The following is a 72089-nucleotide window of genomic DNA, read 5'->3' on the forward strand; positions in this document are numbered from 1 at the left end:
ACAATGGGGATATATGGAGATAGAGGGTTGCGAAAGGGACACGCAATAAAGAGCTGGTAGGTGCAATAGGAGAGGTGGGATGAAAAGAGGCTCAAGGCATGAGGTCTCCAGAATCCACTCAAGTTTTCTGGGCCTCAGGACGATATGGGTACAAGTCTACAGCACGAGACCAAGAAGTAATGGGTTAGAGTGAGGCACCAAGAAGAGATGGGAACTCAAAGCACAATGAGATGGACACAATACATAGAGGGAATATATGGAAGTGGAAGGAGACACAATAAATGAGAGATTACATATTTTACACTCAGTATTTATTACATCAAATGGTAGAAGGAAACTTTCAAATTTAAGTAAAAGAAATTTAGAAGAGCACGGAAGAATAACAAGTAGAGAGCAAAGAGCCAAAAGAGTTCGGAAGGGAAAGAACTGCTGTGCATAGTATTTGATTGATTGGTTAAGAGGGGAGAAAGAGAGAGAGAGAGTGTGGGTGGGAGAGAAGAAAGGAAAGGGAGGAAAAGGCAGACAAAAGGTAGGCCCCATAACGTAGACACCCACCTCGCTTGTGTGATGGCAGTCTGACGATTTGGCCTTATAACTCCACAAAACGTCGCTTCAGAGCCTTATCTGCTCTCCTTCCCCCCCTTGAAATCGCCTCATTTCCTCGGCCTTCCCCCTCCAATTCCTCGGCTTCCCCTAATGCTTCCATAATCCATTTGCTTAATCTAAAGTTTGCTGCTAACCACGCTCCTAAGTTACATCAGTTGACTGTTCTTTCCATTATTAGATACAGTTAGGACATCTCCACTAGATATAACTATAAACAATGTTTAGATTACATAATGGGCATATGTATTCATGTCATACACCAAAGTATATGTATATATTCATATGTTACGAAAACAATGACCGAGTTACATAAAAATACTAACAAATTCTTAATTCTTTTTATTGTCTATATAATTATAGTACACTAGCATTGAGCATGTGCATCAAGGAGAGCATGTTTTTGGAATAATCAAGTTTTTGTTTCTAATCGAATCGCTTTTTCTTTAGGATAGCTAATGATTTACGTTGCAATGGTTATGTTAGGTTATTCTAATAAAATACAATCATAGGCTAGATAAATTCAATCTTGGTTTTCTGCACCCAAAAAGAAACTTGGTTTTATTGAAAAAAATTATATTTCTTCTCAAGGCATACGCAACGAAACATAAAAGGTTATTATATGCACTTAAGTTAATTATATAGCCATTGTTTAGACATCTTGGGATGCATGAGTACTCTGTAACCCATGGGAATGGTTCAGTATTATATAAGGCTAAAAATGGATCTAATTTTAATGGGATATCGGTATCTTCTGGATTCGTATTCATTTGTATTTAGTTAGTATGTATCAGAATATGGACATTAATCAAATGTTTTTATTCTTATCGTTGTTTCAAACGAATAAGGGTACAAATAAGATATAAATATAAACACAGAAATAAATCAGATAGTCAAACTTTATGACCCATCATATCAAGTATATAACTATATGGTAGAAAAATTAAGTTAATAACATGGTGATGTTGTCAATTATTTTTCTTAAAAGTTTATAAAAGCTATATAAGATTAACTAGGATTAGAAACAGAACTTGATATTCAAATAGTTGTCTATTCATATCAAAATTCATTTTTCTTTACGAGGTATAGATAAAGATACGGATATTCATAGGCTATACAAGTTTATGTCCATATCTAAATAAATTTAGATAAAAATAGATTGAGATGGAGATTATCCAGTCCAATTTCACCCCTACATATATATGTAAATAAACATTACACCGACATACCATGATTTAGGGTATTCTTGGATAAATGAGCTCATAAGTTTGATGTTTCCTACTATGTCGAAATGGTTCAGCAAAGACAACAAAGAATAATAGATTTCAAAGATATTAAGTATTCAGGCCATCAATTCCCTAAATTCATGGACTTCTAATACAATAAAGTCCTTCTAGAAGTTTGATGTCTAATGTTCTCAAATACTTAGGTTGTGTTCGATCCAATTGTTGGCACCTTCTTATTTCTCAGTATGCATATTTCCTCTCCTCAATCCTTCTTGCTCTGCGAGAGATATCAATTAATTAGTGCGACATCCAATCACCAAACAAAAACTTAAAATATTTTTTCAACTTTTTTAAAAAAGCATATTAAAAAAGAAGAAAAAATTTGTGACTATATATTAACTAATCGAACCCAAAAGCTTTACTGATATAAGACAAATGATAGGCTAGCGCCATAATAACCTATAATTAGGGATCATTGAATTAATAGCTGAACTAGAGTGAACTGATGAACTCGTGACCTCCATCACACTTGAGCTCTAATAAAATGTTAACTAATCAATTAATCAAACCTAATAGTTTGAATTGGTATGAAAATGGTAAACAATGTATGCAGGCTTAAGATAAACTTACAGGTGGCATTTGGTCCTAGCACAAGAAAAATGGCAACAAGCAAAGCTATGCCAAGTGGCATAAATATGCTAAGTATACAGGTGCCATAATCTTTTTGGTTCACAAATTTTTTCAGTAAATTTTTATTTTAATAATCATCCATTTTTCAAGCAATCTGTTTAGATCTATCTGCTTTTCTGGGTAGTAATCAAATATATATAGCTCTTATATTTTGTTTACGAATTGTAAATATGTGTAATTTTTCTTAACTTCCAGGTTTCTTACCCGATTAACACATAATCCTGGATCTAATCTACTTCCAAAAAACTCTCACACCCCATCCCCTCTCTCTCATGCTATCTCTCTCTCTCTCCCTCCGCCTCATGCTCCTTCCCACGGTTTCTTTTTCTCAGCACTCTCTCTTACTAGCTCTCACCCTCTCAGACATTCTCTCGGCTTTTCCTCTCTCACATCCAAATGCAATCTCTTAACAATTAGATTAGGGAGAAGCGAAAGCATTGAAGCCTCCTAAGCAGAAAGAAAGGCGTGTTCGAGGGCGCTGGAGGCAAAGTATATATTGGTGCATTGTGCAGTCAAATAATCCTACCAAATGAAATGCCTAAGTTATTCTCAATAATATCAATGGTTGAGATTAAATATATAAAATACTTATTATTATAAAAATATGTACAAAAGTAAAACTCTAGTTTTGGAAGTTGAATGTTAAAATAAACCATCCATTTTCAAAAACAAAACTCCCCGTGGCTATAGTATATTTTATAGGGTTTTTTGTATGGATACCCTCCTAAATATTGGATTTTGCATGAATACCCTTCCAAAATTAATATTTGCATGCATATCCTCGTAAAACACTTGTTTTGCTATTCTACCTTTTTTTTTTATTTTTATTTTTGCATATGCACCCATACTATCTAATGTCGTTAAAAAATTAATGGTTTCAAATTAAAATGACTAAAATATTCTTAATGGGTAGATATGCAAATAGATCATGATCCGGAAAGAAGACAGGGATAATAGTGTAATTTTAAAATTTTATTTTATTTTTAATTAATATACATTTGATTTTTCTTAATACCGTTAGAATAACCGTTATATTAGGGGTATGTGTATAATAACAGAGTTTTACAAGGGTATGTGTATAATAACAGTGTTTTACAAGGGTATATATGTAAATATCAATTTTGGAAAGGTATTCATGTAAAATCCGATATTTAGAAGGGTATCCATGTAAAAAACCCTATTTTATATGATAACATTAACTTCTTAAGTATAAAATCAGTAGTTAAGAGCCATATGATATATTGTGTTATAGTTTTCAAGGAATAGAACACAATAGAACAAATCATGTAGTGATTCTTTTATTATAATATAATATTTTAAACATAATCGTAATGGTAATTTATAGTAACTTAGAAATTTTTTATATTAACATGGTAATATATGATTGATATTAGAGTTTACTATATATATTTTGTATAATCAATAATATTAATATCAAAAACATGTTTTAATTAATTTGAGACATTAAATATAATATCATCGCACATAAAACACTATGTAATAGAAAAATTTATTATAGCAAGAATAATCTAATTATATATTATTATTAATATATAATCGTAGTAAATTATTTAGATAATCTCACTCGAAGGAAAAGGAGGTTTGGCAATAGCTAAAACTGCTGGTGAAAGTATATAATATCATAATATTTTATTATTTGTAGTACTAAAAGTATAATAATATTTGTTAGTAGTGCTATAGACAATGAATTATATTGTAATTGTAATATTGATCAACACATTATAATATTTACATGATATAACTTATTATATAAAATTAAGTCAGGGTTAGCATCTTAAAAAGTGAAATCGGTATAAATAGTGGGCATAAAGCTATTCCAAGATGAACATGGAATAGCCTATGCCCCAAAAGCGAATATAAGATGTTTGAACTATGCATAATCTATTCAAGATTCATCTCCATTTTGCAAATTATGTTTTGTCTAGCATAACACCCTATTCCAGGTCTTATGCTTCTATAGCTTCATGGATGAATAGTACCAGTATATCTTCTACTCTGAGATTTTTTTTAATCCTGAATTATACTGATACATGCTGATCCTATAGTATTGCATTATTTTGTGAGCAACAAAAGCAATGTAGCAATTTTTTATTCCTGCACAATTGGCAGTAAATGTCATGTATAATTTTGGACTTATCTTGAGCTTGATTTTTCTCTGCAGCAATCTTTTTCATTAAGAAGCATTAGAGTTTCAAGATTTAAACATTTTCAAATTGGGTCTAGTGTTTGGGAATTGAAGCGCCAATTTTTTTTTCTTGCTATGTGCAAATCCATCCTTTAATACTTCAATTACCTTAAAAAAATGAAGTATCAACATTTAATTTAGCAAGAATATGCAAGACTATTTTTCTCATATTCGAACAATCGCAGTGATCATGCTGCTATATATTGGATAAAATAGTTAGAAATCTGCTCGGTTAGCAGGTTTTGGATTTGAAGGTCATAATGACAAAATCTAGGGGTATGATAACCCAAGTCTTGAAAATTTTTGACTGAGCTTTATTTGATCAATATATAGTATGGATTTGAATGGAACACTCGTGAAACCTAAAGTGGCAGGCATATAGGAAGAGGTCAGAGAGTGGACAACAATGACAAGACCAATGCTCCTCTGCGTGTATAAAGTTGAAAATAGAGGTGCCGACTATAGTGTTCTTGACAGGCTTTAGGCACTAAGGACATTCTTTGCATGTTGCTAAAGTTCTTGTATCATTTTTTAAAATTTAGCACTCTACCTTATTGTTTAAACTTGGTATATCTAGCCAGAAACCAGTCAAAACGAGTTAAAAATCATTAAGTTATTTCCTAGTCCATAACCCATGCCTCCACAAACCATCTTATTACTATCCACATCCTATTTATTGCTAATTATTATTTAATGTTTTGTTTACTTGTGTTTACTCATGGTTTTATTTTCCTTTGTTTGTAGTATATTGGAGGTAATTATTGTCAGAATCCGTGCGGACGTGTGTTTAGTCTCATATCGGTTATTCGTTTGATAAATTTTGGGTACTTATATAGGATCAAGGTACCCAAATAAAACCTTCCGGCTAGCTATTTTGGATGAGATCCTCGGTTGTTATAAATGGTATCAGAGCAGATCTGGCTCATAACTTGTATGGACTAGGGAACACTGCAGCATGGATCCATTGGAGTTGACCACGGGCCGATCGTGGTGTTTATGATTATACTTGAATGGATTTGAACTCTTAGTCCGACGAGAACGTTAGGGCTTGTATGGCGGAAGTATGTCGGATCCGTGCGGGCGTGTGTTTAGTCTCACATCGGTTATTTGTTGGGTAGATTTTGAGTACTTATATAGAATTAAGGAACCCAAATAATACCTTTCGACTAGCTATTTTGAGTGAGTTTCTGAGTTGTTGTAATTATGGAGAAAAATGGGTCAACATGAGGAGGAAGCTTATTATCATGTAGATGATGGAGTGATGCTTCGAGGAAGCTTAATTATAATTAGAATGAAGTTATTCTTATTATGAGACTTTTGAGATGCTTCGAGTAACCGTGTCAGACCCAACGAGCACGTACCGTCAATAAACTCGATCTTGGAAGAGGGACCGCAGTGACTACGTACTTAAAGTTGATCTTAGCCTGAGACGTGGGGTCTCGGCAGCCATTGTCTCTTTGTGGGTCGTTGGACTTCCCTTTAGATTTGCATGTCTTGTTCCCTTCAACCCATGTATTTGTTTCCATCCCAATGTATCCTTGCACGTCGGAGTCTTTATAGTGTTTGTTCTCCGATTGGAGGTTGGTAGGGGGTTTGATATCTTTCTTCCCAGTAGCCATCCTTCCAATCTTCATCGAGCCACCATGGCCCATGCATGTCAGTCCTCAGCCCTTCTGACGGAATGATGGAGTCATGCCAGTCCTCTTGACAGAGAAAACAAACGGAAGAATAACGGAGAGGGGAAGAACAGATGCCCATCTAACAGAGGAAGCATGCATGGATTCCAAAGACCTAACGTAGGAGAAACTAGCTGGAGATCAGAAACTGGTCCTCCGGCTTTGCTTCATAAGGTTATATTAACACTGCATGGAATTGTAACAACTAAAAAAAAAAAAAGCCAGCCGAAAAATATTGTTTGCGTTGCCCGGTTGACGTAGAACTAAACACACGCCTGTATGAATTCTGATAGAAATTAACTATACTGACTAATTGCCAAGATTGATTTATGTTTTTAGTTTGATCCGTAGTCACAGGCCATGCAAAAATTAGAGAACTATCTAGATACTCAAAATCTTGTTGTTGTCATCGTAGCCATCACTCAGCACTCTTTCAATTCAATCTGAAGCTCTAGTTTTACTTTGATACCGCACTACAAAAAAAAAAAAGGGTTAAATCAGAGAACCGTCCAGATACTAAAATCCTTCTTGTTGTCGTACCAAAAAGTTGAATGTACGTGTTTCAAAAGAGAGAGAGAAAAAAAAAGATGGGATTCCCATCAGGGGCCCATCAAAGCTTTACTGAGAAAATGAGAACCCAAATGATGAAGAGGTGGACACAGAGCAAGTAGGAGCTGGAAAAGAGGTCCTCTGCAACGGTTGGAAAGCCTGGAAAGCCAGTGCCCAAATCCAACACCAAATTTGAGTTAGCTCCGGCTCATCCTCTGATCTGAACACTCCATTGTTCCCGGAAATCCTGGAGGAAATTGCATCTCTTTTTTTTTTTTTTTTTTTTTTGCTAAAGCGGGCGATTCATACACAGCGGATACGAATACACCCTATAGAGTCAGAATACAAAAAATTCCGAAGTGCTCCGGGCATCTCTCTCTTCTCAGCCCATAAGGTACCTTCCGAGTGGCACGCTACATACGCTGCCACCCAGTCGGCCGCGCCATTAGCCTCACGATACACATGCATAGCCTGTAATGTAACACCCTCCTTCGCCATCATCCAAATGTCACAAAGTAAGGGATGGGCACCACCATGACTGCTCGGGCCCCTACGGATCCAGCTGATCACCGTGGCCGAGGAAATTGCATCTCTCACTAGGGTAAAAGTGGTCTTAGATGGCTATCTACCTGCAATTGCACCATCTCAACATCTCCACCTTGCTATACTTAACATTGGTGTAGAAGTTAGATTTCTGCTACCTCTGCATATTTATAATATGCATTGATCGGTCAAACATTTGGATCTTCGCTACCTCTACACCACCAATCTCGCAAATTGAATCATCGACTAACTGAACGGTGTCTTCCTTCATGACCCAGACTACAAGCTTCACAATTATCGAACGAAAGACTAAGCAAGTATAGGTAGTTAAAATAAAACAAAGCCTAGAATTTTGAATGTAATTATTGATTTAAAATCCGAAAGCTAAAGGATCTTGGTGCTACTAATAAATAACTAGAAGAGAGAACTAATTAATATACTCCACCAACTAACTTCTTTACCATTCCTCAGAATCTACTACAGTCACACAAAATTCACTATATACAAAGAGAAGCTTTATTATTTCTTTCAATGAAAGAAGGAATTTGTAAGTTATAGGTCCCTTACAAAGCTAGAGAGATCTGGCTACCTTTGAAGTCAAAGAAAACAAAAAAAAAAAAAATCGCAAGAAAACTAAATTAAGCTATATAGCTGATTTCGGTCTTCCAAAAAAAATATGGTTCCATGGGTGACATATCTCTATCAATTGCTTTGGTTCCAAGGATGACCTATCTCTATCAATTGCTTTTCCATGCCAGCTACCACACCGTCGCACGATTTCACGAGAAAAAAGGTGATCATCAGCTGCTTTGGACTAAGACACGGTTTTGGAACAAGCATTTCAACCATCAAAGCAACTGAGATACATGATAGTCTAGATCAAGAGTTATGTAAAGCATAGTCATCATCAATTTCATTAGTATAGCTTTAATTTGATGTCTTTTTCACCTAGAATGTGCATCGATAAGGTTGAATTAGGAGGAACCTTCTTTTCAAGCTGACTGCAGGATGGGTACCATCAGCTAAACCTAAGTCTAAGTTTAATAACAAAGAGATTACATGCTTCAATCAGCTCAGACTAGCCCAACTTCTGCCCTAGAATCTTTCAGCCCGAACCCGACCTCCGGCCTGGCCCGATCAACCCAGGGACAGGTCAATCCCTTGTTAAGGTGGCATCCCATCTATGGAGCCTTGGCAAATTATGGCATAGTATAACTCAGAATTCCATACAGAAGTATTTATGATAGCCACACAAAATGTTCAACTTGGAGTTCCATGAAGTCTCATATATCAGCCAAATGCACCAAGGGCAGTAAGATTCTTCCTTTGGAGGACAGCAACAACAAACGATTTACACAAACAACCTTTGGAACTCCACACCACAAACATACAAAGAAGAACTCTGTAATGCTGCAATATATTTGATTCTATGTGATGCTTACTGAGAAGGTAAGCCAATAATTATATACTTTTTCCAATTCCTTCTTTGCTCTATGCCTTATTTCTGACATGTGCAAGGTTCCGCAGCTCCTCAAAGGCATACATAGTCTCCTCGTCAAATCCTCCAGCAAACTGCAGAGTAGAATCAAAAAAGTTTATTGGCAGATCCCGAGTGCACCAAAAAAATCATGTTTGGATGAATGCTAACTGGGAAAGCATAACAAAGACAACATATGCTATTTGGACATTAGTGGAATTATATAAAGATCTAACGACAGACTCAACTTTTTATTGATTGATAAGCCATATCACCTATGCATAAAAATTTATCACATTTACACTTATCGCCAGTAATTAGGATAGTTATTCCCATTAAACAATGGTCTTATTCTTATAATTTGATTCAGTTTTTTTTTCGTGTCGGGCCCAAATTTTGCATGATAATTACACGATCGATATTCACAAGTGAACCTCAACATTTCAATTCATAACAAGGTCAGATTAGTTGAGATTATATTTAGGTAAGCAATTCATTTGTAATGGAACAAATTTCTTGATTCTAAACTTACTTCCTATCCAACAAAACCTAACAGAACACAATAACATTAATTCTTTCACTAGTGGAATGAATGCTTCTTATAACACAGTGCAAGCCTAACCTTCAGACAAGCTTAGGATGGCATGGCAAGGTAAAGACTGAGGACAGGAGTGGGAGTAGAAAGGAGCGAGCCTTGCGCGTGTGCAAGTGCATGAGGGGGGGTGGGGGAGGAGACAGGCAAAGGTTGAAACGTTTAAGAATGAGAAACCCAAATCACCTGTCGCTTCAGTAATTATCAGATAGTGCAGGTGATTTCAATTATCTTGGGTAAACATCAGTTACCAGAGCTCCGCCATAATTTACTATCTTTAGATAATATTTATAGCATCCAGACACCTTCAGTTCAAACATTTCAAGTAAAAAACCACTTAACCATGAATTAAAATCTTTCTGATAGATGACCTTGGCATGTTTGAAATGTTGCAGGGAATAAAATAAGAACATAGTCACTTCCTTTTAATTAGTTTCACTAGATCACTGGAGCTAAACTTTAGTAAGAATCATGTTTGTCCAAACTAGCTGAAGCGTCTAGTTCACGTAGTAATTTTGGTTATTCCAGTTGTTTCTGTTTTCATTACTTACCTGATGAATTCTAAAAGCAAATCTCACTCCCTGAAGTAGCATGTAGTCCACAGCAGGATCTTTATCTGCTGCTCCCTTAGCTTGAAGCTCCATTGCTACTCTCTTCATGTACTTCTTGGCCAACTTAACTGATGCAAATTTTATCTGCAGGCAACCAATTAAAGAACTCAGATGGAAGCAAATAGATTGATATTAAATATTATCTTGTCAGTTCTGAGGACACGACCCTTTGGACTAATACAAAGGGTTTGAACAAATGTTGCTCATACAAATCTTTGTAAATTTAATGATTAAAGGATATTAGCGTTGATGTTATCTAAATATCCATGTCTAATGTTAGATTTGCTCATTTAACAACAACTGTCAGATGGCAATATCAGCATAGAAGATAGAACATGATTAGAACTGACAAGAACTATGCAGCATAATTTCAATGAAGAGCTCGAAACCTCCATCTCTGCTTTTGGTCTTCTTATGTGTTTTACAAATCCTAGCTACAAACTAAATATATATGTTAGGGTTTGCACTGTGTATGTGGGTTCTATTTTACGAGATACTAAATAGTGTTCTTCAATAGCTTCAGATATAGGGACAATAAGGACTGTGATTGTATCAACCATGTAGAAAAATACGTTTGTATGGGACAAAGTATGAGCATATAATATATGACTAATGGTCCAAGAGACTGCCAAAGAAGTAAAAGAGCATATTCTTTTACAATCTGGATATATGTAGTTCTGTGATTTCAAATATTTGTGGTTTTCATTTTCCAATGACCAAATTTGTTAACCAATGGAATTTTCTGGGGCATATAGTTATATTAGTGGGACAAAAACTTATGAGTACCAAACCACATCACTACATCCTGCCATAAAAATACTTGCTGAGACCATAGAGAACAATGGTGCTCATAAAGTGACAGCAGAAATTGTTAGGCGCGCATGTTCTAAAACCTTCACTGCATGATTCAGCATTCATGGTTTTATTTATGGGGATCATCAATTGTGAACAAGGTTTTAATCTCGGTTTTGTTTGATCCAAAGTAAATGAGTTTCAGTATGGTAGTTTCATTAGAAAACGACCAGTAATATAAGTTTTAAAAAAAAAACCAATTAAAATTAGGATTTTGTGGTGTTGTTTTGAAGCACTTCAAACACCAAAAGCAAAAACAACAACACTTTTCTTAAGTTTAAGTAATTGAAAAAGTATCTGTATGTCATATCTTCTCCAAAACATTTATTCACCCTTTTAAATAACTATAAAGAAAAAAAGAATAGGGTCGTTCTGTTTTGGATAATTAGTGTTTACATTAGTGGAAAAATCTTGCCTCCTAAACTTGTAGCAGAGTTATAAATAAACCCAAAAGTTTGTTGAACATAAACCAAAAGATGAGACATTTAGCTTGTGAAAAATTTATCCATTTAGAGTTGGAAAATCTATTGTACTGTTGTTATGCAGAGTCCCGATTAGACTCTTCATGTTGAACAGCATTAAGTCTTTTTGCTTCATTGAAGAATGCAAAGGCTCTGTTCTAACTTTACTACTAGGAGTGTTGCCCATCAAGATCAGGAAAGAGCAAAGTGAAATACTGAAACCATGTTATGCTTGGTGATCCATTAAGAGGAAGGAAATGATCCATACAAAAGATCAAGGCACAAGAATTTAGATACATAACAAGAAATTATTATTGTGTTAGGTGAGTAACGATACTGAATGACAATTAAGGCCTTCTTCATTTGGAAAGATATGGTTAGGTGCTTATATATCAGCTATAATAGCCAAATGAAATCAGAAATTATGCACCTAACTCTTTTAATTCCAGACTGGATGAAAAAATAATGAACATTAAATAGCACAAATAATGAATAAAACCATAACTATAAAAAGCTACCTTCTCATATTGACATATCAAGTCCAACTTATAGTTCCATCTAATTAAACTACATGATTTCAAAAACAGCAGTAAAGTATTCATCATAGAATGGGAGGAAAAGAAAAAAATATTTTAGAGCATTATAAATGAAAGAGAACAATATTTTCAAGAAGTCAATATATCGAATCAAACTTGAAGAGTTTCATTTAATTACACTATGATTTCTAAAACAGCTGCAAATTATTCATCTCAGAACTGTAGGAGAAAAACAAAAAAAAACAGGAGCACTATTAATGAAGAGGGCAATACTTTCAGGAAGTTAATACCCTGTATTGTCACATCAACTCAATTCCAACAATTTTATGTAATTAAGCATGCAACTTCCAAAATAATGACAAAATAGTCATCACAGAATCTACGAATAGATAAGAAACATTCAGCAGCAGAGGATTTGAATAGGCCAATATGTTCCAGATGTTATCTCCTCATGGTTACCCACCAAGTCAGTTTTGATAGTTTAAAAAAGTTACCTTATATATAAATTCAAATAATCATGAAAGAATCACAATGGATCGCTTAGTTAATCTGATTGGATGGCAAACATGTCTATAGATAATTATTAAACCCTATAAGAAATTTGCCCTTTACCTTATGTATGCCTATCAGAAGCTTAAGTTTATAGTTTGTCAATATTAGCAAACAAAATGTGGACGCCACCATGGTTGAATCCACAAACATGGACCATGTCTATCATTCCCCTACATTACCTTGCAAGAAATACGGAAAATAAATCAGGCAATGGTTCTTACTCCATCTTATCCACATATATTGTAAGAAAAATTTTCCTAAGAAGCATAGCAAAATTTAGAACTCCGAATATTTGAGTAGATTACAGGGCCCTCAAAACCAAAGATCTTCTAGTTCTGATAGTATACATCAATTATCAACATTAGTTTTGAAAAAAAAATAAAGTTGTGATAAAAGTGCTGAAATAATTTAGCAAGATTTTTATTGCACTGCTGCAACTGCAATTTGAATTTGTAAATTTATTGTTTAACAAGATATTCCCCAATTGCCTTTTGATGGATTGGCTTCTGTAAAAATAATTAGGCATTACTTGCAATAATTTGTAAAAATAAAACAGAATTCATAAGGGTTTGAGCATATTGTAGCAAAAATTGAATTAAATTAAGTATTAAGGTTTGACTATACATGCCTTGCTCATGATGCCACTATCGAGCATCCAGTCTGTTGGAATTTGGAAGCCCTTGCAGTGGCGCACCATCACATCTCTTGTGCGAAGAAGGTTATAAACAGTTCTCTCCATTCTAATATTAGAACGGCAGGAGTCATGTTGTTTCATATGGAAACAAATAACAGTTAGTGTTGAGTTTAACATAAATGCACATACATTCTGAATTATATATAGAATGGTCCAACTAAAATGTGTAGACTGATAGTTAAAGGCCTTACTTTTCAGATAGCACGGCCATTTTCTTTAGTGCTACATCACAAGGAAGACGAGGGTCATCCTTATAATTTGAAACTTCGGATTCTAATTTCTTAAGATCACGGTATCCGAATGCTGCTTCTCGTAGAGTGTCAGCTTTCTTCTCTGGCCAATCAAAGTGCTTTAACACTGCTCTCTCATCCACCTTCATGGAAATAAAAAGCATTCCAGGTACTTAAGAAGATTGTTGCAACCGCCAGATTAGAAAATAAACTTTCTTAAGTGTACTTACAAGGAAGCCGAGTTCATCATCAAGCCACTTTACAAATGCAACTACATCGTCAATGTCACGATAGGCAGCATCATTCACCTCCTTTATTAGAGATTTCACAAATTCACCTTGAGTCTCAACATCTGCCTTTATCTAAACACAACACTTGGAAACTCAATATGTAACTTTAGAAGAAACTAAATGGTTAGACCAGGAACAGAATACTTAAATAGAGTTTCTTACAGCTAGCAAATGCGAAGAACGGTTCTCAATTTCACCAATCATGCTACTACGAACATCTGCGACATTGGGAACATCACAAACGCCACCAGTAATAGAATCTTTTCGTGAGTCTCTCTTCATAAGTGAATGGTATAACTCAGCCACCTGAGGTGCTCTCTGCATCACCCCTGTGCCTCTCTTCGAGAACTTGGGTGGAGGAGGTGGGGGCGGTGGTGGAGGTGGTGGAATTGGAACTGACCCATTTGTCTTATCTACACCAGAAACAGAAGTAGAAGGCCTTGGGGGAGGATTAGGAATTCGCAGTGCCCGCTTCTCAACATCCAAAGCTGCAACCTTCGATGGCTCTGGTTTGCTTATACATAATCTTGGACTTTGAATACCACCTAAATTATATTTCTGAACAATTAGCTGGTGGGTGTCCCTCATTGCACGGTTATCTCCACCAGCTGCTTCTTCATTTTCCAATTCTTTAGGATAAATAAAACCATCAGATTGCCTCCTCTTGTTAATGGCCAGCTCTTCTACGCATCCCCTTGGTCCACTGATAGAATGTCTTCTCCGAGGGCTTCTACCTTCTTGGGCTTCTATCCAGTCTTTATCTAGGATACCTTGACATTCTAAATTTCGGCAATCTCCTTCACTTTGAGGCCAGTTCATTAGTTTTTTCACAAGACCATCGTTCTTCAAGCTGTGTATTTCATTGGCAACAGATGTGCTCTGACAATATGATAAGTTTTGATGATCAACATTTCTCACCAAGTTCTGATAACTAAAGTCATCATCTAAACCTACAATCTCCCTTGATGCTTTGTCTGAGTTACCTAGTTCACGGCGTAAGCATGAGTTCACCCATCGGAGGTAAGCAAGTTCCTCAACCTCAGTCAGCCTACTCATTTGCAGACCTTCAACTTGTTTGGTTAGATTTTCATTTGTGTGCCGTAACACTGATGCCTCAGCCTGAACCTTTGCCACTATGTCACTCTGTAAAAAAAAAAATAATGATGGCAACAAAATCAATTCAGTAAAAGAAACCACATCCGTAATGACTATAAGATGAAGACTGTAATAGAAGCAATACCTCTGTAACTTTTGCAAGAGACGCAAGTTGTGATTCAGCTGAAGAAAGCCTAAATGCTAGATTTCTCTTTTGAAGCTGGAGCTCCTTGTTCAGACGACGTAGTTCAAGAACTTCAATCTCTAAACTTGAATAAGATGTCTTTCTTTCTTCAGTTAGATCAGATACTGAGTTCAAACTCCCTTTAGAACTTGAATTTTCTTCATGTTGTTCTATTGTAGAGGATAAAGAGGCCACTTGCTCCAAAAGGTTTGTTCTTTCAGCTTCTAGTGAACTGACCCTGCTGGTAAGATTTTCAATTTCATTCCTCTTGATATCAAGTTCCTTTTCAAACTCCAAAACTATTGGGCTTTCCTTATAATGTAGTAGCTCAGACTGTAGTATTGATTCTCTCTCCTTAGACTCTCTTAGCTGTTCTCTGAGGTGATCTAGCTCAAGAAATAGATCATGAGATGCAGGGGACTTAATACGATGGCAATCATACACATGGGGATGAACTTGAGCAGCATTGGCTGAGCATGGAAAATCACCAATAAAAGATCGTTTAGCACGAGAATGATATGGTAATTGATTTCTTTGATTCGAGATTTCTGGGCAAGCAAGTGGTGGCTTCTTATTAGGAACTGATGTCTGCTGTTTGGTTTTCTTATCACTCGTGAAGCCTTTCACAATTTGGGATCCCCATAAGGAAGTGGACTTGGGCTTCAAAGGATTTCCATTGTTTTTCCCATGAATCTTCACAGTGTGAGTATGCTCAGAACACTTGCACGGCTTGGTTCTCTTATCAGATAAAATGTATTCTCTCATTTTGGTCCCAATGTCTTCATGCCACCATCCTAAACTTCAAACGACAAATGACCAAATGATTTGAGTGGTAGGCGGCGTTTTATAAAAATAAAAATCATTCAAATGTGTACCCAGTGCATATAGATTTCCGCAAATTTAAGGGAGAGTGACCCATGAATAGATGATCCATGAATGTTAACTTTATTTCGATAGCCAAATAACTAATCTCTAAGTCCATTACTATGCCATATTAATATCAAGACAAGTAGAAACATAAGAATATTACCTTGTTTCTAAAAGATCACTAAAAAAGAACAATTCCTGAATGGAAAATGAAAGAAGACCAAGCTTTGGAGCTCTTAAGTGCTATGAGGAATGGCCTTTAAACTGCAAATCCCTGAAAGATGATAGGGCTTCTTTCTCTGCATCTAATGAACTGTGCATAAAATAAATGGTAGACAGCAGCACGGCAAAGCATTTGCATTGCTCAGATAACTCAACTATTGTTCTCCAAACTGCAAGATATAAATGACATCAGTGTTCTTGTTTCAGTCTAATAACAAAGTACATTTAAGATTACAACCTGGACATTTTGAAGTCTTGAGATCCAAATCCAAATCATTGGGTTATAGCTAGTTACAAATGAGAGCATGGCTTAAAACACAAGCACATTGAAGTCATGAATGATTCAAAATTTCATCCTTGAAAACGAAAATTTGGACCTTTTCCTCACATTCCATACCAAAAGGCTACCAAATAAGTGAAGGAAAACACCATAAACTGCAAGCTTTTGGCTTCCTAAAAGCCTAAAATTTTAAAACTTAACCCAGAGCTAGGGCTTAGACCCTATTAAATGTTCAAAGTCATTCAAAAGAGGTAACTGGCTTATCTTCTGTGGAAGTTCCGATCCAAGCTCCAAAAAACATGAACAAGACAGAACACAGGAATCCTTTCAAAGCCCCAGAAGCCTCTGAAACGTTCGAGCAAAGCTACAAATTTTCCAACGGAAATCACGTTTACTGATTAAGACAAAATGGAAGACAGACCAGAAGCTAAAGAGATGAAGGAAAACACCAGAAAGGTGCAACCTTTTGTTTCCAAAAGGCCTAACATTTCGAAATTTAACTCATATCGAGCGCTTAAATGCTTAAAATGACATAAAGGAAAGATAATAACTGCCTTATCTTTCCAGTCCCAAGCTCCAAGATAATAATAAATAAAAAAACCACTTGAACAAGATAGCACAATGAATCCCTTCAAATCCCCAAAACTCTAAACAAATCAAGCAAAGCTGTGATTTTTTCTACCGGAAATCGCGATCTCTTATCAAGCCAAGACAGAAGACAGAAGAGAGGCTCATGAAGTGAAGAAAAACAGCAGAGAGGCGAAGCCATTTAGCTTCCCAAAGGGCTAAAATTTCAAACTTGAACCTATATCGAGGGCTTAAATGCTTAAAATGGAAAGAAATGACTACCTGATCATTATAAATTCGACTTCCAAGCTCCAAAACAATAGAACAAGATACAACAAGAAATCTTGTCGAGCAAGGCTACGATTTTTCTATTGGAAATCGAGCTTTTGATCGAGCCAAGACGGAAGACAAGACCGCAACCTTGTTCTTCCTGAGAAGCAAAAACCTCACTGAGGTCTCGAGCTTCTAAAACCCTTATAAAACCTTGGAAAACCGATAGGTTCTTTGTTTGCTCTCGACTTCGCCGGTTTCTCGTCTTCTTGTGAGCGGATTTTAAGACGCGACGCTCCAAGTTCGAGGCTTTTGTGCGCCTGGGAATTGGGGACGTAATGGAGAAAAAAAAAAAGCTGGGGAAGCGTCCTCCTTTTTTTAACCCAGTTTGAAAATTTGAAATTTGAAAGGCTAGAGCCGTAGGGACATAGGACTTGTGGATGCAATGCACCAACGGTCGAGTTCTGCGGTGAGAATTTATGAAAGATTCGGAAAATGATCATGTAGGAAGTTGGTAGCCTGGACATTCCTCGGTTGCAACTAGCAAGTAGGAAGGCAGGCTAATTACCTTTTGCAAGGTGCTTTGAGAGTCACGCACACAAATCTTTGTTAAGAGAAGTGATACTTCCAAAGTTCATTGCTTGGGTTTAAAATAATGGTTGTTAAAATATGAATTGAGAGGGGAAGAATGAGGGGTTGTGAAATCACAACATAGTTGTGCCTGTGATTAGAGGAAGATGGGAAGGAAAATTTGTGTGTGGATATGGTATGATGGGTTTATTTACCTACTATAAAAAAAAAAAATCACATGATGCATGGTTGGACAGTTGCTTTAACTTGGACTATTTTTATTTTTGAGTAATATAAGATTTGATCTTTTTATTTTTGGTTTTATAGTAATGATCATTAAAATAGGAACTAAGAGTGGAAGAAGAAGTTTGCCAACCTAAATCAAGTGTAATATTTTGTATATGCATACAAATAAAGAAGAGAAAAAAAAAAAAAGGAGATAGGAGCTAGAGCCTAGTAGGAGCATATATGAGAAAAAGAGAGATAGGATTCATAGGGAATTTTTGAGATGGAGGAAAAAAATACCATATATAAGAGAAAAAAAGATACATATTTAGCACGTCACAGAGCTCTATTATTCATTGAGATTCTTTTTTATTTTAATTTTGATTTTATCAAAAATATGTTTAAGCCTACTAAGAGGTGCAATGAAATAGAAATTTCTAAGATAGAAAGAAAGCAGGATTTATGGTAGGGAGCATATATTTTTCACCTTCTTTTATAGCATAATTAAGGTGCAAGCTTTATCTCTATATTTCTTTTGTTTTTATTTTCTCTTCCATACTTGAATTGTGGGCCCAAAGTGGAGCAATATATGAACTCTTTCATTTCTTTACCATATCTAATATTCAAACTTTATATTAGCATTATTCCTGGCCAATTCCGAGAGTTTTTATTCCATAAAATAAATTTGCATTGATCTAAATAAAAAATTAAACATACAAAATATGCAAGTTATAAAATTATTTTTTATCTAATTAACAATGATTTGAGTAAAAAGCATCACTATGTTTTTTTTTTTGTTTTCTAGTATATCGTCTATTATCATAGCTAATATCTTATAACTCAACCTAGAGTGGACTATGCAAATGATGGCCTTTGTTTAGTAGTGGCAATGACAATGATAGGTGGGGTCCATCATTTTAAGAATATTAGTCTTATTGAAACATTAGCTTATGCATCTTGATCCGGTTAGAATGATTTCTATAACTTATTTATATATTCTTTATCCTTTATAAATTCTCTGGCATAAACTTGAGCGCACCTTTTATGAAAACCTATTTGGATTATCATTTCATAAAAGTATATAACTATTCTGCTGTAATACACAAATCTATAAAACTTTAGAAACAAAAAATCATATACGTTCAAGATCCTTTACCCATACATTGAACGATGAGAAGTAAATAATTTTAATAGTATGATAACATGTTTTCATTTGATCTATAATCTAAAAACGTCCAAATCAACTAAAATTTAATTTTTATACATTTTAAAGTATCCTCTAAAATAAATGAATTTTGGTCTCCGGGCATTTTGTATGCTATAAATCACAATCAATCATATTTATTTTTATTGTAAAATATACATCATTGATTCCTACTGGGAAGCATGTGGGGCTAACTGCACTCAAGTGCGTTACACACACACATGTACATATACACGTTTATGTGTACATATGTATATATAAAAATTATAATATACTAGTAAAGAGATAATTTTAAACCTGGTGTTAAATTTAAATAATCGTGGTTATAAAATAAAAATCTAAATAATTGATATTCATAAATAATATCTAAACAATTGAACGCCATCCCCCGCTTCTAAATAAAAATGCATCAAACTGTCGGAACATCAACACATTATATAGTCAAAATCATTATAAGTGACCCACTATTCTAAATCATGATTGACATCAAGAGAGTTGCCATGCTTATGAGATGAGGGGGAAATATGACCTTTCCAAATGCGTAAACAGTGATGAAAAACTCTATCATGATAGAGAAATGAGTGGAGGGGTATAAATCACCAATTCTAGATACAATGGCCAGGAATATAAGGAAGCTTAAAAATGGCTGAAGTTGTACACTGGCCACCAATGCCAAAGTTTTATGTATTACTCCTTTAAATTAGTCCAAGAGTTTTATACACAGCAAATTCCTCTTTCCTTTTATCAGTTGCTGAATATGTATGGGCTTAGGCTTGGAAATTGGAATCCTTGGAATCCCCACTTATTAGATCTCACCAAGACTTTGATATAACTTGGGCAGTCTTAGTTGTTGGTACCTTCTTTCCTTCTCTGTGCTCCAACTTTTTGCTTCAAAGCATGTATGTTGCTAATTCATAGCCTAGCTCATTTACCATGGAACCATGGAGCACAACCATAGGTCACACAAAAGGCCTGCAAACACATAACCAAGAAGAATGAAATAATAGCTAAGAAAACAAGGCATTCCCATGAATCAACTATATATCTCTTCAAAAACCTCCTTATCTTCACCCTCCACCTGCTGCAATAATAATTGTTCACATCTTCAATAACTTTGTCTAAAGTCCGAACCCTTGTTAGCCTGATCGATCTTGTCATCCCATTCCAAAGCTCGGCAACCTCTTGATCGCTCTTCAAACGGTTTAATACAATTCCTCCTTCTCTTAACAGCTTTGCATCCTCTATGGTGTCTATGATTCCATTCATTAGCTCAACATATCGCGACAAAGCCAAAGATCTCGATCCAACTGAAGCCTCGTATGCTACTAAATTCCTCAAAACAACTTCAGAATTGTCGTCAAGAGTAATCACCGGTAGACGAAATGTTGCAGTCCTTGTGTTAAAATCAATTGTTGATAGATTTCCATTAGTGGGACTGAACTTTATGCCTGCATTCCTGAGTTCTGTCACTGAAGGGATCACAATCTCTTCGAGCAATGGTGTAGTGTTACCATGATTTGGACATTCATTGTTTGGTTCGGAGTTTTGATTCATTTCAAAGGAGAGGAGGTGCTCGACGGGCTGCATTAGGATCGAGAGGATTGGCAGACTCGATACAATTCTCCAAGGGAGCTTCACTAAGAACATGATAATTGCGAAGACAAAGGCTCTAGCTCTGCTAGAGATGAAATCTCTAGTTGCACCAGCAAGCCATTTGATGCAACTAGCACTCTCATGTGATTTCTCATCATGATCAGTTTCTTCACTGGTTTCAATTTGTTCTTCAATCTTGGGGACTAAGTTGTAGTAGACGAACTCTAGTAAGTGAGAGTATTCAATGATACTGATGCATGAGGAGCTCTCTATCATCTTCAAAGGAGACAAATCCTTTAAGAATCCAACCAACATAGAGTGTAGTAATTCATGGGCAATTTTAGATGATGAGCACTGCACTTCTAAGATTGCTTCCAACAGAAAAAGTGGGATTTGGTTCTCTAGCATTATGATGTCACGAAGTAGCATGTTACGCGTCGATGTCCTCCTAATAGAGTCTATCAAACGAGGCGTTGCAGAAGAAAATCTTTGCAAGGTGTTGCCTTCATTGACAGAATAAATTTGGAGAAATTCAAGCAGGAACGAGGCATCGATCGCCATCATCCACGCCAGTGTCTCCCCATTATAGTTGAGGTACCTGTGAGTGATGAAAGTGTGCATGAGCATTGAAGGAGTTACCACCTCTTGTTTCAAAATCTGAGTCACATATCTTTTGGTTAATTCCTCAATAGTTAATGTACATAGTTTCTAATACTGGCTAGCTGTTTCTTTTAAACATCTATTTATGTCCCTTAAATCTATTTGGTCATATAGAACAGACTAAATTTATAGCTATTTTTGATTTATTGTGCATTTATGGTGCAGGTGGATCAAGCCTTGGGCTACAAACTGGTCGAGTTAAACAGAACTTTGAGCCTAATTGCAGTTATTTAAGAATAGTTCTTTTCCTACTTATTAAGCTTGAATGAGTCTATTATCAATGCCTATCGATCCCGAGCTTTTGTTTCTTTTTTGCAAGCATAAAATTTTGAGCCTTGGCTTAATCATGAATCAAACCTTTGGGTGGGGCTTGAGCTTGGCTTCTTTCATGAACAAACTTGTTATCAAGTTGATCTTGAGTTGTTCATGAACAACTGGTTAATTTGCAACCATTGCGAGGTCGATCGAAGCCTAGCTCAAGCTATGTCCATATGAAGCCGGTTTCTAGTCTAAGTTTTGGACAAATCTAGCTCATTATTTTTAGGGAGCCAAATCCAATGTCAAATTGAAATAGTCTATTCTAGCCAAGTCTGCAGGACACATCTCTGCTCCTGCTGCTTTTAAAGCAAAGCATGCATAACATAATTGAGTTAAATGACATTTATCTATGAGAAGTGAAACAGAAAAAGGAATTAGTTTATAATTAATTTTTGGATTAAAAGGTAAATATCTACCTGTAATAATTAGCTCGAATTCGATGCTCAAGCTTGGCAATGAGGTCGACAAGGTTTTGGAACTTGAGGTTGGAAAGCTGGTTTTGTGTTCTTTTGGCTGCAGAGAGCTTGTATCTCTCCATGTCATGGAGTTCTTCACGGCGGTGGTGGTAAGGGCCTATTGCAATGTATTGAGGGGTGTAGGCTTCTGGCTTACTACAAAGTAATGGTTTTGGTACAGTGGTGATGGTGATGGGATGATCATCATCATCATCATCTTCGAACTCCTCCTCGAGGACTCGACGGATGCGAATGACCCATTGGAACTCATCTAAGGAATGGTTTTGATCTGAAGGCATGGATGATGGGAGAGAGAGAGAAGGATAGAGCGATGGAGAAAGATATATAGAGAAAGAGTCACCTTTGTCATTAGAGATAGAATAGCAGAAGATGGATTTTTTTACATGGATGAAATGGAAGGCGTTATAAGAACAATTAGAAAGTAAATGAGAAATGGAAGACGTTTATAGGAGCATTTAGAAAATAAATGAGGTAGACAAAGTTGGGTGGCAATCGAGTGAAACTGAACTAGTGCTTAGTTAAGGCTTGGCATTAAAGTATCTTGAATATTGGAAGCATTGTTTTGCTGAGATCTTGTGGTGGTTTTTTTCTCCCTCACAGGTGAACGTTGACTCATGGATTAAATATGGGTCCTAAATTAGTACCCGTTTTTTGGATCAAGTCAAGTATGCGGATTTTATAAACTTGGATCTGGCCAAAATAAATGTGAATAAAGTTGATTTGACATAAAAAAATTAATTCAAAATTCCAAATCCGGATTGTAGAATCTGGTTTTCTGTGAGACGTAATCTAGTTCAAACCTTTTATGTGATGGGTTGGATCTAGATCCAAGCCTTGGATCCAAAGCGTATCTGGTGGGCCAAGCTAGACTAATGGACTCGGATCTCATCACCTCTTATCAGCAGGGCCAGCAGCGGCACCTCTCGAATTTGCCCTCCTCTGTCTCTCTCTCTTCGCCCTGGAGCCAAAGCATCGGGGAGAAGCATCGATCCGTGAGTTTGGTCTAAAAATGGTTCACAGTTCTTCCGTTTACTTCTGACGATTTCCCTTCCCCAATATTCGTTATTTTATTGATTTTTCGCATCGGTATGGATCGGAAAGGGTTATTGGATCGAAATTTCGTCCTTATTTGAGTTCATATTTGAGCTTGTTGAATTGCTCCGGAGGAGATGATGATGACGACAACGACGACAAATGGGCAAATCGGTGTTTTTAATTTGAAAGGGAATAGGGTTTTCTTCTCCGGTTCTCCGTTGAATTCCTGCTCTGGTCACGGGTTTTTGATTTCTGGCAGACCCGTTTCCAGTAACACCTTAAATTCTTTGAGGGTGACCAAAAGTTGGGATTTTGATGTGAGAAAACCCAAGCTCAGAGTGGCCAATGCTTTGGCGAATGGAGAGATCGAAGCCCCGTCGACTCCTAGTCGGCTTCTCGAGAACGAGTTTAAGTTTAGTCCCACATTCAATGATTATGTGAAGGTCATGGAGTCGGTTAAAATGGGTAGGAATCAGAAATTGATTGGTGATGTGGATGCGTATAACTCAAAGAAGAGATCAACAGGGAAGGATGCCATTGGAGCGGCTGGTAATAAAGGAAAGAGGAAATTGGTTAGATCAAAGGAGAAACCGCATAATGCAGCAGAAAATATTGATCACGAGGAAAGACAAAATGGGGAGAAGGCAAACTTGGCTGGAGGGCAGATTGGTCGCAGAACAAGGGTTAAGGAATCAAAGGATGTAAGGGTATCTGTAAGGAATAAAAAGCATGTTGTTGTTCAAAGTGGTAGTAGTGGTGGTGGATGGGGTTTAGTGGAAGGGCTTTTGGAGAAGAAAAATGTACGAAAAAGTGGTGATAAGAGTAGATCTAAATTATACAACAATGGAAGTGGTAATGATGCAAAGGGAAAGGGAGATTATAATTTGTCTAGAAAGATTAATGGTGATACTATGGGAACAAGGAAAAATGGTGAGATGCATGGTAAAATTATTGTGCAGTCTGATAAGGTTGTTCAAAGTGATTCTGATGACATTGATATTGAGGACAGAGCTGCCTTCAAGACTTTCGAGGTATTCACTGATGTCAGAAACAGGCCAAGAGTTTTGCGGATGGAAGTGGAAGAGAGAATCCAGAAGCTAGCAAAGAAGTAGGTGTTCTCAATTATCCTTTGTTGTTGAACATATATTCTACTCCATACTGGTCTCCTTGATTTGATGGGGTTTGAAACTTCTGGGGTTAAGTCACATAAGCATCTTAATTTAGTTCAGTTATATGTCAATGTTCATGAATGTGCTGACATCTTTTGGTCTTAAGTACTTTTAGACTAAGTGAGCATTTTCTTCCTCATTTTCTCTTCAGTTTGTTTAGTATCACAATAAAATCCAGTTAATGTCATCTTATAGTTGTTTTACTTGTAGGGTACTTTGAAATTTCTAAACATTTGCTCTTCATCTTATTTCTTCCTAACTTTCTAGGTGGTAATTTTAGCTTTCTTTTGAAGATTATTACATTCATATATTGAGGCTAGACAAATTTTCTCTATTTGAATAAGTTAACCTATCTATTATAACATGTGAGTGGAAAATAGTTTAGCTAAAATCCAGACAACACAAATAATTAAATGATGTGCTGAAATCTGCAAAAGGGCGCATGATATTGAGTAATCCAGTAATTATTTGCAGTTAACATTAGTAAGTCTTCTAAGTTATTTTATTAAAATACCCAAATTCCTCATGCTATCGAATATATGCCACCTTTAATAGGCAAGGATATGTAGTGTAAAATATAATTCTTTCTCAATTTCATATGATTTGGCCCAGATCAAGGTACGCCATACCGTACCGAAACGGATAGTACAGAGCGTATCATATCGTACTGGTTCGGTGCTGGTACGTAATACCGCAGAGAGGGGGGGGGGGCGTATGCCGAATCGGCCCCGTACTGGGCAATACCAATACAAGAACAGGGTGGCATTAATATGAATCCCAGTGCGGAGACGGCGTACATTGGCCCAGATCAATCCTTCATTTTGTTACCATGAAGACCAATCAACATTTGGCTTGCTGAAATTTTCCAATTTCAAGGAAACACAAAACAAATAGGAACCCTGCCGCTCTCTTCTTTCTCCCTTTCATTCTGTTTTTCTTCTCACTGTGAGTTCTATTTGTTTGTTACATTGTTTATCTGGATTGAGTTGGGATCTAACAAGAATTCTGTTGAGGGATTATGTATTTGATTTTTAATGAAGGCAGCTTATTCTTTATCTTATGTATTTCTTGAAAACCAGAAGTCTAGTACTTACAGCTTGCCTTATGAATTTGAACCGCTTACATATGCAAAACAAGAGTTATGATCAGAACATGCCTTTATATGGTCTGTCATCAGTGAATTAATTGAGCAGGTTGAGCTACATGAAGGAAAGTTCTATTTGTTGATAGATATTAAGTCAAGCTGTCATATATCGAACTTAAACAACAATTCCATTGTTTAGTCAACTCAAGTGTCCTATTAGCAGTCCAATGCAAGAGGAAGAAGAAGGGTCCATGTGGAAACTATTTCAAACTGAAATATGTTTTTAAATCCTTGGATATTTTGACAAATTCGACATGGAACAAGCTGCCACTCATCCTGATCCTGGGTTCTTGAGTATTGGGTTCTGCATTCAGTTTCTTTATTGGTTTTTACTGTTTTGTGCTTAAGTGATATGTGATGCTGGGCCCTTTGGGCTTTCCTGTTGGGAATGCTAAGATTTATCTGGCATAATTAGGTCCTCTTGCTTCCATGTTGTCCTTATTCACCAATTCAATGGAAAAAGCTAGTGGGATGCCCATGGAACTATCTTTTGCATACACATGAGGAATGTGAAACACACTCTTAAATGGTGGAAGTTGTCTCTTGAAAACAGGTTTTATGTGTTTCTTCCTTATGATATGTATGTATTTATGTGTATATGTTTTCTTCCTCAGGTCTTGCTTTCCATGTCATTTCCAAAGCATTATCTCAACTTTATTGACTTTACTTGAGCTTTAACTTGCAGTGTTTTACTGTCATAGGTTGAATGCTACAGATGTAAATATGCGTGAGTGGGAATTCTCCAAAATGATGCATAGTGCACAATTCAAATTCTCAGATCACTCTATCTTGAGGGTTGTCCAGATATTAGGTGCATTTGGGAACTGGAGGCGAGTGTTACAGGTTGTTCAATGGCTTCAATCACGTGAAAGATTCAAGTCCTACAAGCGCAGGTATTTTTTCACCCATTATATTCTTAGGAAAATGCAAACATGCTGATGGTTAAGCAAGAGATGGTTATTCAGTCTTTTGTATTCAAACCAAGCTTCACTGTATGGGTACTGTGACCCATCCCTGTTAGGTACAAGGTTGGTAGCCTTGCTGACACAAGGTATGCAAGACCATGCCTGTCAAGTATTGATACCTCAAAATCCTCATGGGTAGTGGTGGAGGGAGTCACCAAAGAGAGCAGATGTGATGGAGAGGAAGGGGTGACCTGCAGGTGTTGAAGATGATGATTCCAAGGGGCTTGATGACAGGCTTCATCCAGTAGGATCATCATTGGAAGGAGCACTGAAGGAGGAAGAAGTGCTCGATCATAGCTCTTTCTGATCATATCAGCACCATCGCCATAAAAGAGAGAGGTCGTGAGGGGTAGACAAGGTTCCAGGTGATCGGCTATCTGCCGAGCCGACCGAACCAGCGTACCGGTGAGCTCCGGTATCGGTGCTGAACCGGAACCACAAAAAAAAAAAAAAATGGCCGATGCGCGTCCACGTTTTAGTGGCATTAAATGCCCACGCGGCCCCGCGTGGACCTGCGCACGGGCGCAGGGAACCGCGCAGGAGCGAGATTTCCTGCGTGTGGAATCGCGCGCGGGCACGAGCGATTCCCCGCATGTGCCCGCGCAGGCGGGCTGCCCCGCACGTGGTTCCCCTCTCTCCTTCTCTCTTTCCCCCTTCTCCCGCGAGCAAGAAAGGAACCGTTGGGAGGGCCGCACGCGCGTCGGGGTGCTAGGGAGGGGGGTGGCCCGAGGTACGTCAAACCCTCTTCTTCTTCTTCTCCTCTTTCTCTTCTTTCTTCCTCTTCTTTCTTCCTCTTCTCCTCTTTCTCTTCTTTTTTCTTCCCCGCTCGGTTCCGGCTTCGAACCGTTTTATGTGGCTATACTGTACCGGTGAGGATCGGTATCGGTACGGTATGTGCTGAACTGGTCGGTATGGGCCGGTTCAGCAGACCATGTCGGTAGGGGTGGCGTGCTTGTGGGTCCCTCGTAGAAGAGAGAGAGAGAGAGAGAAATAAGGAGAGAAAAGGACGGATCGAGAGAGAGGTGGAAGAAAAAAGGGAGCATCGAAGGATTGTATTGGGGGAGAAAGCAGGGTTGGGTCAGGGGTTAGGTTGGGGCAAACCAAACAGAACTGATTAATATTGCCCAAAACCTGGTGGAACTGGTTGTTTAGCCGGGTTTGACTAGTTCGGCCTGGTTCACTCCTTGCCATGTTTCAAAGACCGAACAGCCCCGGCTCCGCATCAATTCGGTATTGGTACACCTTGAATCGAGTGGTTCAATATAGTTTGGCGAACCATGATCCAAACTTATACTTCTACACCATGATTCATTGCATTTCTTCTCTTCCGTTATCTTTTAGCAAAGTCTTTTATCCTTCTATGATTGTTGTGATTTTGACTGTTCCTTTTGTTATACAGATATATTTATACGACGGTACTTGATGTACTTGGGAAGGCAAAGAAACCTATTGAGGCACTGAACATATTTTATGCTATGCGTGTAATACATTTTATCCACGTCAGTTCAAGTGTTTTAGATGCAATTTACTTTTACAACTATAGTAATTACATTTCAATTGTTTGCAGCAAGAATTATCTTCATATCCTGACCTTGCAGCTTACCATTGTATTGCTGTCGCACTTGGGCAAGCGGGTCTTATGAAAGAACTATTTGATGTCATTGATTGCATGCGTGCTCCCCCAGAGAAGAAGTTTAAGCTGGGTCCTCTCCAGAAGTGGGATCCTCGGTTGGAACCAGACCTTGTTGTATACAATGCTGTGAGTAGTCTGACACATACAGTTGTATGTCTAATATAAATTGAAATTTATTTCATTACCGGTCAAAGATAGTAACTGAATATCTTCCATCATTGTAGGTTTTAAATGCTTGCGTTCAGCAGAAGCAATGGGAAGGAGTATTCTGGGTGTTGCAGCAATTGAAGCAGCAGGGTATAAAGCCTTCAAATACAACATATGGCCTTGCCATGGAGGTAAACTTAATATCCCCTAGTTTCTCTTCCTAATATCTATTGATCTTCAAGAAATCATTTGACACTTATTCAAATATGCAGACAGTGGCATGGTTCTGTGAGCCTGTCAGGAATACAGGTTTATGTGTTTAACTCACTGAATCAGCAATAAATTCCTTCCCTATTACATTTTGCAGTGCCAACAATATCACCACAACTAGCAAATGAAATTGATGATATATCATATTTTTATCACCATTGGTCTATATCACCATATTGGTCATATTTTAACAAGTCATTTAAATTCCCTTGAAATTTTCCTTATTAGGCTGAAATACTTATTGTGTCTAGAAAATTGGAAACAATTTTGTGGGATCTTTAATTTGGTTCAAAATGCATCACAGAACATGTTTCAGATCAGTGTGTATAAGGTAAATGCTTATTATGATCCCGAGCTTGCTTCTTCTAGACTTGAAATTCTGCTCAGGATTGATCAGGCCACGGGGGCTTTCATGGCTTCTAGTCTTATGTTTAAATTGATTAGTTTGCTCTACATGCATGACCAGATGTCACTAGTTTTTCATAGCTTGTCTCTTAGTTTTAGCAATCCTTTTCCTTGGGCCGGCAATTACCCAGATTGAATCCTATGCACCAGTTTTGTAGCTATGATATCAATTTCAATGACTCTGTGCCTTCTCTTACAATTACAAAATTATGTAGTTACCAAAGAATAGTTGATTTATGATGCTCAGACTGATGAAGCAGACCCTGAATAATGTGAGAAAAGTCCTGCTGGTTAAGGTCAACTTTGAGATACACCATTAAGTTTTCAGTGCAGGTGATAAATCATAGAGTAAGATGGGCGAAAAGACCCATGGAAACTTGTTTCTCTATATCAGGGTTTCCAGCAGTCATTTTATGTTGCCAGCGTAAAAATCAATGGAAGGATTTGAGAGAATACATTTATATAGTCTTTTATCAATATGAACTGAGCATTCACATAGCATTGCATAGATTGTTTGATGGTTGTAAATAGTGAACATGTACTAGATGATTATATAGACAGCACTAAAAGTTCCATTTAAAAGAAACTGGCTAAAGTGGAAACTGTTTTGGTTAATGGATCAAGATGTTGTTTTCCTCTCTACCATTGCCATAGAATAAGAAAGACCTAGTATTCAGGAATTGTCTAGTGAAAGGTTCACAGAACCGATGTATTCTATCCTGTACCATGCATTCCATACCATATTATTATGGAACTAATACTCGGTATGGGGGGCGTAACAAGTATAGTAGGTTGAACCCATCCTCATACCGGATGTACCAACACTGTACCGGCATGGTACCAGTTTGAGGTTCGGTACCAAAATTGCGAACCTTGGTCTAATATCATATTCATTGATCCTTCAGCTATTCAAGATAATCATTAAAGTTGTCAGCCAAGAAAAATGCCTTGGAATTATATCTATTCTACAAAATGATGGGAGATATAGTTACTAATTCTAAAATAAATTATAAAGTAACGAATGGAGGTATATGTGCTTCACAAATCTGGTGCAGCATGCCAATGTGATTTAAGGGAGTTTTACAGGACATATCTATAGCCAGCATTGTTTAAATTAGAACATTGAGCTAGAACTATATTAGATTGCAGCATGGATGAGAATGCTACACTAGAATGAGCTTGAGTGTTTCTTCAAGTGTGACGGAAAACAACAGAAATGGCATATTTTCATTTGAGGATTACTTTTTCAAAGGAAAGTTTGTTTTGAAGTTTTGAAAAGATTATATTTGAGGACTTGGGTGGGGCAGGAGGAAGGGTACTTAAATTTGATTGACAAAAAGCTGGTAAAAACTTAATATTTTTTTTTTTCAGAAGTTGCAATGGATATGAATAGGCTTGCCATGCAAGAGGATAGCCCATGGTGGCAGTTGGATAATTTCACAATTTGTGAAATTTTATGAAGGTGGTGGAAGAGGTGAGTATTAAAGATTTGAGATATTTTAATTGGCGTAACTTAAGGTGGTTGTGTACACTTAGTTGGTAAAGATGTTCATAATTTCTTCACTAAAATTGCAGTCATGTCTATGAAGCTATTCAGTGCTGATAAAGTCAAGCAATTTTTTGAAATATGACATTCAGCCAATATACTGTGCTTTTTTGTGCATTTATTTTCATGACAGGAGGAAGACTGCTGATGGGTAGAATGCAATGCAGTTCTGATGTCAAGAACAAAAAGCTTGTTCCTGATACACATGATACATCAGTTAGCTGTTTTCTTCCATAAGACTTGTGAAAAGCTCTCTCATTCATCCCAATCAAGATACAAATATACAATCAGTACCAAAGTTGAATAGTATGAAGAGGAATCTCCTTGATCGGATTTTCTGGTCCCAGATTTTGGATAATTCTATCTCTTATTTGAGCATATCAGTTCGAGACAATTCTACTTACTATATCTAAATGAACTGATGCAAAGGTATTCCAGCATGAGTTTTCAACAGAATTCCCATAGTGCTGGGCTTGCTATTCTGGACCTAAGCTCTCCATAAATAGAATTTACCTTGCATTTGTAGTTCAGCTAACCCAATTGGAATGCTTAGTAGAACAGAATGCTTCTTTAATAAAATTAGACCATCATGCAAACATTTAGTTGGTTTCCTGTGAACTGATGACTGAACAAGGCAGAATAATTAGAGGAAGAAAACTGAAAAAGAGGGGAGGAGAAAAAGAAGCAGGAAGAAAGAAGGTGCAGAGAGACAAAGAGAGTAATTATGAAATAAAGGTAGAGTAGTCAGAAAATAATGGAACAAAGGTAAAAAAAGAATAAGGTGAAAAAAAATCTTCTGCACTCTGGCTCCTTGTCATCTGCAATGGACAAGACATGCTGGTCTATATCAAATTATAGGAGTTGTTGATTGTTAGAAGTGCCCTTTCCTATCACAGCCCAGATGAAGAGACACTCTGTGGTGTACAGAGTTTGGTGTATTTTTGGCTTATAATTGATTTCTTTCAATTTTTTTCTTATGTTAGAAGAAAGTTTGGTTGTAACAGAAATTTAAATGTTGTGGATGTTTGTGGCATAAAATGGATAGAACTGTCACATGTTTTTTCCCTCCTTTATTATAAGATAGATGAATGATGTTCAAAGGTACATATGTATTGTTATGTCATTTTCACGGTGTTTAAGGATATTGGAAGAAAATAATTTAAATATGTACCTTTTCCAATGGTCAAAAATGCTACTAAAAGTAAATAAGTAAACTAGAGATAGATTTATTGGTAGTTCAAACTCTCTTAGAAAGAAATTATAGCAGCAGCAGAATCACAAAAAACAGGCAATCAAAAATCTTTAGAGTCAGGAGTAACCATTGCTAAAGGTACAAAACACTGCTACTACAAAAAACCACAGAGGAAAAAGTGTTGCGAAAACTTAAAAAACTGTTGCTAAAAGAAAATAATTAGGAACAAACAAAACCATCACTAAAAGCCTACTAACCACCATTAAAAGCGAGAAACTAGTGACGGTTATGACCGGTGCTGTTATGGGTTTTAGTGATGGTTATACTGATAGTCGCTAATCTGTTGCTATACTTATAGTGGCAGGTTTATGAGAAAAGTTGTACAAACCATCATAAAAAGTTTGAGTGGCAGAATTTATGAGTTTAGCGACGGTTTTTTCCATTGCAAAAATGTTTTTTTTTTTTGTTGTGGAGATCGTTATTGGCACCAAGAAACTTAGGCATTTATTCATTTTATTTTGTTATTGGTGCCACTCTTCATCTTGACGTAGTGGCGGGTTGCAACTTCAAATAAAATTGTTTTTTTCAGTGAATTTCTTCAATAATCTTATCAACCTATAGTTCTCTGTAACTTGTTGAGCAGGTGATGTTTGCATGTGGCAAGTACAACTTGGTGCATGAATTTTTCAAGAAAGTGGAAAAGTCTTCTATTCCTGGTGCTTTGAATTACAAAGGTATTGGTGACTATTGAGTGAAACTTTTATGATTTTACTTGCTAAGTTCATTATTGAGCCCAACTTCTATTGCAGTTCTTGTGAATACTCTATGGAAAGAAGGGAGAATAGATGAAGCTGTATTAGCCGTAAAGGATATGGAAAGACGTGGGGTTGTAGGTTCAGCTAGTCTCTATTATGACCTTGCTCGTTGTCTTTGTAGCGCAGGAAGATGCCAAGAAGCACTACTCCAGGTCTGTATGTGATGTATTTATGCTTTATGCTGCTTATATTGGACAAGTTTGTTCACCCATAGCTTTATCTTGCCTCGTCTACAATTGTAGTTTGCAAGAATCTTTTCTTAGCAGCAACTAAATATGTTACCTTTGCAAAGAAATACATAAATGACTGGTAAAATGGTTTAAATAGAAGACAAGTTTGCAACCCTTCAAGTATTGTATATTTTTTATTGTAGCATCAGCTCATGATGCTGTGTCGTGTCTTAGTGGAGACAACTGCCACTCCCTGTCTTGTGGTACTTGAAAGTGAGTGAAGATAGGACAAGTTGCAAAGATACAATGATCTCCAACTAGAAAGATGCCATGGTCCTTCATGTAACTCGTCAATGCAATAAATGCCTAAACTATATACTTCCACATATATTACATTATACATGCAACAACATTACCTTTAACACTTGAAAACGACATAATGTAACTTGTCGGTGCAATAAATGCCTAAACTATATACTTACACAGATATTACATTATACAGACAACACATTACCTTGAACACTTGAACGTGACATAATATGTGATGTTTTTAACCACAATCATTGATGTACTTTTGCTTATCTTAATAAATCTATGACCACTATCTACTGCTTGTGTTATTACTATTATAAAAAAAAATATTTTTGGACATGCTGGTATGACTTTCACCTTATGATTATGCATATTTTACAGCTGAAAGAAGTTGTAACTGGTGTTTGTGTTTCTTTCTGCAGATCAACAATATATGCAAGGTTGCGAAGAAGCCTTTAGTTGTGACATACACCGGACTGATTCAAGCCTGTCTGGACTCTGGAAGCATTGAAAATGCCAGATATATCTTTAATCAAATGCATAAATTTTGCTCACCCAACGTTGTAACATGCAACATCATGTTGAAATCATATATAGATCATGACATGTTTGAAGAAGCAAAGGATCTGTTTGAGAAGATTTTGGATGGCAGCCATCATATTACCAGAAAAACTGATTTGAGTCACAAGGTTGTACCAGATAAGTTTACATTCAATACCATGATGGAAGCATGTGCCAAAACAAAGAATTGGCATGATTTTGAGAATGCGTATCAACAAATGCTGCATCATGGATACCACTTTGACACTAGAAGGCATCTTCATATGGTGCTCGATGCTTTCAGAGCTGGAAAGGTGATTTTTTGCTCCATTTTGTCTCTGCTTCTATTTTTGACTCCATCATGAACAAACTTTAGTTTTCTTATATACTTGCGGAGTTACTAAAACCTTCAAAATACTTTATTGCATTTTTCGCTAACTAAAAGATTTGGCTTTTAAATGCAACAAAATCATATATTATGTTTGGTTCCTTAACTATTCATAATTTCTATTTCGTTCCATTATTTTTTCATTGATCACTATTTTCTGCTTAAAATTGATCTTTTACATTCAAATGCTGCTGCAATTGAGTAAATTACTATCTTAGAAAAAATTGAACATCATATCATGGTTTTATCAGAACTGCTTTTCATCATACTTCAGGGGCAAGTACTGGAGACGACATGGGAGCACCTGATTCATTTTGGTTGTATACCGCCGCCACCTATCATCAAAGAAAGATTTTGCATAAAATTGACAGAAGATGAACCTATGGCAGCCATCTCTTGCATTGACGTACATCAGGAGATTGAGATGAACGCATTCTCCAAGAAGTCATGGTTAAATCTACTCAAGAGCAAATCCAGTTGCTTAAAAAAGAACACCATTGTTAGGTTATATCATAAGCTCAAAGACCTTATTGCTGAAACTGATCACCCTCACCCAGTGTACCGCAATCTTTTGAATGCTTGTACAGAACTTGATTCCTGTGTAACAACTTTTGCAGACTTGCCCAATGATCGGTAAATGCTGCCATGTAATGTATAATCAAAGCTTTAAAAAGAAGAGGTTTTCCTGTCACCATATATTTGTCAAATGAATGTGATTCTTTGCAGACCTGTTCGTAATTATGGACAAGCAAGTAGCAAGTGCAAGAATGCCTTTAGAGGCCAATTGCCAATCAGAATTCAGTGGATTCCTTTGATCATACTTGCACAAATGCACTCCTCTGATATAACTTAAAGTGAAGGGCATGAAATTAAGCGAGGAGAATGTTGTTGTATTTGTTCTCTGAACTTTCTTGTTTCTTGTTTCTTTTTCTCTCTCTTCTTTTGTCCGATCTTGCTATTTTTACCCCAGACTGACAGGAGAAGAAGCCCAGCCAAAACTGCGGTGAGGGCTAGATCAAATCCAAGTCATTAATATCCAACAGCTATTAACTTACCAACTTAATCAATATGCATTCTCCATTTACTCCAACAATTTTGATCAGTGGAATCATTACCAATCCTCAAATGCTCTAGTGTTTTAAATAAATCATTTGCATAGGACACATCAAATACTAGTGTTAGTAAAAAAAAAAACAAAACCTGATTTAATTTAGAAACTTGGAAAAATTATGATCATAAGTGTCCTCACACTCCATGTATGATGGCTCCATAATTGCATTTAAAGGTAGATTATATGGTTCTCCGTAATTTTAATTGTTTCACCGGCAGCAGAAAACTAAATTCAATTTGTCAGGATGCACCTTAGAAAACACCCCAAAATCAAGGATATTGAACGAGAAAAACTAACTGATCTTAAGAAACTAAATTGCATGGGCCATATAGCATGCGGATGTTTCTCCTATCCTCATCCCTCTTATCTGTAAAGTTTATTGCTTTGCAAAATTTGTTCTGCTCTCTCTCCTTTCAAGGCTGTCCGAAACTATATATTCCTTAAAGACTCCACCTGAGATAGAAAAGCTTCCAAGGAAGCATTCTAATACCCTCAGTCCCTTTAAACCTGTGGTCATCTTCCATACTTCATAAGGGTGGGAAAGCATAAAGGCCATGACCATAATTCAAAGGCTTTAAGAATATGCCTTGTGGGAGATAAAGAAGTTTTGACACCAACCAAAAAGGCTGGGGCCTATTCTTTTTGGTGTTCAACAACTTGAAGCAATGAGTCCTCATTTATCATTTGGTGCCTTTACTTTTTATGGTACTTTGTGAGGCTGAAGTACCACATTTTGCCTCCACTTTACTCGTGAGAGCTAAGGAAAAGCAAAAGATAAGTGATGCCCTTTAATATGCTGCTCCTTGTTCCATGATTAGAATAGGCAAAAAGTATAGAGCTGCAAGTTGATTGAATTTTAACCAAAACCACGATAGGAATTTATCATGACTTTGTTGATGCAAATTATGCAAAAATTGGGACATTTCCCACTCGGTCAGGATCACGAGTTTCAGACCAACAACATCAGCATTTTGCCCCATGGAGAGTTGTACAGCCCTTGATGGATGCTATGTCATCTGATCGTGGAGATAGACGACTATCAAATACTCAAAGATAATGTGTTGCGTATTGCACACAACGTACACCATACACTATATGATAGCCATCTGTCTTTATGATTAGATGATGTGGCAGCTATTGAGGTTATACAGCTTTCTGCGGTGCAAAATATGCATTGTATAGGATCCAAACTCAACATTAGACATGCTAGAGGCAATACATGGGGACCAAAAATCATGATCCGTGAGTAGAACTTCTTTAGCCAATTCTTGATTATGTTTGATTCCAACTTTGACCGATTTGCACCATATGAATATGTGGGTGTTTCATTAAGTCCTGCTTGATGCCTGCTAGTTTTTTTTTTTTTTTTTTTAGCAATACACGTTTATTTAGAGTTTAAATATCATCTATTTCATACTTAGATCCAAGAACAAAAATATCTACAAACATCTAAATGTAAATCATTTTGTAAAAAATAAGATTCATATTTTTTGTAAATTGATAATCAGGTATACTTCTTCTGCAAAATTCACTAAAGTATAAAACATTTAAATATTCCTTTTTAGGGCTTATACTTAGCAAGCACCAAAGCAAACTAATGGACACCAAATTTTGGACCCATCGGGCATGGATAAGAGAACCTTAGAAGGAGGCTCTCAGCCACAATTCTAAAACTCTCTAATCGCCACCTACCTCCATTGAAGGTTGGAAGACTATAAGGCTTTGAAAGGCTACAAGGCTCAAGATTTATAATTGGAGATGTGGATGTACGGCAATACTTTAGATGAAAAAGATGAGTTGAAATCACTTTCCAAAGCTATGTAGAAATCCATCATTCTATATATCAGACTTGATCTGAGCCCATTAGACCAAGCAAAAAAATATTTCAAAATCGTATCTAGCACCTAAGACTAAGATTTAACAGTGTTGCTATCCTAGTTCTGAAAAATAAATTTATAAACCATCGCTATTTTGTTATGCACCCCCTAGTGTTACCATCATTGAAATTTGAAAGTCATGTTAGAAATCATTATCGTTTGCTCTAACAACTTGCTTGCATTTTAACATTTTTTGAACCAAAAGAATAGCTGATATGATAGTAGTACTTAGCCATCAGATTGCAGAACAATGGGTGGCAACAATAGAAGACAAGTTAGAATAAATTACAAAACCTCCTTCTGAGATCAGTGATAAATTTTATTTATACCTAATAGTTTGAAAAATCTATGCTTATCTCATTGAGGTTTATTTTAATCTAATATTTTAAGCCATAACTTAATGGAACATTAGTCAAACTGTTAATCTTAAATGGAACCCAAGTATCATGTTAGAAAAAAATTAAAGAATGATCAAAATAATCTTAGTTGATGTAACAACTATCTCAGGATACAAAAAAAAATGTGCACCCTCCTTCTCGTTCGAAGGCAATTTTGATTTTTCACATTAGGTAAAAGGTTAGTTTAACTTAGTATAAGTGTAGATTTTATAAATTACTAAGAAATATAAGCCTCATTCGGATTTTGTAATTTACTCTTAAAATATTGCTGGACATGAAGTCTGTTTTGTCAGAATTTTAAAAAAAAAATCATATTATCATTTATACTAACCGATACAAATGTTAATTTAGAGTATGTCATAGTTAAATAATAAAAACCATATGATGCTCATTACCGATTTCTATAATTTTTTTCCCTCTATATCTACACTTCAATTGGCGATATGCTATTTGGGCTTTAAATAGTTTATTACAGAATCAAAGAACCTGCCAGCCATAAACCATTACCTTAGGTTGCATAACATTAAAGTGGTTATTACCTACAATTATTCAAGATAGGCTTCAAGATTTTTGTATGTTGAGGTTTAGTTTTGATCTTCTCTGTTGTGTCTTTGTTTTGCTTTCCCTCCCTTTTACCCCCTTTCTCTATGCCTTCATTCTCTTAATAAAGCTGGTGGAGACTTTATCTCCATTTACCACAAAAAACACTGCATGTATGCATGAAACCTGGACACTCTCAGACTGCTGCCAAAACCATTAGATTGGATAGGAACTGGATCTAATTTGCAATCAAAGGCACGTTTGGATTGAAACACAAGTTAAGTTAGACTGATAGCAAATTATATTTGCTCACACCTCTTAGGCCCCATGTCATAAGGTTGCAAGTCGATTGACTTGACCAAGATTTTGCACAAAGTAGCTGACCCAAGTTGACATCTACCTGAAGCTTAGACCCATTGAGTAAGCATGGTTGCCAGTGAGGAACAATCTAAGCTGCAATTTCTATGCATGCAAATCTTTTTTATTTTTTTTAAATGTATTCTCCTATGGGAGGGTTGGGTTGCCTCATATCCATCATTATAATTGGATTTGCAATTGATGTTGTGATTCATAATGAGTCTTCCAAATTAAGATAATCTTTAATTAAGTTGAATACGGATTTCAAACTATTGGGACATCCCAGTCAAATCAAATTAAACCTCATAATTTTTTTTTCTGAAAAATGAAAATTTAGCACCTTGCATACTATAGACACAATGCGAATGAAGCCCTAATTAGACCTCAGCCGAGAAAGTAATGACGAGACATATATCGAAATCTTAAACCTAAACTAGTTAAATAATGTTAGCATCCCAAAATAATATGCCCTTCACCTCTTTTAAGATTGCCTACAACAACTGTTCATTATTGTAGCATTTCAAACTTACCTGTTGTAGAACTACAAACCCACCACCAGATGATCCATAAACAAAAGAGTTGTTGCATTTGCTGATCAGCTACTTGTTGCATAATTTTGAACACCATAGTCTGCATCCAACTAGTTGACACTTGCTCATCTAGCTTCAATTTGTGCATCGAAAAAAATTCTGTAATTACCAATGTCTCCTAAAGGAATAGAGGTTAGACCACATGTTTGTTTTTTTTTTTTTTTTTTTGGCTAATGTAGATGTATCATACATGACGAATACGAATACATCTAAATCCTCCTCCCTCAAGTCTTTCCAGAATGGTTAGCCACATAAGAGCCTACTCTGTCTGCTGCCCTGTTGGCCTCTCGTTATATATGCTTTGTCTGATTGGTCATTTCCCCACACACCATAGTCCGAATGTTTCTAAGCAGCGGGTGGTCGCCCATACCACCCACACTCTGTTGGATCCAACCGAACTTTTGTTTCTCTTTAAAAATCCATGTCCAACGGAAGTGTTGCGTTTGGTTGTCACATAAGTACATGCCCCAAATCTCCTCCATAGATTATATCCCAACTCCACCACCTGAAGGGCTGGTGGGCACAACAAAACGAGACAAGAAAAGTAGCTCTCTTGAATAGCATGGTCCCCCTCCTCACCCCTTCTTAATCACTGCAGTTGGAGACCCAATTATTTCGTTTCCCTTTCCTTATTGAATACTCTGATTATTTACTAAGCTTATGTGAATTGTGGAGTGTTTTGTAATCTATAATTCAAGCAAATCCCATCTGTAAACATTATATAAATATAAAGCTGCACTTGGTCTTGTGGATTCTCATTTAGTATCATATATAATCCAAACAGAGACCAATAAGCTACTATTTTCATGGTTCTATAAAATCACAAATTTTGCAGTGGTTCATAACTTGGCATCTACAACTTTAGGATTTGAACTAGTGGCTCGAATATGACATTTGTTGAATCTTAAAAATTTGACTATGATGACTAGATACTTGGCCATTGTAAACCACTTGCCGTTTAGTATAAGCTGAATGCTAAGCATTTAATTTTATTGAGATTTTTTAACTCCACAATAGGAAGAGGTCAAAAGAATCAAGGAGTGGCTTGCTGCTCAACCACATGTTTTTATTTCTTATAAAAAAAAAAAACAAAAGAAAGAAAGAGGAGAAACCACATTGTTTCTTGCCATATTGAGTGAATGGAGGTTTTATAGATTATTATATATCTCCTTGATAGTTCAATTATATAGGAAAGGGAAAAATAGTTTTATAACACCTTGATTCCTATATTTGATAAGAAGTTTAATTTGCCTAGCTTAGGTATGAGCAAGTCCTACATGTAAATGCTTTAGGACAATAAAATGCAAATCTTAGACAATCCCATAAAGTTATTGAAGAGTTATGAGAAATATTTTTACTAACTAAAGTAAGGGAATGGTCCAGTACGAATTTCTTGGTGAGCAAGAGCTAGAAAGGCATAAAGAGTTGGCCCACTTCAAAAGCTAATAATTTGAATTTTGATGTGATTAATTTAATTAGAGAGAAGGGATTGATTAATGAAAAACGACACTATTTTAAATTTCAGTTCATGTTTTCTTAGATTAAGATCCAGAAGCAAGCCATTCATAGCAAGGTGTGAAATCTTGGTATTATCAAGGCAATTTCAAATACACACATATATAAATTCAATACTAACATTAGTCCAATTATAATTACACAAGGCTAGTTTTGGTGATAAGCATATGTGAAGTTTTGTATATCCAATAAGGACATGTCATCTATTTGTAATGAAGCTATTCAAAAAAAAATACTTGTAACAATGCCTTGCTTCAGTTTTAATTTTATGGCACCTTCAATATTTTCTACTTGCGATTATAGTTGAAGGAATAGGCCGTTCAAAAATTATTCTTCATATTTTCTTTCTGAAATGCAAATACATATAATTAGCTCTACACAGAGAGATATATAGACACATAAAAGAAAAAAAAAAATTAAAAACTTGTTTGAATATTCCTACATGAATATCTTATAAAAATCAGACCTGTTGGCCTACTCACCATATTTTTTTAGGAATCCATTAAAGTCTCGGCCTTCTAAAAGTGAGCTTGTTGGCCCACCTTAAAATTATAGTTGTAGGCATGATGGTCTATAAGATTCGGATTGGAAGGATGTTGGATTGCTTCGTAGCTACGAATCCAACAGAAAATTTAGTCCAAATCCTAACTGTTTACGAAATATGATGCACAAATCTAAGTAATCTCCCATCTTCCTCGCATATTCCCAAACTCAAGTGTCTGAAAAACAGGAATATCCCTCATTTTACCCTCAATTTACTTCAATCATTCATTTCCCCAACATGCTCACTTTCCATAAAGATCCCTTCCATTCCACCTTTTTTCCACTGCATCCCTTCCACAAAAACTCACCTCCCACCTCTCCATGTGTTGGATTCATTCCAAATTATCCCATTAAACTAAACTTTGAGTGATGATAGGTAGGATAGAGGACTAAAATATGAAGGTCATTGAACTCTTACAATAATGACAATAACAACCCCACAATTATAAAATTCCCCCACTCCATTCCCCACCGCCTTGTTACTTTTATTGTTAGTAGGGATATGAGAGGGGCACGCAAAGAGAATCGTCAAATAGAAAGAGGGGAGAGAGAGGGAGTAAAAGAAAAAAGAAAAAAAAAAAATCAACTACGTAGCGAAACTTTATATTCTCCTGCTTCTCCTCGTCCGCCTCGTCTCGTTTCCTATCTGTTTATAATAACTCCAAAATTTTATCTCGGGGTTTTCTTGTAGCTTAGAATTCTAAATTATCGAGGGGGAGAGCATCAAAAAGAGAGCTTTGTTTTTTGGCCTCAGCTCTGCTCAGATCTCACCTACCCCACGGAGAACCCTAACCCTAGAATCGGCCAGAAAAGAGAAGTTTCTTGTTTTTTTCTTTTCATATTCGCTACTTATCTCTGTTGCAATTTCGAGTTTTAGGGTTTTAATCGGAGGGAGGGTGGAAGATGGCAGGGCTCGATGGGGAGGGTGGGGTTTCGGAAGACCCTGCTGGCCCGGATAACGGGTTTGGACGATTGGCCGGTGGTTTATCAGGTGAGATTTCTCTTTTTTTGCTTGGCTTTTCCAGGAATTATGGTTTTTATGGCGCTGTAGATCTGGTGCTGCGGCTTGATTGGCGGGGGAAGTTTGGTTTTCTTGTAGAATTTTACTGTTGGATTGGGTTTATAGGAAGGCAAAAACGCTTTTTTTGGTTGAGATTTTTCCGGGCTTTTTGGGTAGAGTAAGGATGATGACTTTAATGCGTGTGGCTTTCAAATTGGAATTTTTTTTTTTCGTGTGCGCTTGTGGGATTGAAGTTGAGATATGGGTTTATTGTGTAGTGTGGTTTGATTTATTTTTCCGGGATGACACAATTTCACATTCTTTTTAAATTTATTTGGAATTATTTTAAGTGTAATCCTGTTAAAATGAGCTTAGAATGTTTAAAATGCCCTTGTGGCATACTAAATGGATACCTGTGCTTGAGATTCTGCCGATCTAGTAACTATATGAATGCCAGTTTTGAATTTAAGTGGTTATTTTACGGGGGCAACATATAAGGGATCTGTACCTGTTTGATCAAGTATTCAATATCTAATTCTAGTAGTCTTTGAGCACATTTGACTGCAATTTTTAGATTTATATCTTGTCCTAGCTTCAATATGCTGAACATATCTTTATTTGTGGTAGTGATTTACTAAAGTGGAAATAATAAATTCACTGTCTTTAGTCGCTGAACTCTTTTTTTTTTTTGTTTATTTCCAAGATCTTTAATAGACCTGGATTGCTTTTCTTGTACTTCTTGCATACTGAGTTTTAAGTTTCTTTAAATATGCTCATAGCTAGAATTGGTTTCTTGTATTCTGTTCTTTTTCTTGTCTTAATCAAATGGTGGAGCTTATGTGCTTCTCAATTTGGGCTTATTTTCTAGCTGGCTGTTTCTATGCAGAAAATGCTCGGTTTGATGCTTCACAATATGCATTTTTTGGTAATGATGTTATGGAGGAAGTTGAGTTGGGGGGATTGGAAGAAGTTGATGGTGGTGATCCTGGCTTTATTGGGCTCAATGATCAGGATAATCAATTTTCTTATCTTGGTGATGGAGTAGAGGTGAATTTCTTTGCCTGCAAGTTTATACATTCTGATACTTTGTTCTTTTGCTTTTGCTGCTGGTCCCAAGTTCAGCTCACTATTGTGATTATCTGCATTAATTGAAGTCAAATCTGAGCCTGCCTCTTTAAGCCAAAGACTTAACTCGAGTCAACTAATTCTTAATCCCAAAATAGTTGCGATCAGCTACATGAATCCTTTTTCTCCATTCTGCTCTATTGAGGTCACACTTTCTGAAAGATGTAGCAATACCTAGCTTGTCTCTTTAGGCCTCCTCAGGTCATTTTCACTATATCAGTATAGAATAGTGGGGCCTTTATTTTTTTTCCTATTGCTTGAGATTGATGCTAGGAAGTTTTAAGATGCATGATACATGTGATTCTATTAAAATACATCAACATCATTATGGATGCAAGGATGCAAACTGGTGAGAAGTATCGAGCTGTAAATAGTAGAAGGTGTGAGTTTGAACCTCATGAAGTATTGATGTTCTTCACATGGGCAGCACTCATACAACTTCCCTTGTTTAAAATACCCAAGTGTGAAAAAGTATAATATGCATGCCAAAATTTCCATACAAAAGAAATATTCCTAATTTTCCATATGCTCAGAGAATATTCATAGGTTGATAACAGTTATGATTTCTTTTGCACATTATAATCATGCTCTCCATTCTCAACTTCAGTGAAAACTTACTATTGTTTATTTCTATTGCCTAAAATTCTTCATAAATGGTAACCTTATCCTTATGTCATCTACACGCAATGACTTCATATTGCATTTGGCATATATACTCAAATTCCTAGTGCATGACCTTAATATCATGCTATCATCTGTTATTCTTTCTGGTTCACATTTCAAACCCATATTTAGGTACCCACTTAATGCAAACTTGTTCTGTGTGTTTCACATCCTCAATGTGAATTTATCAAGCATGCCACTATATTGCTCCAAAATTTCTTCAGAAACTTCATTGTAGTTTCTCCCTGACTCGTTTAGCAGATTTAGTTGGGCATCAAGGTTAGGGGAACTTAGTATATTCACAATTTTGACTTACTTAACCTTGTATTTTTACTTCGTTTTTTTTTTTTTTTTGGCGCGCACGGGGCGTGGGGGTGGGTGGTGGGTGGGTGGGAGGGGGGGTTAAAATCTATAGAAGATAAATTGGCTAAAACTTAGGGTCATGAGATTACCGGATAGATTAAATATGCAGCTAAAGTAATGCATCAGATAAATCAGTTCTTATCTTGGTTGAAATTGGCTAAAACTTAGGGTCATGAGATTACTGGATAGATTAAATATGCAGCTAAAGTAATGCATCAGATAAATCAGTTCTTATCTTGGTTGCTATATATGTAGTAATATTTCGTGGACTTTGTGCCTGGAAAATGTGGAGAGTATGAAGTTCTGCTAGAATCAAAAACTTTAGAAATCAATGCCTTGACACGCATACCGGTTTGAGAAGTATCATAACAACGTTGGCCCCTACTCAATTTCTTCCTAACTGTGATAATTTGATATATTGTATTTTGTGTTAAATAGTTAAACATGATGATAGTTCCTTTAAAATCTCTCTTGTTATGGGAGGTATTCAAAAATAAAAGTATGATGCCTGGCCAATGGGTGACCCTTATATTGTGAAAATGATTCCAGAGTTGCTAAATAAATGAGAAGCAAAGTTTGAAGCCAACAATGCAATTGTTTTGATGCTTCAAAATGGAACATATACTTGGCTGTTAGTTTGTATAAAAGCTCTGAAGATGATGTAGGAGATGCTTCTACAAGAATTTATGAAGAGGGAATTCTATATCATGGTAGTCATGTTGTGGTGGTTCTTCTTAAGCTGTACATTACTGTTGAGTGTAGCATAATTTCATTGTTTCTTATCAAGAGGATGAAAAACAACAAATCAATAAGCACCAAATATGTTCACATTGCCATTGTCAACAAAATCAAGCACCACCAAATATGTTCACACTGCCATTGTCTTTGTATGCAGTAAATTTTTCACCTTCCTCATGCAAATTAAACGATAATTAAACTTCCCTCCCATGTCAAACAATTGCTTACTATTTCATGTGCTTGTCTGTAGAAATCTGCACTCTGACTTTACATCCTTGCAAAGGGCTTATTTTCTATGTAATCATTGATGGCAGTTAAGATGGATTATCTTGTTCCCCTATTTTCCATTGGTGCAAGTGAATTTTCTTCATTTCCTAGATGAACCTATACAGCCTTTTGATTTTATTGCTTATAGCCAAAATAAATTTGTGATAACATAATGGATTGCAGTTTTAGTCATGTTGTGCTGTATTTGCAGGGTGATGGTTTAGGATCTTTATCTGATATTGATGACCTTGCAAGCACTTTCTCAAAGGTCTGATCCCTTAAATAATTATGACTTATGTATTATCTTATTAGTCCTGATAATTTTTTTAATAAATAATCATCTCATGCAAAGTATTAACCAGTTTATCAGGCCTTGTTATACATTTTCGTGGATGCTGTCTATCATGATTCAAGATTTATAGGAAAATTTAATGTATTTACTGTCTTTGTAGTGTATCCTGCCTTCGAAGTTTCATTTGTTCCTTTTGGTTTTAAGAGTTTAAATCATCTTTCGAGTTATTTAGTTTATATAACTCAAACCTCAACTCCCTTAATAACTTTAGTTTACAGGATTGAGCTATGCTTGGAAACCAAACCTGCGAACTAGAATAAATCGTTGATATATCTCTGCATTTTGTGAACCAAAATTTACTTAAAAACTTTCCATCTCTTTTCTTTAATTTCACTTAAGTCATGATCTCATTACTGGAAGCCACCTAAATCTGTACTCTTATTTTAATGGGCAGAAAGGAAAACCATTTTTGAATATTCTATTAATCTCATTGTTTAGTTAGTACTCATAAAACATCATTAAAATATTTAACTAATGTTTGATCACTATCTGGATTATTTTGTCCTCTGATGTTGATATAATAAAACCATAAATGGTGATATGTCTCTACTAGTGGTTTCACCTCTGGTACATTACCTTAGTAGATCTCATAGTTTTATGAAAATAATTTTTTTTCCCATTCATGCTTTTCCCTAGTGAATAGGAAGTGTAATGTGCTTGTAGCAATGTTCCATTGGCTTGCATATGTTTTAGGTCACGTTACTGTTCAGAGTTCAGACTGAACTAGAAGGAATCCAACTAATGGTTGCTTCTGTTATAACTTGATGAATTATGCAAAGCTTTAATTTGCAATTTCAATGTGTTATATTAATTCTTTTTTTTCCCCTTGTGTCAGTGTTGAATAATATGTTTAAACCTTAACTGTTTTATGCTTTACTACTACATGAGGTTAACATCGTGCCACCGTGCCACTTAATCATCATATTTACCACCTTACATGACAAAGAAATGCTCAGAAAATTTTGTATTTCTTCCTATGCTAGTTCAAAGTATAAACAGTGCTTTTTTTCATTTTTCTTATGCTATACAGTACTTTGTAAATATCACATATCATATTCCAAATTTTGCTTATGTGATCAGAGCTGTTCTTAACAAATGAAATGTTTTTGCCTATAGCTGGTCTAATATGTGATTTGAAATCCAAAATTTAAATCTTAATGGTACCTGACCATGGTCTCTGAACCTTGGTTTTAAAGCCATGAATTTCCAGTTGTACATCACACCTGTATGTAATGATCCACAGATATATCATCCAACAACTGAGTATTGATGTAATATGTCTGTTCTGTGGTCGCATATGTTTTTCCAGCATGAACTTTTAGAATGATCTTAAACTCGTGTCCAATATAATACCTCTACAGTCTCATTATATAGCTATCTTCCCAATTTTTGACTGCTGTTTTATAATTTATGGTGTTATTAACAACATCAAGCATCACCAATCCCTATTTCTTATTGTATTTTGCTTTTGCACACTTCTCCTCTCTTCATATTATATCCTTTGGTTGAGTTTCTACGCTATCGTAGAGGTACTTTTTCCCGTTTAGTTCAATTCAGTTTGATATTAGTAGTTAGACTAGCAAATAGGCAACCTATGCCAAGAGAATGATAGAAAAAGGACACTATTCCAACTCTGAAGCAACAGACAGAGTCCTCAGTTGTAAGGCCCCAGTTATGGAGATAGACTCTCTTCATACCTGATGGATGTTTGTCGTGCTTACAGGAAGAACCTCGTTTCGCACTTCACTAGAGTAGTGACATTGTATTAACATAATTTTTGTTCTAATTCCGGCCAATGCCCTTTATGCGAAAGTTGATAAATAATTCAAGGCCAGTAGCTTCACAATGATTTAGCATGCCGGCTATAGAAAGGAAAAGGCAAAGGTTCTCATTGTACCCGTAAATTTTGAAACCATTAAAAAATTATATGTTTATTGCAATGGCCACTGAATATCATGCTTCTTGTCAGAAAACTTGGGAGCCATGGAGACTGAAAATTTCTGTTTGGATATAAATAAGCACCATTCAGAAGTGAATAAAAGATTAATGTCATCCAGGTTGTCACATCCATCCAAAGAAAGAGAACAGCCTGCTTGTCCTTTGGTCATGACAAGATAGCGCCAACTATTGAGTATTGATAGATTTGGTAGAAATGTACAATGAACTTCTAAAGCTGCTGCATGTAGTAACATTAGTATGATAGTTATGAAGAAGAGAATGATGAGAGAAGTTAGTGCTTTTCTTTATGTTTGTGTTTAAAAATTATAGTTCTGTTATGTTGGATAAGTTCCTCAAACTAGATTTCTTGTTGTGTCACTCTCTGACTCTCATGGATCTAGTTGACATGTAAAAATGTGTATAGGTGAACTCCTTCTCTTTTTAAATAAAATTACAAAGAGCTTATCCAAATCTTTTTTATTGAAAGCTTTTTCAAAACCTGGCTTACAAAACATGCCTTGCCTTTCCCTAACAAACTCAATGAATGGTAAGCAACTGTACGCGTCCCCTACAATAATACTTTGTAGATTTAAAATTCAATGTGCCCATGTGAAGCAATTTAGTTCTGATTGAGAGGCATGCAGAGATACATCCCTAAATCAGTTCAATCTCGCTTTTTTGTTTTTTTGAATTAAAGTTTTTGAAGCTGGCCTGTAAACACCAATTTAGTGCTGGTAGGCATGCCATGATAGATGCACAACATGCTGGTGCCTTACCAACGCATAGCTCTGAGAGGATAGAGGCTACAAGCAAACAGTTGGCATGTTGCATGCTAGTGCATTGGCATAGCTTGCCTTGGAATGATGTGGTATAGTACATAGCATGCTAGGGCCAAGATGACACGCTGCAGATATGTGGTACTTCGGTTCTTGCTTATAAGTTTTATGACAGGCGCCTACTTTGCCAAACCCAAGTTATTTTGGACAGAGAATTCATAATGCTGATGTTAGAGGATCAATGAATGAGGATTTAGTAACCCAACCCCAAGTAGTACGGACGGCGCTTGATGGGTATGGTTACGGTATATCCTAATTTTGCAAACATTGCATAAGCCATGAATCCAAATTATATTCGAGGACTGGAGGTAGTTTGAGTGTTGCTTTATAGAATATTCCTTATCATTAATCATATCTTTATCCATAAAATCAACCACATAAAGATGAGGTTTGTTGATAAAGGTTAAGTTAATTGTGAAATAGCCAACTTCAAGTTATTGTTGAGAAAGGCTTATTGAAGGTCCTCTTCTTCTCATGCTTTGCGGCAAGGTTTTCCTTAGACATATTTGAAGTATTGGTGAAGTTTTATAAGATGTATATCACATGGAGAAGCTAATATGAAGCTTACACCTTGTTATTTAGTTATGCCTTAAGGGGAGGTATAACCATTAGGTGCTCATGTATTCATGACCAACAAAAATCAAGAGTCATATCTTTTCTTTGTTTTTGCTTCATGTTGTATTGTGTCAACTTAGATGCCAGTGCTAATTAGAACCGGGTGTTCTTTTGCACTAGCCATTGAGATTCATTCACATTTGGGGTTGCACTATGTGAACCTTATCAATGCTTGTAACATGTCCAAATAAATAACTGTGGTTTTTTATTTTTGACCTTGATTTTCTTTTCGTCGATTTTATTTTCTAAATCAGTTAAGAAAATCTATGAGGCTTGTGCCTTAAGCCTTAAGGCTTAAGCCTCATCAAGTGGAGAGCCTTAAAATGCATGCCTTTGACTACTGTTGTTTGTTTTTGATCATTTTTTTTTATGTCTGAACTTGCCATCCAGAAACCCAGTCATTACAGAGAAGCTAAAGAAATACTACTCTTAATCTGTCAATGAGTAACACATGCCAATACATAATAGAAAACTTTTTCAATACCCACTTTGTAGCACACATTCTTTTTGCCGTTCATCTCAATTGAGCAATAGATAGCACAGGGAGCTATCTATGATCTTGTTTCTTCCTTTATAAAAATAAAGTTTTTGTAGATAGTTTAACAAATATAACTTTTGATTGTTGAGAAAACTGTTCACTCTACTAATTCCATGAAGTGACACTGCTCAAACTTTACCTCTTTGTCCCTCGGATGCAGAAGAATCCGTCTTCTTTAAGGGAGTGAAATTTAGTAATCATTACTTTTGAACTACTGAATGTGCGAAGGTTTTTAATATCTTGTTATAATTTTTTTCTAATTAGTTTCTTATTAATTTTTTTTGACTTTTTTTGTCTTTTCTTTTTTTGTTTTCCTTTTGTTCTTACTGATACTTTCAAATATCAGCTTGATGATCCTGCATTAGGTCTGAATTTCTCCTGTTCATCTGAATCAAATGTCTTTTACAGTTGCAGTTATAGAGCATGCCATGCAAGTCCCTGCCTTATTTAATTGAATGAGTTTTATTTTTCCTAATTAATCAAGCACTTTCATTTCATTTTGCACAACAGTTTGGCTAAACAGCTAATTAAGAAAGCAACATGGTCTGTCATGATGGTGCTGTTAAGTATGCTTCTTCTCTGTGCATTTTTTCATAGGCATTGACTATACTTACAGAACAATATGCCTGTCATTTGAATACTATGTAGATTTGTAGACTGTTTTGTGTGCTATCTTTTTGTATTTTACTGTCTAACTTCCTGGTCATGGTTATGCTTATCTGTATTGCAATCCTGATTTTCAGACGCTATATTTATATTTCTTTATGAATCTCAGTTGAACAAAGTTGTTGGTGAACCAAGGGGCTCAGGAGCAATTGGTGATAGGGGATCCTTTTCTAGAGAAAGTCAGTAAAGTTCTTTTGCTTCAATCCGTTGTTAGTTCATGATTGTTTAATCTTTGATTAACTGGAAAAAATGACATTCGAATTTTGTTGGACAATATTCTGTTCTTATATTTTCTTCTTGCATCTTAGTTAACATCTAAATTTGGACATATCATTTCATGGTCATGCATCCTGTGTTCAATGATACATGGATATTTCTTAAATGTCTGCAAAATTCCTTTTCTGAAATCAGAAGTTTAAGGTAGAAAATCAACATTCTGCTAGGCACAACATTCGCTAACTGAAAGATAGATAAATTCACATTCATATCTGATTACTAACAATTTTTGGCAACTAAAAGAGGACAAAGTTGAATCATTACAGAATTAAACCAAACATATGAAGCCTAATGGATGCATAGTCCAATGTCGATCATTGGTAAGAACAGTATATTCTATTGCTTCTAATCATTAACAAACTCCTTAGGAACAAGAAAAATCATTGCTATTGCAAGCATGTATCACTGGGAACCAGGAATGAACAAGTGGATGTTTATATTCCCTTTGAGAGTGAGAGATCAATGAACTTCCATTTATAATATGTTGTCCATAAGTGTATTTGGAACTGTTTCTAGTGATGCATTATGTTTTTGCAGTAGCTACATATTTTAGGAAAGCCATGTGGTTATGGTGTTAATGATGGAAATTTAACTTGGGAGAATGTTATATTCTTTTTTAATTAAATGAGGGCAATCTTACACCTCAGCATAGCTATCACCCTGAGTTTGTCAAATAATACCATGCCTAATAAATGACATATCATAATGCCGTCTAAACAACTATCCCTCGCCCGAGAGATTCTTGTTTAAAATTTGCAAGCACCAGAGTCCATTAGAGTCTGGAAAGAACAATGTATATGGGAGGATGCTTGAGATGAACATAATCCTATCTGTAGGTTTATGAAAAAAAAATAATAGTGTGTGAAAGCAAGATTAAGCATATGCGGTAAAGGAAAAAGAAAAAGAGCGTCCTAATGCACGAGGCTCTTGCCACCGCAGGGTATAGAGAGGGTTAGATTTATGCATCCTTACCCTCCCTCCATGTGCAAAGAGGCTATTTCCGTGTTTCAAACCCTTCGTAAGGGAGCAACCTTGCTGTTATGCCAAGGCCCACCATCATATGTGAAAAGGAAGCATTTGGAAGAAGTATGGGTAAAATAAGATTGAGCTATTGAACATTCAACAATTTATTTTGAAAGGGGAAGTAAGAAGCCTCACCTTTTGGTAAGAAAACCAAAGGGTCATGACTTTCTTTTCAGAAAATAAAGAAATAGAGATTTTCTAGAGATGCAAGGGTAAGGCAATATTGCTTAAGGAGGTGCCTAGAAATATTTGTACCCTCGCATAGGGTTTTTATCATCATAAAAAAGAGCTAGGTGTAGCAAAAGTTGGGTTTGAGGATTGAAGAATAGATACATTGTGATTTCATGGTAAGGTGTTCAGATTTTCTATGGATAATTTCCAGAACAATCATCTCTTGCCTGAAGTCTGGTACTATAAATGATTAGTGTAGATACTGATAACTAGTACTAGATGGTTTTGGCTGAGGAGGAAATGAGGAAATTGATTTTTGAGATGGCTGGCGAGAGAAGACAGGATAATGATTTCCTTGTTTCACTCAACAAAGATTTTGATGTTGCAAGGTTAACATACATGTAGCTTTCCACAAAAGACAACTCCAATGGCTAAAGTTTACTTTTGTTACCTGCATTCCTGTGAAGGTTAAGTTGTAAAGGATAGCTTGGATGGTACGCCTGTTAGCTTCATGAGTGAGGTCTATAAGATTATTGTGGGGACTTAGGCTTTAAATCTCAGATGCATCCAGACAAAGCTTCTTTCAATTATAGAAAAAGTGCTTTTATGGAAGATTAGATTATTTTTTATGGGGTTTTGGTTACCTTTGTGTGTTTCCAGATGATGCATAATAATAGAGAGCTTTCTTGCAAGCTAGAATCAGAAAATATATTATGATTATGTTAATATGGAATCTCTGGGTTTGCTAGGTTGTGGATGAGATCTAGGTCAGATTGTCACTGCAAATTCTCCCCTTTGATAGCCTTCTTATAAGAGTTTGCTTGTGATAGAGGACTGACAAAAGAGACCCTTTGTAACATTTTTAACCAATATTTGCAATCTCTGTATCGGACCCTGTACCAATACCTTGCTGATACAGGGTTGATACGCCAGGTATAGGGATCGGTTCAGCGTACAGAGTCTCAGTACGCCCTCTATTTCGAGTCTCAATTCGGTATCGGTATAATACGGTACGTCCAGTATGAGGTGGCACGTATGGGTACGGTGAACCCTTTTTATCTTGATCTCTGTTTAGCTGTTATTCTTTGATGTAGTTAGGTAATTTTCTATCGGGGAAAGGGACATGTTGTAATGGCGAGATGTATTCTTTGGAGGCCTGCCTTCGCTTTTCGCATGCTAAAATGTTGTTAATTATCTGTTCAAATTAGATGCACTGAAAGCATGTTCGCTTGTCCCTTCAGGTTCTTCTACTGCAGACTGGGCACAGGAGCAAGATTTCTCAAAGTGCCTAGATCAAAATATATTGGACAATGAAAGTGTCCAGGATGGTAAACGGTGGTGGTCACAGCCACATCCTTCTTCAGCTCGTGCTGGAGAATCCGGACCTCTGTACAGAACCTCCTCATATCCTCAACAACCACCACAACATAATCCTAGTGAACCAATTCTAAGAACTAAATCATCCTATACTTCCTACCCTCCTGGTGGACCGTCACAAGCTTCTCCAAATCACGCACGCCAAATAAATGTCTCATCTCCTACTGCTGGACTCCAGATGCCTTTCTCTGCACCAAATCCCTCCCATTTCTCCCAGCTTCATTTGGCAGGAGTACCTCATGGATTGCAGTATGGTGGAAATATGTCTCAGTTTGGTCCTCCAGGTCTCTCCATTAGTAACAGACAACAGAATTGGTTGAAGCAAGCTAATTTCTTTTCGGGTGAACATTCCAATTTTTCACCTAACTTGATGCAGCAGCAGTTGCCTCAATCAAATGGTCTAATGCCGCCTCAACTATTTCCACCACAGCACCAACATAGAATGCCCCAAATTCAATCATCTCTATCACATATCTCGCAGATGCAGTCTCAGCTGTTCAGTCCACATCCTCCTCCACTACAGATGATGAATAATTTTGAACCAATGCTTGGGATGGCTGAGTTAAGAGACCAGAGATTGAAACCAATGCAAAGGGGGAGACAGATACTTCGATTTGCTCAGCATGGTTCTGATACCAGCAGCCAGAAGAGTGACAATGGATGGCCACAGTTCCGATCTAAGTACATGACAGCTGAAGAGGTAGAAAACATTTTGAGAATGCAGCATGCTGCAACCCATGGCAGTGACCCCTATGTAGATGATTACTACCACCAAGCTTGTCTTGCAAAGAAATCTGCTGGGTCAAGGCTAAAGCACCATTTCTGCCCAACTTCCATTCGGGACCTGCCATCCCGAGCACGTGCTAAAGACGAACCACATGCTTATCTTCAGGTGGATGCTCTTGGGAGGCTTCCCTTTTCTTCTATACGAAGGCCTCGACCTCTTCTTGAAGTTGACCTGCCCTCGGCATCAGGTGATAGCATCCTTGATCAGAAATCTTCTGTGAAGCCTCTTGAAGAAGAGCCAATGTTGGCAGCTAGAATCACCATTGAAGATGGCTTTTGCCTTCTTCTTGATGTAGATGATATTGATCGCTTGCTACAATTCAGCCTGCTACAAGATGGTGGCTCCCCGGTCAAAAGAAGACGGCACGCCCTCCTGGAAGGGCTCGCAGCATCACTTCAGCTAGTTGATCCACTTGGCCCTGGAAAAGCTGGCAATTCAGTGGGTCTAGCCCCAAAAGATGATCTTGTGTTCCTCCGTCTTGTTTCTCTTCCCAAGGGCCGAAAACTTCTTTCACGCTATCTTCAACTTCTAATTCCTGGCAGCGAGCTGGCTCGGATAGTCTGCATGGCTATCTTCCGCCACCTGAGGTTTTTATTTGGTGCATTGCCCTCAGATTCTAGTGCAGCCGAAACTGCTAACAGTCTTGCAAAGACTGTTTCTTTATGCATTTGTGGCATGGATCTGAGCGCCCTCAGTGCTTGCCTTGCTGCTGTAGTTTGTTCATCTGAACAGCCACCGCTTCGCCCTGTTGGAAGTTCTGCTGGTGATGGTGCCTCCATCATAATAAAATCTGTTCTTGAGAGAGCAACAGAGCTGCTGACGGACCGCCATGCTGCAACAAATTACAGCATGTCTAACCGGGCTCTGTGGCAAGCATCATTTGATGCCTTCTTTGGTCTCCTCACGAAGTACTGTCAGAATAAGTATGACACTATAACGCAATCCTTGCTCATGCAGGCACCAAATCCTGCAATTATTGGACCAGATGCAACTAGAGCTATAAGCAGGGAGATGCCGGTGGAGTTGTTACGTGCCAGTCTCCCTCACACTGATGAGCATCAGCGCAAGCTGTTACTTGCTTTTGCTCAGCGGTCCATGCCTGTCACTGGGTATAATGCTATGTCCTAAATCCTGCCAATGCTTCATGCTGCTCCCTCCCATAAATCAAGGTAATCTGGTAACAAGCGGAAAAGGATTCTAGGCAAAAAACAGAAAAAAGGGCTTGGGAGGGTGTGGACATTTATGTAAGTCAGGTAACTGGCTTAATGCTAGTATTATCGTTTTGTGGGTGTACTTTTGCTTTTCCTTTGTTGAAACTATTGTCCCTGCCTCTTATGTATTGTGCTAGTTCTTTCATGGGAGTTTGTGACTGGAAGTTTCTTCTGGGGAGCTTTATTTTAGTGCTCTAAATTGAAACTCCAGACAAATCTAGGGATAGGAACTGTACAGCTTCTGCTACTTGAAGCCTTTGTCTTTCATTCTTCAAGGATCTAGCAGATGCGGCAAGGTGGAAGTTTTAGTATCCATTTTGGCTGGTGAAGAGAATCTGTCAGCATCTGTGGACCTCTGAATTGTAATCACAACTTGTTTCTTCTTTTCATTTAGTGTAAACTTGGAGGATTTCAAATACTTCTTGGATTCAATCCTTAATTACTGTGTACGTGGCAGCAGGCGTAATGATCATCTGTATGTCGACTTCCAGCACATATGTCAAGTATAAAGTTTCTCAATTTTAATCTCAATAGTATTGAATATTGCTATTTGCGTTTGTTATGATTGTGGGGCTCCATTGTTTTATTTGTAAAATATGAAGTACGTGATGACAGATTGCACACTTCATTCTTTTACCAGTGGATACTGTTGGAGTGTTGTGATGAGATTAAAATGTATTTTGTGGAAGTTATACAGAATTGATGCATGCTGGGAGAAGCTATCAATCTTTCAAAGGTATGCTAATCTCTTACTGAAAAAGAAAAAAACAAACAAAAGTTTGATGATTAAAGGGGTCATTTGGTGCTGCATTTTCTAGTGATTGATTTTGCCAATTGGAATATTTTTGGATGCATGATGGTTGCTGTGGATCCATTGGCCATTAAACTGTTTGTCTGGGGTTTGTGAGATTAGGGGATGTGACCCAAGCTGAAAAAGATGTGTAAGTATGTCTAAAGCTGACTCTGGTAATTAGGGCATCTGAGACCTTGGATCATGTTTACTCTCGTAGATTGCTGTAAGGATGATGGGGAAGTAATGCATTTAATACTGCATAAAGACGGTTGAATTTCGTAGATATCTTTCTCTAGTATCTGATGAGATCGATAATATACTGTGCTCGAATCCAATCCATCCAATGTTCTTGGTAGCCATATCCTTCTTTCGAGCACGATGGTTGGGGAGAAGACCAGGACGTTTTGCAGTTTACTCATGACGTGATATAGTGGTATTTTAGTAGTTTGTGTTTCTTTATTTGGTGATGAGTATAATTAAAGCTTGTTCTTGAGGAAAGTTATAAACTCTTGGTAGTTTTCTGGTAGATTCCAGTGTTAATGTACTTGGGTAAACATATACATCAAGCTAACCTTATAGAGGGAAAGCTTGGTCTTGGCCCATTTTGGTAACTACACTTTTATGGTATGTTGAGACTTTAGAGTAGGTTTGCATTTGATTTCTTCAGTAATTAGAACTTTGGTTCTCATATTGAATTTTGCAACTTTGTATTTTGGGATATGGTCATGTTTTGGATTACAAAAACAGGCTTCTATCTCTACAAAGAAGCGATCGGACAGTCTATCATGTGCAAATTATTTTATTTTCTAACCTGATCAACACATTGTCATCGGAAAACAGATGTAGAAAATGATTTAGTGTATGTGGTATGTGAACCTTGAGTCCTCCTCCTACCTCCAAGTGGTGAGTGGTTGCTGGCTGGAAGTTTTTTTTATTCGACTGGTAGTGCCAGGTTATGTCGATCACTGAGCTCTATGCGTGGCCCTGGGGAGGACAATTTTGGTCTGTTTGAATGCTTGTTTCATCAGACGCGTCGAATGTGGTCGTTCTTACAGGGATGTTGTTCCATCTAATTGTGCATGCATGCATTTCTGTTCTATTGAGAATAATGGTGAGAACTATACATTTTTAATTTTAGAACCTCTCTTTAGCACAGGCATTGAGGAGAGATACAATCAGCGGATTGATCATTGCATCATTGTAGTATTCTGTGGGCAATCAGAAATCTATAATTGCTTGAAACTCGAGTTGCAATTGTCTCGATAGTATGATATACTTTACAGTCCCTTGACACCTAGAGCCTCAGTTGGTGGATTCTCTCTCTCTCTTTCTCTCTCTCTGTGCGTGCGTTATAGTTTCATTCTAGTTTCATCATTATGGATGGGATTAATTATTCAGGGACCTTTGAGTCATCTTTCAGAAAGGAGCTCTCTTCTTCTTCTTTTTTCTTTTTTTTTTTCTCTTTTTTTTTTTTTTGCTAAACCGGGTGATCTATACAACACGTGTACGGATACACCCAATAAAATCGGAAAACAAAACATCCCGGAGCTCCCGAGGCAGCTCTCCGTCCCCAGCCCATAAGGTACTACCGGCATGGTTAGCCACGTACGTGGCCACCCAATCCGCAGCCCCGTTGGCTTCTCTAAACACATGCTTCGCCTGGACCACCCCTCCGTCCCTCATCATCAACCCGATATCGCGGATCAAGGGATGGTCGGCAGCACCGGCTCTCAGACCCCCCTGGATCCAACTAATGACCGTAGCCGAGTCACCCTCCAAGATGACCGATCTAGCTGAGAGCACATGCTGAGCGTGTCGAAGACCCGCCCAGGCAGCTCTCAGCTCCGCTCCAGAAACCGTGCAGTCAAATACCTGACAGCCTCCCGCCGCCACTATCCTGGAGGTCGGGTCCCGAATAACAAAACCCGCTCCACCTATCGTGCGAAAGGAACTCTCTTTGGGGCTGGGAATTTCAGAGCAATAACAAATGCTGGGGCTGGGATTAATTATCCGCTTCTGTCCCCACTTCAAATGAAAAGGTGCCCTTGGGAATATGTCTTTGGCTGACTCAAACTTTGTACTGTAATAAATTAACATATTGGCAACTTTTTATTAGTAGACAACCGGTTGAAATGGTATAATTATGGAGAGTGGATAGTTTGGATAGTTAAAACCATCTAAAATAACTCACAACATTTGTGAAAGAAAAGTGGTTTCTTATCCAAAAAAGGGGCAGTGGTCTGAGAACAGATGTAATTGGAGGATGGTAGAGTTAGGTATGTCTTGAGTTTATAAGATCTAGAGGATCTTTTTTCCGGAGCGGAGTGGGGGAAGCGAGTGGAAATTTGAGTGCAGATCAAAGTCTTAAGTCTATGTTATGTAGTCAGAGTCCACAGGCCCTTTGACTAACAAGGGGAAATAGAATTCTATGCAAAACAAATTAAAGGCAATTTCCTTAATCACATCCAAAATTTTGAGTTGAGCCCGCCACATGGATGGATCAAGATAGATGCGAATGGTTTCGACTCTCATGTTTGAGACAATGAAACTATGAAAGGAGCAGATCATACTACTTATGTCAAGAGTGGACAGCCATGGTGGACTTATGCTTAGAGCAGCCTAGATGAAGACATGGAAATTTGAAGTTACTTGCTAAATACGATTCCTCGATGGAAAGCAAAGTCTGAATGTTCCGCAGGATATGTTTAGAATCAGACATTTATTTTAGTCAGTTACTGTACAAGAATATCATACACTTCTTTAAAATTCAATGAGAGAATTGTTTTCAGCTCGAATCAACTAATTTTGACTTCGAAGAGCACTAACATATTCTCGAAAAAAAAGAGGAAAAAAATGGCAACATTCAAACAAGACCAAGTCATGCAATGTGGAAGACAAAATGCAAGGAAGTGCAGGGAAGCAATTTTTTCCTATAGGAGTTGATTATGTGAATGCATAGAAATAGAACTGGTCAGTTTTCTTAGATGCTTCTCATCCTCATAGATCATATCCAAGCTCAAGACCAGAGCTGCACTCCTTTGTTGACTGGATGAGCTACAAGATCTTCCTAACTGGTATGATGATGACATGCTAACTGGTCTCATGTGGGTCCCACTGGAAACACACCATATTCTCACCCTTTGTAGGCCCCCTCCCCCTCTAATGACACATGTCAACTACTCAGATACATGGCACTGCCATGGGTGAAGCAAGTTAGCTTGCAGCTGATCCAGACATGGAGGTTGGCTGGGACTTGGGCAATGTGTGGAAGCTGGGCATTGTTGGCTGTTTACATTAGGTCAAGGAGATGACTTTCTTGAAAGCAACAAAACCTAACTAATCCTGTACTATTTTGAATCCCTTTTGGTGGATTATACCAATTGGAAGGCAGAAAAAAACTTCCTACCTACCAGAAACTGAGAGAGAGAGAGAGAGAGAGAGAGAGAGAGAGAGAGAGAGTTACATGGAGAGATTATTGATGAAGGTCAACACATGCATGTGATCCATAGAAGCTTCAGCATATATTTTATTTAAGAAAGGTAAATACTTTAATAATAAAGGTATATAAATTATTCTCACATATAGTCTTTAAGTAGCAAACGAGGTAATGGCATATGCATCCATGCAGCTAAATTATGAACATCTAGATATTGATGCATATATAATTATCCAATGAGTGATTATTAATTGAGTCAACTGCAAGTTGTGAATAGTTAGGCCTAATATTTGGTTTTGGCTTTCCGAACACACAAAGTGTACGTTTGCATGCTTCCCTTCCCTATGGGTTGTGGTGCTAGCTGCCAATTAAATAAAAAAAAAGAAAGATATCTTTCCTTAAGTTAATTAATATTAGGTTGTGAATAATCTGCAAGCTCCGAGGTACTTTTTCGTTGTTAATTAAGAAAGCGAAAGAAAATAAATTTATTAGGCAAGAATCTCCTTTTACTATTGTTTGCCGCTAAAGTATGATTCAGGGAGAGAACCAAGAAGAAAACAATGGACCAAATTTTTCTTCAAGGGAACGGTTTTCTTCTCCAAAAGATAGCAATTTTGCGAGAAAATGACAGACAAATCATTCTGGATCATCTCCTATAACTTCTTTTTCACTAAACTTTCTCTGCAATTTTTTTGTGTTAAGCCAAAGAAAGAGAAGACATCCATGCACTTTTCTTCTCTTTTCCTCCTTCTATTGGTGTGCTTTTCTTTTTATTTTCGCTTGCTCAAAAACCAAAAAATATGGAGTGAATGGTATGACTTTATTTGATTTAGCAGTAGGAGATCAACTAATGGACAGGTTTAGAAATTTCAAAAAACATTAGAAGATTTATTGTAGTATGGTTGTTACTTTATCTTATTTAGGGTTAAGAGCACTTAAAAATGAATCTTATGTGAATTTTTGCTTCTTTTGCTTGTGCTGATTGCTAGTATCGATCTCATTGATGTGAGACTCACACTCAACTTGTTTCTTATGAAGAACATAAATAGGCACTGTTAGTTCTCAAAAAACAAAAAATCATAGTATATGGGAGGGCAAACATTGCACGACTGCCAATATGAAGAACTCATATTTTTCATCAGTTAGCTCATTATGTATGATATCTTACATGGTGAATGCTATCTTATTAATATAATTAAATGTTGTTATTCCATGCACATTAATTGAAATATAAAGTCAAGCTGGTGTTATCACATGCAAAGGCAATACAGACTAGTTTTACTAAAGTACAAAATGGAAAGAGCAATGTGTTCATTATTTGACACAACAAAACTTGACCTGCAAATACGCAACGAGATATGGCAAAAGATTTTTTTTTTTCTTCTCTTTTCAATAGAATGATCCATAAGCTATGTAACAGAGGGTAGCCCTCCTCCGAACATCTCTAACCTTTCAAATTTTGTTGAAGGATTTCAGATCACTTGGTCTAAATTAGCAAGAAGATAAATTGGCCATTCTCTGGTGCCACATAGCCATATACATACATACATACGTACATACATACATACATTTGGGAAAAAAGTATGGACGAGCCACATGCAGGGAAGCTTGCACATGTATATATGTATATATATACATATATACATATATATATATATATAGACATATATGCATATATGTATATATGTATATATGTATGTACGTATACGAATGTACGTGTATGTATATATGATGGGGACATCAGCTAGGTCCCCATTTTATTTGCATATTTGCTTATTGTTATTTCTGGGTTTATTTGTGTTTTAGGATTTATTTGGGGTTTATTTTATTCTGGGCTTATTTGCATTTTAGGGCTTATTTGTGGAGAATTATTTTATGTAAGGGGTTTATTTTAATTGTTCTTATGGGGCCCTATTTAAAGGGAACTTTATGTTGATTAGGGTTTTAATGAAGAATTAAAGATTTCTTTCCCCCACGTTTCCTCTTCTTCTCTTCTCCTCCCTTCTCCTTCTTCTCTTCTTCTTCCTCCTTCTCTTCCCCTCTTCTCCTTCTTCCATTTAAAATTTGGTCCGGCATCAACTTGGTATCAGAGCCAGGTTGGTTTTGCCCCTGCTGCCAAAGCCCCGATCCAACAACAGCCTTCATTTCCCTCGGTTCTCACGGTGCTTCAAGAAGAACAGGGCCATTCCCTCTTTCTCGGTTTTCACCAGGCTCTCTCAGTTTTCACCCCCCCTCCCCTTCTGTCGGTTTTCACTAGAGAAAAAAAAAAAGGGTTCTGCAGCCGAGGGAGAAGAAAGAGCCACAGCCCCTGCACCAGACTCTCCTTCGCGTCTCTCTGACTTGATCCAACAGTCGCCGCTGCTTTCCCCACCGCCGGCAAACACTGTCAGCCGGTGTATGGCCGAGCGCCGACGGGTCCCCGGTTTTCTGTGGCCGCACGAATACTACGCCGTACGTCGACCACGGACGCCGGAGCGTGTCGAAGGGCCACGAGTGGTTCCCGCCGCCGGAAAGAAGAAGAACGTCACCGCCCTCCTTGCAGCTTTGTCCCTCGAAACCGGAGTCACCACTGCGTCGGCCGCCCCACCTGCAACCGTCGATTCGCCCTCCGTTCCGGCCGCAACCGCCGCTGTGTCTTCCTTCACGACTGCAGCCGTCGCCGATCAGAGCCCCGTGGCTATTGGCTGCGCCGCCGGTCCCCTCAGTCGCTCCGCAACGACCGCTGAGCAGCCCGGGTCATCCTCCCGTTTCGGTCGGGAGGTTGAAGACGGGTGGTAACGGGTAAGTTCTAAACCCGTTACCCCAAAACCCGATAGCCCGGGTCGACATCCAGTAAGTTAAAAAAAAAAAAAAAATTGGCACGTGACCCGCACGTGCTGAGTTTCACAGTTATCGGAGCGGGTTTCATTCGAAACCCGAAACCGATAACCCGAACCCGTTAAGGTTCAAAAAAAAAAAAAGAAAAAAAAAGAAAAAAAAAGAAAAAAAAAATCCCTTCGGATCACGTGACCTGCACGTGTTCCTAAAAAAAAAAGAAAAAAAAAACTAACCTCTGTTCTGCCGAAGAGGAAACCCTAGGGTTTCCACCGCCTCCTTCGCCGTCGTCGCCGAGCTCAGCCTGCAGCGCCACCACCGGCCACTCCGCCTTTTCCTCCTCGCCGCCTCTGCCGTGCCGTCTCTGCCGCCGACGCAATCTCCTCCGTCACCCGAGCCCGCGCTGCCCCTGTGCCCGTGCCGCCCGTGTCGCTCCGCCGTCGCCGCCTCCGCCCGTGCTGCTTCCTGCCGCCGCCGAGATCCGTTCCATCCTCCTTCTCCTCCTTCGTCCACCGCCCGAGCCGCCGGGGCCCGAGCTGACGCCGACGGCCTCATCGTACATCCCCTCCTATTTTCCTCACCACCGGCCGACTCCACAGGCCGCCCGCCGCCCTCCTTCCGCCGTCCTCTCCTCCTCACGGTCCGACTACCCCGCCGCTACGCCCACCTCCGCTTGCCGCTGCACCAGACCACCGCCTCCACCTTTCCCTTTTCTCTCCACTCCCCTTTCGGTCCCCAGTTTCTTCCTTCACTCGAGAAGAAGAAGAGAAGAAGGAGAAGGGAGGAGAAGAGAAGAAGATGGTTAGGTGCACACTAGCCCAAACAAAGACCGAACAAGACTGGCGAAGAACCTCCCTGTTTTATATACTTATCAAGATCAATGGTAAAACATGCAAAATCTTATTTGATAGCGGGAGTTGCATCAATGCCATTGCGTCTGGAGTTGTTTCTCGCCTTGGCCTGAAATCTACCCCTCATCCTAATCCATATAAAGTAGCCTGGGTAGATAAGACGTCCATTTCAGTTTCAGAAAGATGCCTTGTCCCGATTCAATTTCTATCTTATAAAGACGAGATTTGGTGCGACTGCCTCCCGATGGACGTAGGTCAAGTCATTCTAGGAAGACCTTAGTTATACGATAGGGACGTCACACTTCATGGTCGGTCAAATTCGTGTAGTTTTATGTTCCAGGGTCGGAAAATTATACTGAATTCATTGCCTCCTAGAGAGCCCGGCCCTGAGAAGAAGGGTGCTACACCACAAAAAGATGAGTCACTTCACATCATTACTTCGAAAGAGGTAATGAAAGATATCGAAAGCCATTCACCTGTGTTCGCCCTTGTGGCTAGAGTTATCAATGTGGAGTCAAATGCCGAACATCCGGTCGCCGTAGTTCCTCTGTTGGAGGAGTTTCACTCTGTCTTCCCCACTGATCTTCCAGAGGCACTCCCTCCAATGCGTGATATCCAGCACGTAATTGATCTCATTCCTGGAGCGTCACTGCCAAATCTTCCCCACCATAGACTCAATCCAAACGAGCACACTGAACTGAAACGCCAAGTTGACGAACTAGTCACTCGAGGGTATATTCGTGAGAGTTTGAGTCCCTGTGCTGTACCTGCACTCCTCACTCCCAAGAAAGATGGCTCTTGGAGGATGTGCGTCGATAACCGTGCTATCAATAAAATCACGGTTAAGTATCGTTTTTCTATTCCTAGGCTGGACGACCTTTTAGACTATATGTCTGGTGCTACAGTTTTTTCCAAGATCGACCTAAAGAGTGGGTACCACCAGATTCGGATTCGTCCTGGGGATGAATGGAAAACTGCATTCAAAACCAAAGATGGACTCTACGAATGGTTAGTAATGCCTTTCGGATTAACAAATGCTCCAAGTACTTTTATGAGGGTGATGACACAGATCTTTCGACCTTTCTTGAACAAATTTGTCGTTGTATACTTTGATGACATCCTCATTTATAGTCAAACTCAAGAGCTCCATCTCTCACACCTGAGGCAGGTTTGTGAAGTCCTGCGGAAAGAAAGCTTCTTTGCAAACCCTAAGAAGTGTGCCTTCCTGACTGATCACGTCACTTTCTTAGGATTCATAGTGTCTTCCAAGGGTGTCTCCGCTGATCCAGAAAAAGTAAGCGCGATAGTTGATTGGCCTGAGCCCAAGACCTTAGCAGAAGTACGTAGTTTTCATGGTCTGGCTACTTTCTATCGTCGCTTCATTAGAAATTTTAGTTCAATAATGTCTCCCATCACAGATTGCATGAAGAAAGGAGACTTTATCTGGACTAAGTCGGCATCCCAAGCATTTAAAAATATTAAGCATAGGATGACTGAAGCACCTGTCTTGCGCCTCCCCGATTTCACTAAGGTATTCGAGGTCGCATGTGATGCCTCTAGCGTTGGCATAGGTGGTGTGTTAAGCCAAGAAGGTCACCCTGTCGCGTTCTTTAGCGAAAAGTTAAGTGATGGCAGGTTGCGTTATTCCACCTATGATAAGGAATTCTATGCGGTAGTGCAAACTTTGCGACATTGGCGACACTATTTGCTACCGCAAGAATTTGTTCTGTATTCAGACCATGAGGCTTTAAAGTATCTCAATTCTCAAAAGAAATTAAACCTTCGACATGGCCGATGGATTGAGTTTCTACAAGCCTATACTTTTGTGCTGAAATATAAAGCTGGAGTTGAGAATAAGGCTGCTGATGCGCTCAGTCGACGGATCTTCCTCCTATCCATGATGAGCACTGAAGTAATTGGTTTTGAAAGGATCAGGGAACAATATACCACCTGTCCCGATTTTAGTAATGTATACCTGACCTTACGAGATGGAGTAGAGAGAGAGAGCAAGATGATTTCTTTTTATACTATGATTATCTCTTTCGCTCCGACCGTTTGTGTATCCCTCGAACTTCTTTGAGAGATTTTCTAGTATGGGAAGTACACGCTGGAGGACTGTCTGGGCATTTCGGGAGAGACAAAACCATTGAGATGGTGGAAAGACGTTTCTTCTGGCCGAGTCTCAAGAGAGACGTGGCCAAGATCGTCGCTCAGTGCCGCACATGTCAATTAGCCAAACAACGTAAACAGAACACTGGGCTTTACACTCCACTACCTGTTCCTGATTGTCCATGGCAAGATGTTAGCATGAATTTTGTGTTAGGGCTTCCACGTACCTCGACCAAACACAATTCCATTTTTGTAGTAGTGGACCGATTCTCTAAAATGGCTCATTTTCTTCCACGTTCTAAGACTTCTGATGCTTCTAGGATTGCGAAACTCTATTTTGACGAAGTCGTTAGACTCCATGGTCTTCCTAAATCTATTGTGTCCGATAGGGATGTTAAATTTATGAGCTACTTTTGGAAAACTCTTTGGCACATGATGGGTACCAAATTAAAATTTTCCTCTGCCTATCATCCCCAAACTGATGGCCAGACCGAAGTTGTCAACCGAAGTCTAGGGAGTCTTCTCAGATGTCTGGTAGGTGAGCATACTAGGACTTGGGATCTCGTGTTACCAACTGCCGAGTTTGCATATAATAGTTCGGTCAATAGGACCATAGGCATGAGTCCTTTTGAAGTGGTGAATGGCTATAAACCTAGGCAACCCATAGACTTGATTCCCATGTCTCATCAACATCGAGTCTCTGAGTCTGCACAATCATTTGCTTCACACCTGCATTCATTGCATCAGGAGATCAGCAAACTTATTCACTCTAATAACTTAAAATATAAATCCTTTGCTGATTTGCACCGCCGTTATAAAGAATTAAATGTAGGTGATTCAGTCATGGTAAGAATTAGACCTGAACGACTTCCTTCGGGGACGTTCAAAAAGTTGCAATCTCGTAGTGCGGGACCGTTCAAAGTCCTAAAGAAAATCAGTTCGAATGCGTATGTTGTAGATCTTCCTGAAGACTATGGGATTAGTGCGACATTTAATATTGAAGATTTAGTCCCCTACAAGAAATCAACATTCATTCCTTCTGACCCTTTTGTTGATACATCCACTGTTGTTGATCACCCTGCTCTAGCACCTGCTAGTGAGCCTCCACCTCCACAGTTTCATGCACGCAGAGAACACATAGAACATATATTAGATGAGCAGGTTATATCTACCAGGAAAGGAAGCTACCAACGTTACCTTGTTCGATGGAAAGGTCGACCCGAATCAGATGTGTCGTGGATTTCGCGAGCTGAGTTGCAGCGCCTTGACCCGGACCTTCTGGAGCAGTACGACAGCCGACCCGATTTACACTCGACGGGGTCGAGTTTTTCTCACCTGGGAGGAGTTGATGGGGACATCAGCTAGGTCCCCATTTTATTTGCATATTTGCTTATTGTTATTTCTGGGTTTATTTGTGTTTTAGGATTTATTTGGGGTTTATTTTATTCTGGGCTTATTTGCATTTTAGGGCTTATTTGTGGGAAATTATTTTATGTAAGGGGTTTATTTTAATTGTTCTTATGGGGCCCTATTTAAAGGGAACTTTATGTTGATTAGGGTTTTAATGAAGAATTAAAGATTTCTTTCCCCCACGTTTCCTCTTCTTCTCTTCTCCTCCCTTCTCCTTCTTCTCTTCTTCTTCCTCCTTCTCTTCCCCTCTTCTCCTTCTTCCATTTAAAATTTGGTCCGGCATCAATATATATATGTATGTGTGTGCAAGAGAGGGGGTGTGAAGGGAAAGGTAGGGGTATTATAAGAAGTAGGAAAATATTTGGATGTGAGTTGTGTGGGTCAGTTGAGTGCGAGACTGCACCATGGAGCCGCCCATGAAATTCTCATGCATGGTAACCCATCTACTGTCGACTCCAAACTATGGACAAATCCTGATACATCATGTCATCTTGTGTTCAAATTTCAAAAGATTTGGCAGCCCGCATTGTTGGAATCTCATGCACAACTTATAAGATGCCAGCATATGACGACTGACAACAATTTTATTAAAACGAACACACAAAAAAAAAGAAATTGACCTACAAGAAGAGAGATTTTATGTGGCATTCCAACCATATATAGTCTTTTCATATGATCATGTATCCCAGCAGGCTAAAAATAAAAGACTTGTCAAAGTTTGCAAATGAGTTAGGTCGGATTAGGACATGCTTGACCTAACTTATAAGCTGATGAGGTGATCCAATAAGCTATTCAGGTCAGTTGGGATCAAATATAGCCTGAAACAGACCCAAAATATTTGAGTCCTTGTTAAGATCGGGTCAGATTAGTTCTATAATTCATGTCAAAAATTTAAAAACTTTTTTACAGGTAAAAAACAAAGTTAATAGCAATATATATATAGAATGACTAAAAATTTTCAAATAAAACAAAAAAAGTGCCAAGTTCAAGATGAATTTTCATATAAACAATATTTTATTTTGCATTAACAAAGTGAACATAATCAATGACAAGTTTATAAACAACAACTTCAAAGATCAAATATTTAGAAAAAAATATCAAATAAAATATAAATTTGGAAGCACAATCAAGCTTAAGCTTGAGAAGGTGAGAAGAGGTGAGCTGTTAGGGTGAAAGGTGAGGAATTATTTTAGGTGGGATTCACTTGACGAATTGGAAAAGAGATTTAGGAAGAAAAAGGGGACTTGCTTTATATGATTCAGGTTTTGCATTAGATCATGTCCATGTTAGGTTGGGTATAATTTTCTTTTTTTTAACCTAATTAGGTCCAGATGATTTATGGATTGGCTTGGTTTCGGTAAGAAACTACAAAATCCAAATTCAACCAGCTGGTTTTTAAAACGGTTCCAAATCTTGACACCAACCTAATCCATGGCAGAAAAAATGAATTACTCCCAACCTAATCGGGTTAGAACTATATTAGATACAGGTCGACCCAAGCTATTTGCAGCCCTTTTACTTTATATGTGCTCAGTTGCTCCCAGAAAAAGACTTATAGAGTTATAGGTAGCGCGCCAATTTGGTGCCACCATGTCAGTGCATTACTCCTAGATTTTTATATCTTATATAGGGCATGTAGATAATCACACATGCAATTTATCAAATAAGTAAGACTTGATAAACAACTCACCATGCTAAATTCAAGTCATTCTAAATCCAACAAAAAGAAATCATTGTATTTACCTCTCAAAACATTTTTTAAAAAAATGAATTTCTCTAGGATGCCATGTCCATCCATTAATATGCACAATATTTTCGAATGCTTAGATATATTTGAGATTTTATTTTTCTCTTTTAAGAGAAGAATTATAGTTGAGGGTTTTGGTGCATATTCAGCAAAGCATGTTACCTTGTATGATGCTATAATTTATGGTTTAATTTCTAAGGTCAGATGACAACATGATAATCTAAAATCTCTTAGGATAGAGTGGTGAAAGAAAATATTCATTTCCACTTCCGCTAGGAGTTTGGAAAATGCTCGTTTTTATGATCTACTATTTTTAAGAAGGGATTAAACAATAAAATATTCAACTGATCTTGATCAGCAAAAAGAAGTGCTACTGAGAATCTATTCTATTATTTAATTCACTAGCTTTGTCCTCTTTGTGAAGTTGATTGATGGAAGAGATATCACCATCTGGAATCTCCTTAAACCCTTTGTAACTGGTTTTGCTTTTTCTTCCTATCTTTAGTTATTCTTGATATATTTACTAAAAGTTTTCATCATCTTAATGATTTTCGGGTTGGGAATTTTATCCATCTGATTCTCCTTTAAAAAAAATAATTATGGTATTGGTTCAATATATTTTAATCCCATATATTTTTCTTTCTAGGATAACAAGAGACTATGGATAACAGGCAAATAGGCATATGTAGACAGCTTTAATTATTTTCTTTTACATTTTGAGATGTAATAGTAACTTACACCTTAGCAAATATAAAACTATAATAAATAAGAAAAGCTAAGGATAAAATAGATAATGATAATAAAAGTTAAAATAGTAAGTAGAGGAAAACGTATGCACAATTAAAAGCACAAATTGAATTTACAAAACCGGATGTTTTAAAAGTAGAAAAGCTATATAGTTAAAAAATATTTTTGTAAATTGAAAATAAATCATATCAAGAAAATACAAACAAAAGAAAAGAAAAAGTAGCAATAGTTAAACCAAGAAATATAGAATATAAAATCTAAAAAACATAAAATATGGAATATAAAATATAATATAATTAAATAAATCAAAATATAAAAATTGAAACCGTAAAATATAAAATATATTATTGATTTATTTTATAAATGGGGTGGGGTAAGGTAGGATAAGAGTCAAGACGCTAGAAAGATAGAGAGTGAAAGAGAGATGGGGTTCTTGAGATTGGAGAGAGAGGAGGGCTAGGTTAAGGAAGTCAGAGAAGGTGGTGGATGAGGATGATTATACATTAGGGCAAGACAAGAAGAGGGCGGTTACGAAAGTGATGAACTGCACTTCATTCGAATGGATTTAGAAGTAAATTTGGTCTATTTTGGCGCCATCCGATTCTGCACCAATCGCAGGGTAACAAGGGCTTCGGTTAATAGGAACCCTTAAAAAAAAAAAGAAAAAGAAAGCATTAATAGATAGGACGTGCTTGTATGGGAGTGTTTTTTTTTAAAAAAAATAATATGACGCTGCTGTAATGGAGAGAAAAGATAAGGGTGTATTATATCCACTCTTTCCTTCATATTGGCTACTTCATTAATTGTTGAGATCCATTTTATTAATTTCTAAGAATAAACATAAATTGGTCATGGATAAAAATAAATCTATACTCTTTTGCAGTAATAAACGGAAACATCTAAAAAATAAACACTAACTTCTTCAAGATAAACACAGATCCTCCATAATAAATACCTAGTCTATGTCGATAAACAAAAATACCGTAAAAATAAATACAAACTTGATGCCCCATCTTTGTTTTAAGTCAGAGCTCACTATGATAAATAGCAAGGATGGATGATCAATGCAAAGTTCAGATGCAATAAACACAAAAAAATATAGAATAAATACAACCCTTACAAGAGCAAGTAGAAATAGTCCATGGATAAGCAGAAACCTGCAATGTGTTCATTATGTTTCTACACTCCTCTGAAGAAATAAATAGAAATACCTAGAGAATAAACACTAACCTTTCATCAGTAAATATAAATGCTTTATGATAAACACTTAGCATGCGGCGATAAAAAGAAATATGACAAAAATATCAAAGATGTGGGTCCCAATAGTCAATGAAGTGCTGTTGCGCAAAACATAGGATCCAAATGGCGAACAAAACAATGCAATAACATTGAGAGAGGAAGAGAAATTGAACACACCATTAGAGTTGTAACCAAACTTTCGTACGTAAAAGAAGTGGGTAAAAAATGTAATAACATTATCGTTTTGTCTTCGTCTTCGAACTTCATATCAACACACTGCAGATCACTGATAATCTGATTGAACACGTTGATATGTTGGCTTAAATTAGCACCCTCCGCCGTCTTAAGACTGTACAATTTCTGCTTAAGATAGAGCTTGTTCGTCAATGACTTGGACATATACCGACTCTCTAATTTCGACCAAATTGCCGCCGGAGATTCCTCGCCCATGACATGATACATCACGTTATCAATCAGACAAAGCCGTATATTTGAAACAGCCTTAACCTCCAATTTCTTCCACTTTACATCACCCATGTCATCTGATTTTTTTTCCATACAGGGCATTCACTACACCTTGCGATACTAATAGATCCTTTACCCTCCTCTGCCATAGCTCGAAGTTCCTAATTACATCGAATTTTATCATATCAAACTTTGCAGTAGAAATCCCTGCCATCTTATTTCTTTACAAAATAAAATATGAAAAAATAAGATCTGATAAAAATAAAAAAATACCAAATAACGCCCATGTTCTCCTGATCAAAACGTGAGCGACGTCGGACGGATGCCGGGAAGCACTCGCGCGGTCGTCCTCCTCCTCCACGAGATCTGGATACTGCAGCGGCGGCGCAGACACAGACGGACACAGGAGCGGGTCTTCGCCGGTTCCGTCTCAGGAGTTTTTTTTGTTTTTTGTTTTTTTGCCTCTCGGGATCCGCCAAACACAGGGAAGAAGATGTCTCAGGGGTTTGGGCCGTATGGGAATGCCGGAGACGTCGCACGAGCCCTACCCGGACCGGGTCGTGCGCGTTCGGCGGTGGCGGAGTGCACGGGGAGTTCTTTCCTTGGGAGCCGCCGCAAACGGAGAAACACAGGGACCCACGGGAAGAGATTTCTCCTTCGGCTTTGGGGGGAGAAGACAACGTGACACGTGAAAATCAGCACCCACGTGAAGAACAAGAGAACTCCTACTTCTGTGTTCTCGGCTTGGGAGAAGCACCCACCACGTGAATTACTTTGGGAAGAGAAAATCACTATGGCCCCTTCCCCCACGTGAAACAAACCTCCCACGGAGGTTCTTCGCGGCCTTCAAGAGAGAACCCACAGGGAGAAAATTTTCTTTTCGTTTCCTCGGCTTGGAAGAAGACGGGACGCCCTCCGTTCTCCCCACATGAAGAAACAGCACGGCAAGCGATTTTTTTTCTTTTTCCTGGTGCTCTAATATCAGTTGCCGCGAAAAACACTGGACCCAAAATGATGAATAAAACAATAAGGAGAATTAAGAGAGAAAGAGAAAGAAAAATTGAATACATAGATTTTACGTGGTTTGGCAATGTGCCTGCGTCCACAGGAGCGAAACAGCTATAACTTTTCCTATCTCAAAGTCCCAATCCCTATCAACATTTTTGGTAGAATAAAACACTATATAATTATCCCAAAGATAAGCATATTCCGTTGCTTTGCTTCGTTCCATTAGAACATCAGTGTAATACTCAAATAAGAATATGTCAATATGAGCCACTTATTTTAACAAGTGTTTTTTTTATTTTAATATAGCACTCTTGTCTCCATAATTATTGAAGATTTTTTTTTTCAAAGTAGCACCGGCTCTAACGTGGAGAAAGGAAGAGAATGAATGAGCCGCTCGTTAATGCTTCTTTTTTTCTTAACAGCTCCCATTAAGCTATTAATGAAGGCCCTATTATTTCGAAATTGGTGCGGGATCGAATCCGAAAATGACCGAATTTGCTTCCAAATTCATTTGGATGGAGCGTAGTCTCTTTTCCTATATAT

General features: G+C 37.5%; 5 protein-coding genes across 8 annotated transcripts in view; 2 read left to right on the forward strand and 3 right to left on the reverse strand.

Moving 5' to 3' along the window:
* LOC103719616 (protein LIGHT-DEPENDENT SHORT HYPOCOTYLS 4-like) overlaps window positions 1-408 on the reverse strand; it is a 2188-nt gene extending 1780 nt beyond the window's left edge. Inside the window, exon 1 of one of the 3 annotated variants that reach the window (XM_039129768.1) lies at window positions 1-408. This exon is cut by the window's left edge and continues 174 nt beyond it. The gene's annotated coding sequence lies outside the window, so the exon portion shown is untranslated. The other 2 variants (XM_008808943.4, XM_008808942.4) reach the window with 2 other exon arrangements.
* An 8280-nt stretch (window positions 409-8688) lies between these two features.
* LOC103719613 (protein CHUP1, chloroplastic-like) lies at window positions 8689-17617 on the reverse strand. Of its 2 annotated transcripts, none has more exons than XM_026809440.2 (9): window positions 17286-17617; window positions 16098-16326; window positions 15029-15866; window positions 13951-14931; window positions 13729-13860; window positions 13460-13641; window positions 13203-13314; window positions 10114-10257; window positions 8689-9065 (listed from the first exon to the last, which is right to left on the reverse strand). In XM_026809440.2, exons 3-9 carry the CDS (start codon window positions 15830-15832, stop codon window positions 8985-8987), a joined length of 2436 nt encoding a protein of 811 aa, XP_026665241.2. In that variant the 5' UTR covers window positions 15833-15866; window positions 16098-16326; window positions 17286-17617; the 3' UTR covers window positions 8689-8984. The 2 variants fall into 2 exon arrangements, with proteins under 2 accessions (XP_026665241.2, XP_038985697.1); XM_039129769.1 differs by having other exon boundaries at window positions 8724-9065; window positions 15029-15861.
* Window positions 17618-20196: 2579 nt separating this feature from the next.
* Window positions 20197-22597, reverse strand: LOC103719632 (putative UPF0481 protein At3g02645). The gene is made up of 2 exons (XM_008808970.2): window positions 22260-22597; window positions 20197-21463 (listed from the first exon to the last, which is right to left on the reverse strand). Exons 1-2 carry the CDS (start codon window positions 22595-22597, stop codon window positions 20197-20199), a joined length of 1605 nt encoding a protein of 534 aa, XP_008807192.2.
* Window positions 22598-23227: 630 nt separating this feature from the next.
* On the forward strand, window positions 23228-34744 carry LOC103719614 (pentatricopeptide repeat-containing protein At1g30610, chloroplastic). The gene is made up of 9 exons (XM_008808939.4): window positions 23228-24462; window positions 26369-26560; window positions 28032-28113; window positions 28200-28391; window positions 28490-28603; window positions 32469-32559; window positions 32635-32792; window positions 33545-33976; window positions 34325-34744. Exons 1-9 carry the CDS (start codon window positions 23489-23491, stop codon window positions 34685-34687), a joined length of 2598 nt encoding a protein of 865 aa, XP_008807161.2. The 5' UTR covers window positions 23228-23488; the 3' UTR covers window positions 34688-34744.
* Window positions 34745-41505: 6761 nt separating this feature from the next.
* Window positions 41506-55476, forward strand: LOC103695506 (protein PAT1 homolog 1-like). The gene is made up of 5 exons (XM_008776857.4): window positions 41506-41972; window positions 42868-43028; window positions 45349-45405; window positions 50192-50261; window positions 52794-55476. The coding sequence occupies exons 1-5, from the start codon at window positions 41885-41887 to the stop codon at window positions 54842-54844; spliced, it is 2427 nt and encodes an 808-aa protein (XP_008775079.2). The 5' UTR covers window positions 41506-41884; the 3' UTR covers window positions 54845-55476.
* The last annotated feature ends 16613 nt before the right edge of the window (window positions 55477-72089 follow it).

The sequence above is a fragment of the Phoenix dactylifera genome, chromosome 9, assembly GCF_009389715.1.
Source record: "Phoenix dactylifera cultivar Barhee BC4 chromosome 9, palm_55x_up_171113_PBpolish2nd_filt_p, whole genome shotgun sequence".
In the NCBI taxonomy this organism is placed as follows: Eukaryota; Viridiplantae; Streptophyta; class Magnoliopsida; order Arecales; family Arecaceae; genus Phoenix; species Phoenix dactylifera.

Coding starts and splice junctions, on each gene's coding strand:
- LOC103695506 (XM_008776857.4), top strand. CDS start 41,885: ATGGCAGGGCTCGATGGGGAGGGTGGGGTTTCGGAAGACCCTGCTGGC. Junction 41,973..42,867: donor ATTGGCCGGTGGTTTATCAG/GTGAGATTTCTC, acceptor GTTTCTATGCAG/AAAATGCTCGGTTTGATGCT. Junction 50,262..52,793: donor GGGATCCTTTTCTAGAGAAA/GTCAGTAAAGTT, acceptor TTGTCCCTTCAG/GTTCTTCTACTGCAGACTGG.
- LOC103719614 (XM_008808939.4), top strand. CDS start 23,489: ATGATGATGACGACAACGACGACAAATGGGCAAATCGGTGTTTTTAAT. Junction 26,561..28,031: donor TTCAAGTCCTACAAGCGCAG/GTATTTTTTCAC, acceptor TTTGTTATACAG/ATATATTTATACGACGGTAC. Junction 33,977..34,324: donor ATGCTTTCAGAGCTGGAAAG/GTGATTTTTTGC, acceptor ATCATACTTCAG/GGGCAAGTACTGGAGACGAC.
- LOC103719613 (XM_026809440.2), bottom strand. CDS start 15,832: ATGAGAGAATACATTTTATCTGATAAGAGAACCAAGCCGTGCAAGTGT. Junction 13,861..13,950: donor GTTCTTCGCATTTGCTAGCT/GTAAGAAACTCT, acceptor TGTTGTGTTTAG/ATAAAGGCAGATGTTGAGAC. Junction 13,642..13,728: donor ATGATGAACTCGGCTTCCTT/GTAAGTACACTT, acceptor ATTTCCATGAAG/GTGGATGAGAGAGCAGTGTT.
- LOC103719632 (XM_008808970.2), bottom strand. CDS start 22,597: ATGCCTTCAGATCAAAACCATTCCTTAGATGAGTTCCAATGGGTCATT. Junction 21,464..22,259: donor ATTCGAGCTAATTATTACAG/GTAGATATTTAC, acceptor CATCACTCACAG/GTACCTCAACTATAATGGGG.